General features: G+C 38.7%; 5 protein-coding genes across 21 annotated transcripts in view; 3 read left to right on the top strand and 2 right to left on the bottom strand.

Annotated features, from left to right (window-relative positions):
* LOC139117127 (uncharacterized) overlaps positions 1 to 13,445 on the bottom strand; it is a 41,378-nt gene extending 27,933 nt beyond the window's left edge. For 11 of the 16 annotated variants that reach the window (XM_070680076.1, XM_070680047.1, XM_070680028.1 and 8 more), the window contains exons 1-2: positions 13,108 to 13,437; positions 7,160 to 7,441 (exon numbers count right to left, since the gene is read on the bottom strand). In XM_070680076.1, the coding sequence (XP_070536177.1) occupies positions 7,160 to 7,441; positions 13,108 to 13,284 (459 nt within the window). In that variant the 5' untranslated portion in view covers positions 13,285 to 13,437. Of the gene's footprint in view, positions 1 to 7,159; positions 7,442 to 13,107 lie in introns of all 16 variants that reach the window. The other 5 variants (XM_070680092.1, XM_070680073.1, XM_070680085.1 and 2 more) reach the window with 2 other exon arrangements.
* Positions 13,446 to 16,265: 2,820 nt separating this feature from the next.
* LOC139117202 (uncharacterized) lies at positions 16,266 to 27,108 on the top strand. The gene is made up of 5 exons (XM_070680103.1): positions 16,266 to 16,805; positions 19,420 to 19,721; positions 20,676 to 20,925; positions 21,439 to 21,583; positions 23,585 to 27,108. The coding sequence occupies exons 1-5, from the start codon at positions 16,577 to 16,579 to the stop codon at positions 25,401 to 25,403; spliced, it is 2,745 nt and encodes a 914-aa protein (XP_070536204.1). The 5' UTR covers positions 16,266 to 16,576; the 3' UTR covers positions 25,404 to 27,108.
* A 3,207-nt stretch (positions 27,109 to 30,315) lies between these two features.
* On the top strand, positions 30,316 to 37,652 carry LOC139117209 (uncharacterized). Its single transcript, XM_070680117.1, has 5 exons — positions 30,316 to 30,638; positions 32,984 to 33,158; positions 35,542 to 35,785; positions 36,447 to 36,597; positions 37,154 to 37,652. Exons 1-2 carry the CDS (start codon positions 30,461 to 30,463, stop codon positions 33,154 to 33,156), a joined length of 351 nt encoding a protein of 116 aa, XP_070536218.1. The 5' UTR covers positions 30,316 to 30,460; the 3' UTR covers positions 33,157 to 33,158; positions 35,542 to 35,785; positions 36,447 to 36,597; positions 37,154 to 37,652.
* A 3,597-nt stretch (positions 37,653 to 41,249) lies between these two features.
* LOC139117211 (uncharacterized) lies at positions 41,250 to 48,118 on the top strand. 2 transcript variants are annotated; one of them, XM_070680130.1, is made up of 2 exons: positions 41,250 to 41,589; positions 46,283 to 48,118. In XM_070680130.1, the coding sequence occupies exon 2, from the start codon at positions 46,512 to 46,514 to the stop codon at positions 47,574 to 47,576; it is 1,065 nt and encodes a 354-aa protein (XP_070536231.1). In that variant the 5' UTR covers positions 41,250 to 41,589; positions 46,283 to 46,511; the 3' UTR covers positions 47,577 to 48,118. The 2 variants fall into 2 exon arrangements, with proteins under 2 accessions (XP_070536231.1, XP_070536242.1); XM_070680141.1 differs by lacking the exon at positions 41,250 to 41,589 and adding an exon at positions 44,753 to 44,978.
* A 3,463-nt stretch (positions 48,119 to 51,581) lies between these two features.
* Positions 51,582 to 58,878, bottom strand: LOC139117216 (uncharacterized). The gene is made up of 3 exons (XM_070680157.1): positions 58,672 to 58,878; positions 53,431 to 53,497; positions 51,582 to 52,569 (listed from the first exon to the last, which is right to left on the bottom strand). The coding sequence occupies exons 1-3, from the start codon at positions 58,861 to 58,863 to the stop codon at positions 52,412 to 52,414; spliced, it is 417 nt and encodes a 138-aa protein (XP_070536258.1). The 5' UTR covers positions 58,864 to 58,878; the 3' UTR covers positions 51,582 to 52,411.
* Between the last annotated feature and the right edge of the window lie 1,194 nt (positions 58,879 to 60,072).

The following is a 60,072-nucleotide window of genomic DNA, read 5'->3' on the forward strand; positions in this document are numbered from 1 at the left end:
AATATTTTTCTGTTCCTGATCAGGACAAAATTGGGATGACGCTGGGCCGACGTTCAGCGTTCACACACTTTTTATAACACCAATGTAAAAGTTACGGCTGTGTGTAGGTGGAATAACTTTGTCTGCGTAAATGAGGTAAGAGAGTTACAGTATTAATTCAGATGCATACACTCAGCTGTGACAGATACTATTTCTATCAGGTCAGTCAGTCAAAATCATCTTGTGTATGTAGGTTTTTGTGAAGTGAAGCAAATCTGCCAAAATCATGTATTAAATGTTGTACCGTCTTTTTTTTTAGGGTCTACGGTTTTATGGAAACTTTTTAATATGATTCCAAAACAGTTAAAATTTATTACAAAATTTATTTCAAGGACAAAATGTCATGTCACATGTTTTTAACTGACTTGACCTGACCCCTTGACCTGACCTGGCCACAGATAAACTTGACAGTGTACATGTACATGTACATGTAAAAGGGCATCTACCTGTACAAGCCATTTATGCATCAACCTTTTACCTTGGACTTAGCCTTCACATAGGAACCCCAACTGTGATCCATTCAGGCCCCAAAACCAAAAACACCGCAAAAAAATCCAAAATACAAACAAACCAGTACAAAACAACAGCAAATTCAAGATTACCAGGCCTTGAGCCATTCTAATGATCCACAACATCAGAGATGTGTTTGCATTTGGACTTAAGCTCACTTAGGATTTAGCTCAAGTGGGGTTTACCAGAACAACAACAAAACCAAGCACTTGAAAAGGGGTGACAATCACTGCTTGTGTGTGACTAGGGGTGGATAATGTACCTGCTGGCCAAGAAATTTCTCAGTTTCTGATCATGTTTGCTGTCGCTATGGGTGGGGGGGGGGGGGGGTAGTAGAGCTCCAGCCAGCTTTATCACTCAACAGGTGTAAGGGATTTTCATCAATTTATTGTTTAATTTCATTGTTGATACGAAAAGATCAGAAAATAGCAATGGCAGCTGGCACTGATATACAGGTTGGAAGATTAAAACCTTTTAATACTCTAAAAATCATGAATAAAAGTAACTCAATCAGTATGAATCGTAAGTATTTGACTGGCAAAAGTTAAAAACACAAACACACTATATCACCATGTTGCCATATTTTGTAGTTTGACATGACACTGGAAAACAACTAAACCAACAGAATGTAATTTCATCAGGTAAATTCGACATGATTTATGGAGTGACAAAATGAACAACAGTGTTTGCACAACAGTGTGTTCTTCTCTGTTGAAGTGAAACACCCAAAGTACGGTATTCTCATTACAAGTTGATGCACAAGTTGATGTTAAATTACTTGCGACAGTGCATTACTCATGTGAAATTAATCATGCGCGTGGTAATGTGCATATATTTAAAGTATTTCAAATGATCATGTTATGTCAAAGGAGCCATTCTAATGTTTTACTTCCGATCAGGCCAAATAAAAATTTTTTTATGTTTCCGGTAACATGCCGCTGAAAATTAAGGAAGGTAGGTTTGAGGAAAATTTTTCACATTTTTTCTGTTGGCTGAGATCATTAAAACACTGTAAAATTGACAGAATTTACTCGAAATTTTTCAAAAATGCAATAGAAATGTCTAGGGTCTGATTGTATTTTTAGGGTTGGTCAGGTTGCCAGAAACATGGACATTTTTTGATCTGGCAGCATCATATGAAATTACTGAATTGAAAATATTACATACACATTAGAGGAAAAGCAAAGGGTTATATTAATGTACATGTATTGGTTGTTTCTTCTGTAATATATGTTACTTAGAAATGATAATTACAGTATATCTTGGAACAAATTCATTTGAATTAAACCGTTGGAAATATTCTTCATCTGTCTTGTAACCAGATTCTACAGGACAAACGTGCAGAATACTGGTAGAGTAATGGAAATTGTTCATCTCGTCTGTACAGTAGCTATAAAATATGTTTATGAGAGAGAGAGGGGTCATTGCTGTCCGGCGGGTATCCAAGATTCAACAAAGCTATCCAGATATCAAACAGTTCACCTTAATTTATGACAAGTCTCAGAGAGGTTGTAACTTTAATGTCAAAAATAATCAATAATAGCGCAGGTGCAGTAAAGATTAATGTGTAAATGAATTTGAATTGGTTTCAGTTTAAATTAATTGAATCTGACACCGAATCTGTGAAGTTGAAAATACCGTATGCAAGGTACTGGTGTAGACAGACCCATGTCATCGACTTAGTGAATTTTGCCTTCAGGAGCTGTTTGCTGGCAAATGAAAGGTCACACCGTAGATCATAGACGACTCTGTGCTGGATGAGGGTCACCAGGTCGTACATAGATGTTGTGTAAGGTCAAAACTGAGCCACAGAAACAATCAAGATATTGTTTCGCTCTTTGAGGACAATAAAAAACAATAAACACTTAGAAACAAGACAAACAAAACTCCATTGATCAGTTCAGTGCAATAAACGGATGATTTACAACAGAAAATAGTTTAGATGTTTTGTGAAACTGTTGATCGACATGGATATCTTCAATAACATACATACACACGTTTCAAATCCTTCCCTCACCCCATCTATTAAACTAAAATGACGTATACTTTTTCAAATATATATATATATATATATATATATATATATATATATATATATATATATATATATATATATATATATATTATATGTATGTGTGTGTGTGTGTGTGTGTGTGTGTGTATACAGTCAAAACTGACCAATGAAAACAGTCCAAGATAATGCTTCTCTCTTATAATTTTTAACAATAAACAACAACAACAATGCTTGGAAACAGGACAAACAAAACTCTGTTGATCAATTCATCGCCATAAATCAATGATTTACTGCAGAAAATAGTTTAGATGTTTTGTGAAACTGTTGATTGACCTGGATATCCCAATCTGAACACATGTACACGTTTCAAAATCCTTCTCTCACACAATATATTAAACTTGACTCAAATGACACATTTTTTAAGTTTTCATATATATATATATATATATATATATATATATATATATATATATATATATATATATATATATATATATGTGTGTGTGTGTGTGTGTGTGTGTGTGTGTGTGTGTGTGTGTGTGTGTGTGTGTGTGTGTACACATAAACTTCAAAAATTGGAAAATTAGAAATTGTTACAGTCTAAGGTGTTTTTCATAAAGATTCATGTGTTTTATATATAGTTACATCTTTTATCCTTATTTAGTGTGTGGAATGTCTGTAATTAATATGTTCAGGAAATCAAATTTCCAGTATATTCAGGTATTTATTGTCACCAGAGCATTCTCAGTTTCTATGACAACTGAGTAATTGATTCCTTTATCTGCACAAAGGTGAACTATCAAATAAATGGCAAACTCCATCCGTGGGCAAACTCTCTCAAAGGGTGTGGACATAGAGAGTTTTGCATGTATACGCCATTCCTTGTACACATTCTTGGAGCATGTCAAGACATTGATTCGCAAACAAACAAGCCTCGGTCTTGTTTACTTTGACTGCTCTGCTGGTACTTGTCAAAGGTACAAATGGCTTGCAGTCCTTTACTCAAACAGAAACCAGCAGCCAACTGTCAATATTCTCCCCACCTACATCACGATCGGTAAATTCACGTCTGCTCAATATTTCGTTGTTCACAATCAAAATTTCTGCCCAAATTTCTCAGCTTTCTTGTTTCGTACAATCCAAAATATGCACATTCCGGTGTAATACAGGTAAGGCTAGCATGAAATGGAAAATTACACGATTTTGGACTCACAGTTGAGAAATGCAAATATTACAGATTCACCGCCTGAGCAGTGTAGATGTGTAAACAATTACATGAAGTACAAATATCCATAGAATTCTTCAAATTTTCTGGTCGGTAATCATTATTTACCAATGTTTGCAAGAATTTAACTTTACAAGCTTTGAAGAGTGTTCCAAACTGTCTTGTTTAACGACTGGAACTAGTGAGATAAAATTACAATTGCTCCACAAAACGGTTGACTGATCACGGAAAAGGAAAGATCGAGTCAGCGGCCGATCCCTTCGCTTGGTAGTAACCACCTCACCAGACAATATTTACAGGTCTTCCTCGATACAAAAGACACGGTACAAAAGACTCGTACATGAAAAGTTATTTTTTTCCTTTTGTGTGTATCTCACTCAATTACCTGTCCCCTGTACTGATCACTCTTTGTTACTCGGCTTGAATGGACAAAACGAAAAAGTCAACACAGACCAAAGAAATTTCAATTCTATTTCTGTCCCGTGTGTGAATTTTCACATCAAGCGATCCGCAACCCTTCCGTGTGCCTGAGGGTATGTCGTCGTTGAGAGAAAACACTGTCTACATGCCTCATGCATGTGATAACACTTCATTGCTTTGTTGGGGAGCTGTATTTAAGGGGCTGTGCTAATGTTGTTACCAAGTGTAAACGTTTGATGGTTATCTTGTTTTGTTTGTCTTTGTCTTGCTTTAGTTTACTTTGTTACCATTGCCAGAAAGAAGAACTGGCAATATAACTCATTCTTACTAACAGAAGCTGTAAATGCTACCTTCAAATTTTTTGTTGTCAATATGAAATCAGTTCTGATTTTTCTTGTAGCTTTTAGTCTTTTTGCTGAGTCATTGTTTATTATTTGTCAATAACAGTATGGTATTAATATACTATATCGATTCATTAATTAGTTTACCGTAATACACTTCTGAAAAATTACCTTATTACTAGATACATACATACGTTACTAGAGACAAACAGTTACTATGGTGTTGTATACTTGAAATTCTGAGTTTATGATAACATTCAGTAGATGAGAAACATATTTTATTCTACCTTCTGAGGTTTTGCATCCAACGTACAGCACATGTAACATTCTATAAATGTTTGCTTGTTTTGGGAATAGCTATGGGCAAGTTTACACCAGGAAAAATGGTGGGTTGGTTAGACAAGACTATGAGACTTAATAAGATTAGCCTACGATCTGTCCTCGGTCAGAGGGTACACGTACGCTACCCCCCTCCTCCCCCCCACAGTAGCGTACATCGTAACCGAGAAGAGATCCTAGACTAGGGGAAGTTGCATTCGCCACAGACGATATATTAGTTGCGATTCCGTGGTTAGTATCCCACCAGTCCCTGCAGTCCACAAGTTGAAATTTGAGGGACTATGCAGCCCTTGTATCAAACTCAAAATGTAGTTTTGACTCTTAAACAGAAGAGAGATGCTAGACTACATGTTTTGTGCATTCAGCAGGCCATAGAGTGAATCCTGAAGGTACAAGCCATTTTGAAGTGAACATTATGTAATCTTGCTGCTCAGCGCCAAGTTGGCCATTCACTGTGTGAATACATATTACATGAAGTACTGTTGCTTGGTAGGGTTTGTTTTGGGTAACCACCCAGTCCCCTTGCATACAGTGTACACTCTGCAGGTATCCAGTACCGTACACCAATGAAAACTTATCATTACAACAGTGCACTACGTTAATTTAAAATCTACCTGGTATCTACTTGTCATAGTTGAACAAATCTCTACTGAAGTCTGTCATCAAGCAATATATGTTATGTAGCTGTGTTTACAGGTCTGCTGTTTTATCTGGTGTCATGTACAGATTGTATAATACTTAATATGATTCACACAAGGAATATACAAACTAACATCTTGTTTTGTCTTGTTTATTTGTTTATGTTGCTTTTCCTGTTGTTTTGAAGGTTTGTTTTTTTCCAAATGTGTCAGTGGTTTGTATTACACTTTCTTCTACCAAGACTGACTGACAATTGTAGAACCAGACTGTCTATTGGCATGGCCTCAGTCTGTACCTTCACACACACTACACTTTACCAGTATTATAGGTCTGTGCACATGTGCATGTATGTACCCGGCAAGCATGGATCATTTAATATATATTATGATGTTATAGTTTCCTATCTACATGTTTTTTTTGTTCTCTTTGAAAGACTGAGAAATTCAGGTTTACAGTTTGAGGGTGTATTTTGTGAATAATTTTTGTGTCAGAGTCAGGTGACGGCGGCACCGGGAGAAACCTGCTTAAATGCTATGCCATCCTGCTGCAGCTTCTCTGTAAATTGGTGCCTCACTACCATAGACACACAATGGGAATGGAATGAAACCTGTCGATATATCCATTTGGTTCACCATAATAATTGTCTGATTTCATTATTTTATATAACAAGAATGGGCATCTGCACATGACAGTGTGTTGAAACAGGTGTAATAACCACAATTTCTCTGTACATACATGTATATTATCAAAAATAATTATTTTTCTTGTAACCCACCTGTGTTCTCTCACATGTGGTCAAAAAGCTGACAGTCATGTCATGATCAGGTTCAATTTGCATTTATAGATAGTAGCTGTATTTTTTCATTTCAAACTTGAACTATTTTTAAGTTTTAGGAATTCTTTATAATACCACGGGCAAAAACAACCATTTTCCTGTTATACATATCCCATACTTCCTACAATGTACAGTACAGTGTACCAACAATCTGCATTTCAGCATAATTGAGCATTCAAAATTTCTCAGGGACTTTGAAATCTACATGTACTTGATATTATCAGTAACATTACTGTACTAACAGCAAACTATTTGTCCTGAGCAAAAGGTTCACATATACACATATCAGTGTACAATCCTGTCTAATAACTAAATCCACACAAATTCCCCTTTTGGGAGAGTTTACATGCACTTCTTTGAGTTTGTCCCTTATCCTAATTACAAGTATTGTCCTCGGAATCAATGGCATACCAGTTGCATTGACTTCAAGTCATAATCCCAAAATCAATATCTCTGTGTGGTGGCCACAAATGCTGGCCTAGTGTGTTTTGTCCTCAGAAAGGTGGCCGCTGATCACGGCCCACCTTTCCATTTTGCGAGCCTTTGTGTAATGTAATTATGTTGACAGTAATTTGTACGCTACAACTACCGGTACTGTTTGAATTCTGAAGATGCAGTTGTGAACAAAAGTAAAAATGTCACGTTCACAAATCTGTCAACTCAAAATTACAAAATTACTAAGTGGACGTTCCATTCGGCCTTTTTGAGCAAAATTGCTGATTTTGAAGCGGCAGATGTACCATATTGAATGGATTAGCCAAATCTTTGCATTGCAAGGAAATTCATCGATATCTTACCTGGTTCCCCGATACCCAGGCATTCAAATATTTATTCCAGCGTGGCAGATCCAGCATTTCAGCGTTGACTGTGTGGCTCGTGTCTCCCCATCCATTCTTCAGCGTCGGCAGGGAGTAGTTTGTGTGAGTTGTACGAATGCGCTCCCTGGGTATAAATTCACTGTACACGTGTGATTGCACTGTATCCGAGTCGCGGAAGTACGACCCATAGCTGCGAGTTTGCGGTTCTCTGTCTGAGTTCAGGTTCGGTTTGGTGGAACTTGTGCGTGCACTCAACCGATACTGATAGTAAAGATAAAGTGAGAAAGAAACATAAAACTTAGTTCATAGAAATACATGTAGTCAATAAATTGTTTCAAGACATTCCCAAAGTACATGTATTTCTATTACCTGTGCACTGAAACTTGAAAGCACACCTTGTGATCGTATATGTGCGATATGTTGCTATACAGTAAAACATGGAGAGAGATGCTGATATGAAAACATGTAAATACAGCCAAACCCCCTCCCCCTAAGCGTGGAAGTTACGTTTGCCCTGCATGAGTTTTAATTATCCTCGGCCCCTTACGATAACCTAATTCAGATATGTTCAATGAATGATGACATCCCAGCCATCGGCATTTCCTTAACAATATATTTGGTCCTATCATTTTTGAAATCATAAATTCTCAAGGGCTACTTTGTGTGGCTTTTTTTTCCCTCAGGGTGCTGGTGGATGAGTAACGCTCAGTACATACACTTGCACAAATTGAGGTTTCATGTGTACCCAGAATAAAGCGTCCATTCACTGCAAAAGGTTTGTCAAAACACTTTGTTTTCAATGTTTGGTCACGGTCCCTCCACAAACTGTGGTTTGGTGACCATCCATTCATGGAAACAGGGAGAATTGGTAATAAGATCACAACAATTTTCTATGGGACAAACATCTTATAATGCTTTATACTAAATGCCTGCAGAATACACCTGGTGTTACGGATTGGGTAAAATCACATCAGGTTTCGAATAAAACGATATGTACTTTTTGGTCATCAGTACATATACTGTGAAGTTCCTTGTCAAACTAATTTGGATGAAGAATGTTTCAACCTTTTGTCAAACCTACACGAATGTACTTCTAAATCGGCCGCAGAGTCCATTTCATGCAAGTGAGGGTCACAGAGTATGAGTCACAACACATACAGTACGTTGCAATGAAGTTGTTCTGATGAACAACGTGCAAAAACGATAAAAAAAGATGAAGTCAGTCAAGTGCCCTTGAATTACGAAATTCCAACACCTATAGAAAATACAAGCAGGTACATTTAAAGAAATAACTGCACGTCGTAAAATTTAAAGGCAAGTTGTTCAATAACAAAAAACTGCACTTTACTGTATTTTGTCCCCCTATCTCTTAAAATGCAACCTTGCCTTGATCTTTCATGTACCCCTTAAGGTGATCGGTGACATCATAGATGGTTACCATGGCAATGTGTCATTAGTTACAGACACTCCAATAAATGCCTATTAGCTAGGGTTGTAGTTATTAGTGAATTGCGGTCATGTTCGATTGCTTTTTCTCCGGTCTCTTTGATTTTTTTTCTTTGAGGACAGACCTTTGTACTGAGTCAAGCTCCAGCAATACTTATGAATAACCCTTTGAGTGCGGTATTTTTTCCCACCAAAATTTTAGTGCAACATTTTACCAATTTTTGTGAATTTTTCTGTACTTTTCTTGATAGTTTTGGAGCAAATGGATGTAACTTTTCATTAAGTACAGTTTTTGACCAAAAGTTTTGGAAACATTGAAAAAAATTATTTCAATCTGACAAAATTGTTGGCGTTATATTCTGCACAGGCAACAAAAATTGACTTAAGCACTCAAAGGGTTAAAGCGTTGCCTTGTCATTGTGTGATTCATGCGAATGGATATTTCAGGATTTTCGGCCGCTAGGATATCACAGCGTTGCTAAGGTACATTGTTGACATACTCTTGGGGGTCGTTACAGACTTTAATTTAATTGTACCACCTGCCAGTTATATTATAAATGTGCTTGTACCATGACGTTGATTGAAAAGGAAAAAACAGTCGCATTCCCTTGTTTGCCCATTTCTACATACAGCACACTTCTGAACAAGAGTTCTATTTTAAAATTATTCTGTATCGAATATTATCGAGTCAACAGACAAAATTTTTAAAATGTTTAAATTCTGTTTCATTTATTTGATAATCTTTTTATACTTCAGTATTGAAAACAGTTCTTAAATTTATGAAATTTCAAAGCTTTTTCAGTAAAAATATTTTAAGGTGTTCTTCGACTTTAGTTTCAACATTGAATTTTCAATCTATTGAAACAATTTGCTTGCTGTTTAATCTCTTTAAAATAAGCCTCTTTAAGTTCATCAATAACTACCGTATACTGCTTGCCAAAATCGGCAATACAATTAAATTATGTTATTACTTCATTCACCGCATTACCGCAAATTGCTAAATTACTAAAAGTAATAAATTCAACATCGGTTTACAAATTTTTATAAACCACTCTTTCAACTTTAACCCATAGAATTAATGTTTTTTACCTTTTATGAAATGATGTCAATCAGAATTTTTTTGGATCAAAAATCAAAGCAATAGAAAATGGAGTCCTTTTGGTCTAAAAGTATCGATCAAATCACAGAAAATTCATACAAATCAGTAAAAATGATGCACTAAAATTTTGGAGGGAAAAATTATGGCACTGATATGATATGGCTAAAGGTCTACCGGTATATTATCAACAACACACATGAATGGACTGGTCACATCTAAATCTACAGGTACAAAACCAAACACCAGAACACTTGGCTAGCAACTGAACGGCAGTTTAGCCAACAATAGTATCAGGATTACACGTCCTTGTTACGTAATGGCCAGTATTCATTGATTGGTTACCGATTGTACAACTCCAGAGGGAGGGACAGAACACCCTCAATTCCATGAATTAAATGACTTGATTAAAGTTTCAGATACATCCATTATTCATTACCCGTAATTTGTGTCATTAGCGTCTTCTGTGGGCACGGTCCCTAATCGGCCTCGCTACAAATCGGCTAAAACGTTGTTCTTCAGTTTCCTGTTGTTTCAGGTGGCTCACAAAGGCTGCGTACATCGCAACATTGATTTGCACGAAGGCAAAATAATTCACATAAAAAATTGAAGGGTAACAGTTTGAATGAGGAAGTACCTGTGTCTCTCCAAACTATCTGGTTGCCAAGCAGCAATTCTTTTACAGAATTACAAAATGTGAGTGTGATACATGTCTCTCCTACACTGGTTTAACCCTTTGAGCGCCAAAATAATTTTCTTTCACCTTCATAAAATGTGCCCCAGTCAAATTTTTTCAGATTTTTGCCAAAATTTTGGTGAAAAATTATAGCCATTGAAATGTGATGTCCATTTGATCCAAAATTATAAAAAAAATTACAGAAAAATTCATAAAAATTGGTAAAATGTTGCGCTGAAATTTTGGTGGGAAAAATTACAGCACTCAAGGGTTAACTGTATCAACGTAAAAATATTAAACCATCAGCCAAGTTTTGATAAGTAAAATTGAAAATGGCATGCTTCTTCAATCAAAGTACAATTAAAAAGTTAGCTTGATGTCTCATTTAAAAACTACAATATTTTGTCTTCGCGCAAACATAGCTGGATTGACAAGCTGTCTTTTACATATATTTTTTTTATTTGCAATAAAATTTTGGGAAGTCGTAATCCTTCTCACACACATATTGTTTGTCATTGAGAGCTAACTTAAATGTTGTTGTCCTTCAGAAAATGGCAATGAATTCCCCTGTTAATGAAATTCCCCAGTTGCCCAGCAGTTATGGCCACGTTGAGGGTCACCTACTTGAGCAATAAAACCATTTGATATTTCACGTTGCTTGTGACGTTGTGTGCACTTTTTCACTCCTGTTAAATATTTTCCCACTGACAGCATTAATTCTAACAGAAAAAAAAAATTTGTTTCCATCCCCTTCTCTGAGTTAATGGTTCCAACCGTATCATTAAAATCAATGGGAATGAACCAAAAGCTGACTATAATAAGGGCCCATAAATAATCACGAACATTTATTCAAATTTTACGATCTTTTCAGCAGTCCTTCAATGTCAAATCACTTGCTCCGTCATGTTTAATAAGTTCATTTCTCACTCTTTAAAATTATAGAGTATCCCTGAGGAACGATCGATCATCAAAGCTGATGCATCAGAAATTTATTTATTCATTTTTTAGTGCTGAACCCCCCCCCCCCCCCAAAAAAAAAAACAACCCCAAAACTCCTTATTGCGAAAGCGGTTTCGGAACTACAACAAATTCCTTATTGCGATTTGCCACATGCAAGACGAATTGAGGTCTGACTCCCTTCCCATGAATGAAGAAATTGTGTTCTCGTGCATTTATGATTGCCAGTTCCTAGCACTGACATGTACGTAATTTGTTAAATCTAAATTGTCTAGCAATCATTCATTCTGAATTTAATAAAAGAACAGCTAATTTAACTTTTCATCTTGCTAATAATTGAACTTTCATCTTGCTAATAATTGAACTTTCATCTTGCTAATAATTGAACTTCAAATGGCCATGTTGAGGGTCAGAGTACATTTTGACTTGTTTTATCATTTTATCTACTTTTGCTCTGAATATTAAACATTTAACATATTTAAAATTCTTTTCAAAATTTAATTTTTCTGTTTATAATTGAGCTCTTCATAATTATCTTTTAATAAAATTAACATTTAATCATTCTTTTCTGGGATATTTGTGGACTAATTTCCAATTATCTAATATAAACTGACATGGCTTAATCGTTTTGGAAACGTTTTATGTAAAACAGAATACTTTACAAGGGTTTTGAGTTCTCATAAATAAGTGATTGTAAGCATAAGTACGATTTTCATTTGGATGTGTATGAAATTATACCCTTGCGAAAAACATTAAAAAATAAATGTTTCTTAATTTAGAAATATACTATACTAAAAGGCTTGAGTAAAGATGCAGCGTTGGCACTTTTAACAGTCATCCGCATTGAATCGGGCAGAGTTAACTACACGTTATATGTATTTGACTGTCACAGTAAAGTCAGGTCCCGCCAACGTTTGATTTATACTGTATGTATTACAGTAGCACTTGGTACGGAGACTGGTGTACCTATCAAAAAAGGCTTGGTGCACTCGCAAATCGTACCCTAGGTCTGTTAAAATGGGCATTCGGCATAAATTCGGTGTGATATGCAGTTACAGTTGGTTTTCTGTTTAATCTTTGGAGTCGAAACGGCGTGAAAATCCACCTGTGGCTTGCTTAGCAACTCGGCTGGTGGCATTGTGTACCACAGTGTACTCTGATCGATTCAAGATGGCAGCCCACGGTCAACGCTCTGGCTGGACACTTCCGCAGTAGCGACTGACGTCTGGGTTGGTAGCGTCGCCCAAGCTTCATATCCACGAATAACTAACTGCCATTCGCGCAGGCTAGGGCTATGGAGGATCAATGTCAAAATTTCGCTGCCGCAAATATGTGATATTCCTTGATTGCAAGGTATATGGTCATCGAATCGATTGTCGGGCTTGTTGAAACTGTGCGGAGACATGGGCACGGCTTTGTGACCGTCTGAAGAACAGGATATAGTTCGCTTCAGGATCGATTGGACACAGAAAATACGCCCCGACTCACTTGAACGGACAGAAGAATTTTAGACTCTAACAGAATAAACAAACAACTTGCCAGTTTTCTATCTAGAGGTCAGTGCGATGGCAATCCCAACACGGAAAACTAGAATAAACATCGCGTCTAACTGTCAAAAACTTCTGTCCTCGGGGAAATGTCTGCATTTACACAGCGGGTCTGGACAGTTCATTCAATGGGTACGTGCCAAAATAAACCCCTTTTGGACAAAAAATGGAGTTGAAGCTCTATGATTTGTGAGTAAAATCTTACCGGTACGGTAGTTTCGGCCCTGGGTACGGGTGGGCTGGTGAGTACGGTGTACTCGCAATTGGACGAGGAACTGGTCACATCTCGGCTGGTTCTTGGCGGGGTGGACACGTACCGAAACCTCCTATCGGGTACATCATCATCATAATTCACGACACACAGAGTCGGAAACTCACTCATTGGGAAGAAAACCGAAATTCTCCGCCAAACACTCAACTCTCACATCGTTAGGTGTTCGCTGTAAGTTGGCGTGACGAAAATTAGTGTAAGCGATTCCAAAGATCGGTAAGTGTACACCGACGTGTTGAAAGGTATACTGGTATGTAGCAATGTTTTTATGTATCGGACTACTCGCTCGGGGTCATGGAGCGTAACATTTTCGTTCGGGTGAGGTGGCAATATTTTTAGCCAATTATGACAAATTTTCTTCTATAATTTTGTTTCAAATATAAAACTCGTATTTATAAATAGTAAAATTCACAAGTGAAAAGACTTAATCGTTATTACGCGCGAAATATATACATAAATTCACCTACCCTACGAATCCTACATCCCCAAAATTAAATGGGATGGTCCGTTTTCATTGACCAACCTGTGCATGCAGCCTGAGCAGCGCTGGTCGTGCCACTGGACGACCGTATCGCAGACAAAGTCTGGCCTGGTCGCTTTCAAATTTTATCACCCCAATAATGCCTAGAGACTCAGATGACCTAGCCAAAGTAACGGTCGATCTGGAAGAATTTAAAACGACAGACACATATTTGCAGTTTTGTTTTCGTGTTAGTTTTGTTGATCCCCGCGCGTTAATGGCCAATCGTGGGGGGCCGGGGGGGGGGGGGGGGAGGGGGAGGTGTGTATTTCTAGCATTTGAGAATGTAGGCCCTAACAGACAATATACAGTAACTTGACAATAGAATGATGTACTTGCCTTGAAAAACTTTAAAAGGGAAAGAAATGCTAACTTTTGATGATTCTTTCACTATTTTGTTTTTAATATCAACCATTAGGCCTATTTCTTGTTCTACTCCTCAAAGCACGTTGAGAAACACAGATACACAACTTATCACCCATCCTGTAACCCACATGTGTAAACTGCGTTGTTATGTGTTGTGTAAGTGTATTCTGGTCCGTACTAAAATTCAAATGTAAACACTAACAGTGCATTTGACACACACAGACGTTATGTTGTGACAACCGAAATAGTTGGTATTCCAACATGCTCTTTGGAGGAGAATAAGAACTCGCAAAATAAAAAAATAATGAAAAATCACCAAAAGTTAGCATTACTGACCCTTTACTTGTAATAGCACTTCTATCTTCATTCTTTGCTTTTTTTCAGCAAATGTTACTGCCTTGGATTAGAAGGATGTAGGCTTACAGCCTACTGCGCAGGATAAAGTGGAACTCATTTGATCGTGAAAATTCACTTTTATTTATAAAACGAAATTCTTTTTTATCGTGATACAGTTAAATGAAGGGATGGATTATTGTTTATTGGATAAGAGAATGGTGAAAAGTTAATTCGGTGAGGACAGTTTGAGCAAAACTTTACCACACTACCTTAAAGGGACATTAGCTGTAATTGTTGACTAATTTTCACTACTCTGTTTCAATGTATCAACTACAGAATTTTACTATAATCCGATCATCATGTCCAATGCTCGGTGTCCTGCTTGCACACAGCCTGTATATGTGAAATGACCATTGTTATTGTTGATAAATGTATTCTAGTCCGGACCTGAATACAAAATTTAAACAATAACAATGCAGATTACGTCATATAGGGTATATTATGAGCTAAATATTAGGAATTTCTCCATGGTTCAGGGATTCAAACCAGAAACTGCATGATACACAGAAACAAACAAAATAAAAAAAAAATTGACCAAAGTTACAGCTAATGAATCTTTAACAAAGCTGCAGTCGATTTCGATCCAGTCTGCTAAAAATACATCTTTTCCCCTTATTCTTTGGTCTATGATGATATGTTTTCGATAAAAAAAATCGCTTCTCTTTATTACTAACAGAATATGGAAGGCAAGGCTTGTCCTTAGTTTTACCATAGCGAAATTTACTGGAATTTAACTCGCTGACGGCGACAGCTATCTGATAGACAACTAAAACTTTCGGCACTAGGTGGCGCTGTTAACGCCGTTGTCCACTTGACTTCGAACGAGCGAGTCGAAAAATCTGGAGTGGGTTTTTGTCCGTGATGTTTTTAACGTTTCCGCTATACTTGCCGTAACAGTTATGAATCTATGTTGTGCCATGGTTATGGAAAGTAGGAGTAAGGAGTAAAATATTCTTCTTCTGCCCTATGTCTCTGTCTGTCTGTCTGTCTGTCTGTCTGTCTGTCTGTCTCTCTCTCTCTCTCTCTCTCTCTCTCTCTCTCTCTCTCTCTCTCTCTCTCTCCTCTCTCTCTCTCTCTCTCTCTCTCTCTCTCTTGTTTACAGGTCCAAACCGGATAAGGGCAAACAAAATTATAATCTTGCTATTGATGTAGTTGCACAAATTGTTTCGACAACCCTCGAATTATTCTAAATGAGAGTCGTAAAATAAATCACATGTTAATCCTCCACACGACATAAGTCATCGGAAACGAAACATGCGGCAACCCCCTCGCACGCATCGATCCAGACTAGTCGTTTAGCCTATTGTTTGCTTGTTTGCTTGTTTGTTTATGTGCGAAAAAGCATGTTATACCCATGCAGAAGACATCAATGTTTGTGGGGATCGACTGTGGTTTGAAGAATCACATGTTCAAAATATAAAGTTGTGGGCGTTGAACTTAACCCTGTCTTCTTGCAGCACAGATAATATTTACCCCTGCATTATTAAAACTTTCCTTTTTTGATTTATGTCGGTTATTGGATCCTTCGAGGTGAAAGCAAAACAACCCGGAAAATAAAAATCGCAACATATTTGTAAAAGGCATTGGATTAAAAACAAACTCATGAGTTTGGGGTTTTTTGCCTCACGTCCTGTATAGGCCATATGATTATTTGGGGGTGTACATTAAAGATTTAACTCAATTATCCCGAAAATTCATCACAGCGATGTCGCAATGTTTGTATTTTATGCTGATTTAAAATAATCCTCATTGATATTGGTGTCACCTTGTGTATGACGTCATCTGTGCCCCAAGGGAGACACAAAAATTGTCGTTCCGTTATTTTCTGTTTTCAATTTTATTTTCATTTCCTTTTTCAAATAGATCTGAAATTTCCTTCTGTCGCAGGTTCAAATATCTATTTAAAAAACACGTGTAAATAATACGACAGAAAAAATCGCAGATACGACATTAACGGATGACGTCATTGAAAACAATATTAATTCACCTAGGGTGTCTTCTGTGTGGAGAGCCGAGATTTATTTGAGAGCAACTTTATTTCACAACAGGTGGATCGCAAGAGAACAACGGAGACACAGAATTGCGCGCTGATTTTTTATATCGTGTAAACCACTATTCAGCATGACAGACATTCGACTATTTCTCGTGCTAACCATCGCAAGTTTTGCGACTTCGGCCGTTTTACAAGGCGCGCCGGACTATTACCGTCACGTGAGAATCGCCAACGATGGTCTCCAACGTTTGGCGCGCTTTCGAGAGAAGCGAGATGTCGGCGAGATCTTCGACAGGATAATCGATGAAATGCAAGAGATATACGGAAAGCTGGAGACTTATTTGGACGGTGAAGAAGGTAATATTTCTACATACGTACATCTTACAGTTGATATATATTTGTCAGCATTTGTATGAAGGATAAGGGTAATAAGAATTCCATTATCTTTCTTTTGATGAATTTATGAAGTAACAAAAATATGTTTCACGTTTGATAATAACTTTCTTAACGGACTGTAGGAACCCTAAAGAATATGATCGGAAACAAATCCATTCTATATGACAGACGTCCTCCTCCCACCACCATCGTGTTCACAATATATCTCCGAGTCACAGACAAAAAACATATATCGAAATATAATTTTTTTAATATCAAAGCATTATTTTCTCGAAGTGTGGTTCAAATAACGGGACGAGTTTCAACAGAAAAGCAAACACAGAAATATGAATATTCGCGCTTCGTTGTTGGTTAGAAGGAAATGTGCGTTTTTGATATCCTCTTTTATTTCCAGCACTGCTTTGAGTAACCTTTCTATCTTTGCTTTCGAATTGCGTTTTGAGTTTTTATACTAGCCTATATATCGTTTAGTACACATCTCCCCGCTCGACCATTTTGCAGCATATACGAAATAAACAGCAATCAACTTCGGTTGGACCTGGTTGAGTGTGGTCTAAAAATACATGTCGAATGCACATGCGTGATGCAAATGTAGCCCGTTCGGTTTTTAACAGTTAAAAAATAGCGTGCTTATTAGATTTTCGATATGTTTGTACGAATTCGAAACTAGTGATGGCATGAGGAAAAGGCGACTACCAAAAATATAACTGTTTTTCCCGAATACTAAAGTGACAACATTAAGTAATTAAAATACATGAGGGTACTAGTATTTCCGGGACGACATGCATAAAAATAGAGGTCGGGTAATCGGTCCGGCTGCACTTTCCTCGTCATGGGTCTAACTAAGTTTCTCGAACGAAATTTCCCTGTCGTTTATTAGTCAAAAAAAAAATTCAGGAAAGGTGGTTTTTCTGTCACGACAGAGCTGCATGTTTAAACGAATGTGATAAATCTAGTGCACTAATCGTTTGCACAATTGTGTACGGCCACAGCTGTTGTCCACCGGATTTGCTGACAGCGAGCAGCAGTGTCCATGAAAATAGGGATGCCATTGTTTACAAAGCCGCACTGGCAAATCGGCCATCAGCCATAAATATGAAAAAAGGTTTTCGGAATACATAATCTATTGTAGAGAGTCGCACCCTAATAAAGTATTTCACGGAATAGTGAGAAAAAATACCCAAGATTGTCGTTCACCGCAAAACAATCATGATTGTATCAAAAATATATGATATTAACTCGCTTTCCAAGAACGAGGTGCTAATAGCTAAGATACAACGGATAATTAAACTATTATGAGGTATTAAAACAATGACAGTAAAACTAATTGTACAATTTTTACTACTGATAAAGGGAATGTCAAAGTCCTTGTTGATTGGAACACATTTTCTAAAGTATAACCTTCCGACCTCGGATGAGCTATTATTCCCGTTCGACAGATTAGCACATCATGACGATGTCACAGATGTGTCGATAGACTATTTGTAAAAGTGATATTTCACCAGCATGTGTTGTTGACTCATATACCAGCAGAAAATATTGAGTACCGTTTCCTTTTAGAGGCACGTCATTTGTCTCGTTATCGGTTTAGAATTAATCAAAAAGCACTGCCCATCAATAAAGCGCTCATTCCCCCAACCCTTTATTGGAACACAGTCACATATAGTTGTTTATAGGTCGAAGAACTTCATGCGCGCATTTTCGGCAGCGAGTTTTCTTCCATTTTCATGCACCCTTTGAGAGCTGTAATTTTCCCACCAAAATTTAAATTCAAATTTTGCCAATTTTCATGAACTTTTGTGAAATTTATTTGATAATTTCGGACCAAATGAACATCACATTTTATTGGCTACAGTTGTTTATCAAAATTTGGCAAAAACTTGAATAAAAACTGACTAGGTTATATTTTATAAAGGTGACCAAAATTGACTATGGAGCTTAGAGGGTTAATGCATTCAAAAGCTGCCAATCTATCGTCAATCAGGCGTTTGACTTTGACAACAAACCAAGTCAAACTTTTCCCGAGAAGTAAATCTCTACAAGTTTTAAGGAGAACTGCTGCATAAAATACACAATTTATTTGTCTTTCCAGGCCTCCGATCTCTATATCTCTTTTAACAAAGACGATAAGATTGAGTGCTACATGTAAGGGTTCACAGTTCAGAGAGAGAGAGAGAGAGAGAGAGAGAGAGAGAGAGAGAGAGAGAGAGAGAGAGAGAGAGAGAGAGAGAGAGAGAGAGAGAGAGAGAGAGAGAGAGAGAGAGAGAGAGAGAAAGAGAGAGAGAGAGAGAGAGAGAGATAATAACACAAATTACTTAAAATGCAAAGTAATGATATCTATTATGGATATTATTACTTTGTACTTGAAGTACTTTGTGTTATTTTCTATAAGCTCTACTTTTAGCATCGAGCACTATATATATATATATATATATATATATATATATATATATATATATATATATATATATATATATATATATATATATGATAGTCAAAACTCACAACATAAATCATAAATGCAATGGACATTATTCGTTGTTAATGTCATCACCATCTCCCGTTGCTTTGCCAGCAACTGAAGCCATCTTGCAAGACGTGTCGTCATGGCCGGCCAACTACACCAACACCTCGTCTGAGGTGATCAAGATGGGCAACGACATGACCATGGTCAAGAACACGACAGTGGTCAAGATCACCATTGACAACAGTACTGGCGTGGCTGTGTTCACCACAACGGGACTCATGAACGACAACGGGGAAGTTGACTTTGACGCCGACATCGATTTGGATGATTTAGACACCGATAATGACGACGACGATGACAGTAGCTTGGATTTCCTGTCATCAGATTCGTCTGACTGGATGGATGACAAGGTAATTTGTAAAATAGATTGCTACTTCTACTGATGCTGGTGACGACGACGACGACGACGACGATGATGATGATGGTGGTGGTGGTGGTGATGATGAAAATGATGATGATAATGATGACTACGACGACGACGATCGCAATGGTGATGCTATCGCTAGAAGATTAAAGCATCATCATTGTTTTGGATACTTCACAAAACAATGACTCATTGTGTTGTGTTGTGTTGTGTTGTGTTGTGTTGTGTTGTGTCGTGTTGTGGTATACAAAGGTGTATGAGAATGTCGTATTTTTCAAACAAAACACAAAACACAGGTCGGCCTTCGAAGAAGACGAAAAGTCAAAGAAATTATTCGACCACAACAATGCAAAAATCAAAGTAGAGACACAAAGGAAAGAGATTCTTTAATCCACACAAAAGAAGAACAAACCTGAAAGTTTATTTTCATTTTCCTGTTTTTCGGTTTTTTTGAGGGGAGGGGGGGGGGCAGGGCAGGCCTTCTACCTTTTAAGAAACCATAGAATGTAACCTCTTTATGGAGTACAATGGTACAGATATTAAAAACTCTCGCCGTTTTATTTCGTTGCAGGAAAAAATCAATCATCTTTGAAGTAGAGGTAGCTGAAAACTCAATGATTTTTTTAGGTTTAATTTGTCAAATTCGAAACCCGCAGTAGATAATCCGTCCCATGTTATTAGAATGAATAGATTTATAAAACGTACTCAGAGTAAACATTATCTACAAAGAATTTAATATATTTACAGTTCTAGTGTTTGAGTTTTCTAGCTAGTTAAGAATTTCACCACAGCTCCGTAAAACATGACGAACTTACGTATGCAAAAATCACCGATAGTAACAGCTGATACAATGGTAAGGCATCAACAAATAATTTCAAATAATCAACTACGATGCCTGAATTGAACATTTTTCTCCGTTTGTTGTTTTTCCTGATATTAGGAGGAGTGCGAATTCGATGACGACTGCGCCGAAGATGAATTCTGTGATAACGAGGATTTTTGGTTCTGGCCGAATGAGTGCTCCGACTGTTTTCAGGCCGATGAGCTCTGCAACCGCAATGCCGAATGCTGCAAGGGGAGCCTGTGCGTGTGGGGGCGCTGTCAACCAGACACTGTTGCTGGCGATGAAGGGACCCTGTGCGAGGTCGATACTGATTGCTTTGAAAATATGTGCTGTGCTTATGAAATAGGTAATAACATGAGCTTTGTTCAGTTGCTCACGTTCTTATGCCAGAACCAGAGAATGAGAGAGAGAGAGAGAGAGAGAGAGAGGAGAGAGAGAGAGAGAGAGAGAGAGAGAGAGACGGAGAGAGAGATTCTCATCTCACTTTTTTAAAGTTTACAATAATATATTTATACTTCGTGTGTATCTATGTATGTATCTATGTATGTATCTATGTATGTGTGTATAGATAGATGTATGTATCTACATATGTGTGTATAGATGTATAGATGTATAGATAGATGTATAGATAGATGTATAGATAGATAGATAGATAGATAGATAGATAGATAGATAGATAGATAGATAGATAGATAGATAGAGCTTAGGACCAAGAACACTACGTCACGTACGGTACAGTGTAATCTGATATTGAGAAATTGTCATTGTTGGCAGCATTTTACACGCTTTATGGCAAAGAAATTTTCCAAGTGCACTTTGTAGCGAAGAGCTGACCTCTAACTTTTGCATTTGTTGCCAGGACTGCAAACGAGTGTATGCCAGCCAATGTCTATCGAGGGTGAAGAATGCAGCGGAGCCAAAGACACTTTCTTCTCCAACATCGTCGGCGTTCCTGCAAGTGGTTGTCCCTGCGCAACCGGCTTGCAGTGTTTGCCTGAGACTGGGTGAGTTATGTGAACTTCAAGACAATAATCAGTTATCTTGAATGTAAAACAAAAAGATAGAGTGAATATAAAGACAACTCTATTATATATTGGTGAGAATATATATAAGTTTGATGACAATTGCTTAAAGAATATCAGACTTCTCTTTGCATAATATCATAGAAATAACGGACGACGCGCTGACCATTAACGTTTATTTATGAGCAAGGGCGACACGAAAGCCAAAATTAACGGGCGAGGCTTGCCGAGGACGTTAATTTTGGGGTAAGCCTAATTCACGTGCCACGTGCCACGCGCCGCGTGCCGCGTGCCGTGAGCCAAAGTTCATGATGCACGATTAGCATGTTAAGCTAGAAATAGGTGCATTTTCACTCTAATTCACTTTATCGATTCATCTTCACTGTTAAATCACATTTAATAGACGCCTTGTATGTGCATAAAGTAGTGACCTGCGATATGTGTGTTCACGAATTCAACATGTGCTGGCCGGTAAGGGACTAAAAAAAAATTATAGGGAGGGAGGGCGAATTTTCTGAAGGATGCTGAGAAATGTGACTCTCCCCAATTGTTATGCCGTCCCTGTACGTGCTATAGTCAACATCAATAATATTTTATTTGACAAATATTTACTAATTCATAATGTGACGCCTCATCCCACCAAATAGGAAGGCTGTTGCACTAATATACTGGCAAATAAGTTAAATTCAGGTCAAAGGTCATCCTGGTTACTTGATATTTTTGCTGTACATTTTCCTCTCATGATGGCCTATAGCCATATTGGCTAGGTCAAATGTCATCCTGGTCGCTTGATATTTTAGCAGAAATCTTAGTTAACATAATCATCTCCGTCCAGTAAACTTCAGACCTCCACCTCTGTTAGCTAGACTATAATTTATAGATGTGCATAATTAGTGAGGTACAGGATGATTTGAGGGTCGAAGGTTGGTGTCCCATAGACACCAGCCGTCTTTGACTCTTACGTAGGATAAGCCACAGCTTAGTTGCAGAGGGGGATAGGGCAGGTCAAAGGTCATAAATTCTCAAAAATAATATTGTAAAAATCTTCTTAATATTATCATGGCTTAAGACCTAGATATTTGAAATATAGCAACCTTACCATATGGTCTACAAAATAATGTACAGAATTTTGATTGATCAATTTTTAATGTTACAATTTTATGCGCAGTGTGATTTTGAAAAATACTGGCCCTCCCTCCCTATAATTTCTCTCGAGTCCCTTTCTGCATATGCCCCTTGATGTAGAATTCGTAAACACACATTCGCTGGTCACCGGTTCATGCATTTAGAAGGCGGCGTTGAAGCCCGAATGTTGATTTATCCATGAAAATGAATCAATGAATTAAATTGGAGTGTAAATGCACCTATTTCTAGCTTAACATGCTATCGTGCATCGTGAACTTTGGCTCTGGGCTCGCGGCTCGCAGCACGCGGCGCGTGGCACGCGGCACGTGGCACGTGAATTAGGCTTACCCTTAATTTTGGCTTTCCTCGAGCCCGCGCCTGTTATTTCTATATATTATCAACAAACCCCGAAAACCATCAAAATTTACGAAAATTTCCCACGCGAACGACAACGGGGCCCCTGAACTTATCATTGAGTAGTGCGCGCGCTGTAAAAAGTTTGCAAAATTTGGAGATTTTTCAAAAAAGTGTCTAAACTTGGCCCACAAGTGTTCCATTTTATTTTGTGATTGATTATGATCTTTGTACAAATTACAATTTACGTTTTAGCTGAAAAATTACGATGTTTACGATATTATTCATATTCACGGGCACATAAACAAACCATTATTGCGTATTTGTGGTCGGTCACATGGTTCAGCTCGACCAATTAAAATGCGACGGACAGGGCATGGTAATATAGTATACAGGACTGTGTTACGTCGCGTTTCAGGCGAGATCATGGCTTTCTTTGTCTACCGGCAAATGCTGCTAATTTTCCATTTGGTTCATTAATTACGAATATCTCTTTGCTTTCAGATTCTTCAGCAGTACATACTGCCGACGTGTGGAGAAAGAAGGCGCCGAGAATCTCGTGGAAAAATTCAAAACAATTGACGAGAATCAGGGATATTATCAGGACAACGCTGTACGTGATGATTACGGCACGGACGCGATGGTTTATCCACAGATTATCGTGGACACAGTCGAGAATGGCGCAACGGACGTCGATAATTATCAAGCCACAGTGGAGAATTTAGAAGACATTATCCAAAACGGAGAGCAAAACGACATGATCGATATTGAACTTGCCAACGTCGAGGATGACGACGCCGACATCGACAAGGACGATATCGGCTTGTTGAAAGAGCTGGAGAATTACCGAGAAAACGGCGAGACTTTAGATGAAATTCTGCAAGAGGGAAATTACCCGGTAGAAGACACGTTTGACGAAGAGTTCGGTGTGACGGGAGAGGATGTTGCAGATAGCAGCAGTGATGAAGATGAGTGGTTTGATGACGATGATAATGACTTTGAAGAGGAACTAGAAGGTATTTTGGACGAGGATGATGATACTGCTGCTGATGATGATGTTGAGGATGATGATACTGCTGCTGAGATTCTAGACAACACTGTTGACTGGTACCCAGAAACAGGGTACCCGGAGGCTGTTCCTGAAGGTGACGAAAACGCGATAGCCGTGGAGAATATCGGAGAATACAAAACACCTGGAGAGGTAGCCGTGGAGAATCTCGGAGAATATCAAACACCTGGAGAGGTAGCCGTTGAGAATCTCGGGCAATATCAGTCACCTGGAGAGGTAGCCGTTGAGAATATCGGACAATATCAGACACCTGGAGAGGTAGCCGTTGAGAATATCGGACAATATCAGACACCTGGAGAGGTAGCCGTTGAGAATATCGGACAATATCAGACACCTGGAGAGGTAGCCGTTGAGAATATCGGGCAATATCAGTCACCTGGAGAGACAGCTGTTGAGAATATCGGACAATATCAGACACCAGGAGACACAGTCAGTGCTGAAGTCGTAGAACCGGTCAATCAATATGGCACCTATCAGGAAAATCTCGGAGAATATCAACAACGGCCGATCGAGAATACTAACCCTGTGTCTGCTAACCAGTACAACACTTATCAAGATAATATCGGAGAATATCAAACGCCCGGCGATGAACCTGCTGCCGAACTTGAGAATCCAGTCAATCCATATGAGACTTCCCAAGATGAACTCGAACCGATTGAGAGCAGTAAACCGTTGTCTGATAACCAGTACAACCCTTATCAAGATAATGTCGGCGAATATCAGCAATTAGGCGAGAATATCAATCGTCCCCAGGAGGTTCCTATAAGTCCATACGGTACCTATCAAGTGAGTCCTGAAGAGAAAGAAGATTTTGGTGCTATTCAAAATGAGGTCCCTGTGGCTAATCCTTACGCAGACGCAAAAGTTGGCCCGGACAATGAGGTGATTGACAGCCCCTATGGAAACTACCAGGAGAATCTCGGAGAATACAAAGCGCCGTTTGATAACGGCCCGAACGTCGAGAGCGAGGAGGTAAGCAATGAGAAGCTTCTTGACAATTATCAAGTCGGCGAAAACATCATCGAATCAACTGACGGTGGCCAAGACAACATGCAAACAAACGAGGTTTTATTCACCGGTCAGCAGGAACCCGAAAATCCGTATGCGCCCGCTGCCGTGGAAACGGGCTTCCAGACTCTGAACACAGGGGTCACCGATGAAAATGAGGACGATGAAACGTATATTTACCAGGGCCCTCTGAGGACTGATGGCGTCTCTCTTGACGAGGCAGCAGCAAACATTATGATGAAGTAGAGGAATCGTTGCGTCTTCCTTATAAGGAGTAAAGGGCTCCCAAGGTCGGTGGAGGTTATCGAGAATCCGCAGAATATTGCAGACACCTTAGGCTAATGATGATTTGACGTTTGAAACTTTCGTTTGCGGCGCATACCAGCCCCCTCAGCTGTAAACAGGCCTTTCACCTGATTCAGTCCGCGGGGAAACTGGGATTTCAGTTAAAACGATTACATAGACATAAAATAATATAATAGCGGGTATTGGGGCCCTCATGATAATGATAATTTTTAAAAAATCTTACCATGCAGATTTTGCTTATTGAATTGGGTGTTGTTTAGATGTGTTATAGTGTAACATTCTCTTATGTTAGATAGCGATTACAAGACTCTCAGCTTTACAAATGTGTTAGGATGACTGCGAAACCAAGGTGAACCGACGATTGCGTCTCTTAAACGGGCAAGTTTTATCAACTTTTTCTCTGAACAACATTAAAAGGGGAATAAAGGACTAACATCACGTCAATAATCAATGTCAACACGCACCGAATTCGATCAACAGGTAATATTAATGACTGCAGCTTTAAGTGCTACTGCTGACAGTTCGTAGTTCTCGCGAGACTATATGTTCTCGCGAATTCTAAGCAGTTGCCTTAAGGTAGTATGCGCCTCGAAAGTGAAAGACTTAAACTTTTGCTCAAATTTTCCTCAATGAAACTTTCAACCATTCTCTTACCAAATCAAGAATAAAAATCAGAGGTCACAGTGCAAATTTGGTACTAGAGAAACAAATTACCGAGAATATTTACCGATATCTGAAATTCAATATGGCCGCCCGTTCCTGTGTTAACTCTATTGGGTTAAATATGAAATAAAATTTTGGTTTAAAAAAAAATAAGACGGTCAAAAATTTTATTACATCAACAGTTTTAAAATGATCCCTTCAAGTTGTATACCGGAAAAGCACTGAAAAATGAGAACCCGAAAAATCTGTCTCCGTTGCGCATTCTACCTTTCAGGGGTAAAGAATTTTTAGTTTGGGACAATGGACCAGTAATTTATCAACAGATTAGAGACACTGCTCAAAGTTTCAACACAATCTGGTATTGTTGTTACGTATGATGTAATGCACGAATGGGTCTTTTTTGTGCACATCATATGTTGAAATACGTGTTTTGCCCAGTGTAACGTCTCATTAGTTTAGTCTCGGGATGGGTATTTTCCAAACAACTGTCCCTTTTTCCGAAACAATGAACAATGATTTTTCTTTTCAACATTTACAACATGCAAATTAACGTTTCTATTTTTGTCTTTTGACCCCTTCTTTTATCTCGTCGCGAAAATTGCAAAACCATAAGGTGCTGAAGAATCAAGAAATCGGTTTTATAGTGAAAAGCAAGAAGGAAAATTAGACATTTCATTAAAATCAGAGAAGGTTATCGTACATAGGCAAAAGATAAAAACTGTTCTCCACCTTATCATACATATTCCTGTTCGCTTGTACTCATTATTTATTTTTTGATGTCGTTTCTCCAACTCAATTTTCTGCCATTTTCAAAAGAATAATTGTTTGATCTAAATAAATGTAAGCGTAATAATAGATCTTTTTATTCACCCTTGTCATTGTGTACAGGCTGTTGGGTTTTCATAGTGATCACTCCAACAAAATGTCACTTGACATGCTTTCAAATGTCAAAACAATAACAATAAAGTTTCTCTTTCTCATGTTTCTGGAATCTCTTCCTCTGTGTCAGTGCAGAAAAATCCTTTACTCCTATCCTTGTTAACAATGCTACAAACGATCTGTTTTTAATGTCCTGTATAATATGTCGGAGATTGATGGATGGATGGATGGGTGGGTGGGTGGATGGGTGGGTGGATGGCCGGATGGATGGATGGATGGATCAATGAATCAATGAACGGATAAAGGGATGGATCAATGGATGGAGATTGGGATAAGCAGGTGGACGGAAGAGTCCATGGATGCATTGGACGGATTGATTGGGATAGGTAGTACCGTAGGCGTGCAGTGAGCGGATGCATGCATGCATGGAATTAAAAATTATAAAAAAAAACATGAAAATAAAACATCGTAAGTCAACCAATAATTATTATTTGATCTCGGGTCGGAGTTTTTTTTTTTTTGCTGTCACTGAAGAAACTTTTCGATTGGTTCGTTGAATAATCGGTTTTCATTTATTTGATGACACGAACATCATAGCATTTCACAGTGACCATTGCTTGCGTATGTATACAGCATATACACCAGTGGGCATATGTATCAGTCATGCTATCTTGGGACGGTTATGACGATACGTCCTATCTCTCACGAGTCCATCAAATATACTTACAAAGCAGAGAGATGACGGATGGACAGTTTTAATGTTATTGCATATTATTCTTGCGCGAGTTCAACGTTGAGGGCGTCCCAAATATTCGCAAAGAAATGACTCACTGATGGCTTCACCGGATTTTCTCTAAAGAACCTCATCAGTTAGGACGGCATGAATTTTACATTCACGGGCAAGCTAGTGGGAGTAGATCCGATTTAAATCTTACGTTTGAATAGATAGCATTCGATGGCGCAGATAAAACTAAACGAATGTTAGCCATCCTGTGCACTAGAACTTGAAACGGTGCAATCACAAATTTCAAGCAAAATAATTGAACTGAAAACTTCAAATAATTTTTAAGATTTGCCATTATCTTTGCTATAAAAATGCGAAATCCTGATAACGTTTGTCTATCTAGTTTGGAAAAAGCCATAATTTTTTTTAAGTGAGCTTTCAGAGAAATTCTATCATATTATCGGCGTATATTTACAAAATGAAAAAAACAAACAAACGACGAACAGAGGTTAATAGGACCAGCACAAATTCTTACGACTGATCGTTTACACAATTTTAATAAATCATCCAAAATATCACGACAAATGAAATTCGCTTCGATACTACCATCGTCGTTAAGAATGCCACTCTAGTACATTGACCGGGTCACAGTACACACCCATCACATTTTCGATATCTTTTAATATTTGATAATTGGAGCAACGTGATACTGGCGTGACGTCGAATAGGTCTGGATGTCGAGTTCTGCAAGTCTCGTTGCCAACCCCCGAGCACGAAGATTATGGTGAGTTATCTGGGATAAGAGCAAATCACATCTGTTGGTACAATCAAACAATTTTATATGTGCGTGCGATGTGAGCTTTTCAAGTCACATGGCGCGGAATAGAGAAATACTTTTCATGATACTTTGCCATCTTTAAATATGAACAACAAAGAGTGTCGACACATCAGTCTTGGGAAAGATAGTTTCTTTTCACATTTCCAGGAGTTCCTTGTGAAACACAATCCCACATTCATTTCCCACAGTTGAAAGTTTTGACGTATTTAAGTGGCCTTCAATACACGATTCACATGTACACTTTTAGTTCGATCAACACAACATACATATCATGTTATTTCATCTACACCAAGTTTCAGAACATTTTGCACATTCATATCATTAATACTGCGCAACAACTTATGCAAGATAAACTTGAAGAAGCTATCTCGATCACTCGGCTTAGTTGGATCTAAATATGCAAATTTGGATCTAAATATACGAATGTACTAAATCGTTCTTCTGAGAACAAAATAGTAAGAAATCATAACACTCCCTTTCACTTTATCATAGACTCATAGGTGGCAAGTTCTCAGAATACATCTGATATGGAATGTAGCATCAGACATCAAGTCAAAATGTTTTTGTGTCAACAAAAATGTAAGTATAAGTACCGTATTTATACGGGTAGTGAAATACCATATCACCACAGTAACGTGATAGAGGGACCGTGATATCACCATCCATCGTGCAGGCATATCATTAGCATAATTTGATGTGTTCCTTATCGTTTCCAGTGTTTTGATTGGTCCACTATACATTGAATTTGGGTACCAATGCTGGGCACATGTTACTGTTCTTGCTCTATAGCCATGTCCTACAGGTTTCAAATGTTCACGCCGACGGCAAGCATAAAAGTGCAAAATGACTGCATCTGTCGCTAACGTTTCCACTATTATTGTCCCAGTAAACAAGTTCAGTTTCTTTTTCTATTTCCTCTCAGTTGCGGTACGAAGAGCAAATCTTGCAAACATTAAATGGTGTACCGTACCGTAGCTATAGGCAATGTCGATACGTGGTTGATAGATAAAAATTGTTTGGAACACAATTAAAGCCCCATTACCTAATATTATACCGTCTAGCATTTTGCTTATCAAAAATATCACCCAATCTTTGGCAGATGTTTTGAATATCTGTTATTAAGCCATATTGTCCGTGAAATAGTTACTATTTTAATACTTTGAGTTGGATTTGGCCGGTTCAGTCAGGCGCGTAGATATTCGGCGGCCATATTTGAGTTGCCACTCGAAAATTATTTAGTTATGAAAATCTAAGATGTGCGTTCGTTGTCAAAGTTTGAAAATCGTTCTGTGTTCTTCGGTACGCACATTTACATTAAAGTTGCACTGATTTCAAGCCATTTCATTTCAAATGAATAAAGATCGAATAATGGGACTGACGTCAAGTTTTGTTCCCCAAGCCCCGTGATACAATAAAACAAATTGAAGAGAGTTTTGTGGTATGGAAAACTCTATGAAACCTATTAGTTTATTTATCGCCTTTAACAAAGATAGCGCGACTTTTAAGGACTGTAATTATGAACAGCGAACCTATAGACTGATCTTTCTGTGTCGAAGGTCGATATTGCAATATCATCATGGTGCCGGCTCAATTTTCTATTTTCATTTCGCAAACAACAAGGTGGTTGCCGTATTTAAGAGGGCAAGAATAGCTGTATGTTCATCATCTGCTGATGGAGTGTGACAATGGTGCCGAGATCATTCTGGAACGCATTGTCGCTACGATACAGTGGAGCTAAGGGGCCCGGTGTCTATTTTAATCGTTACGTAAATGCATGTCCATGCCCCCTGAACCCGTCAAAATTAACCGTCACGGGGTCCACAGCCGACGACGCCCAGAGTTGGATTTGTCCGCCTTACAGGTTGCCTGTCTCACATACAGCCGGACGCGAAGATGCTGTGCACGACGGCAAGATGCGCAGTCGCTGTTCTCTTCGTATGCACGCTGACGTCGGTGGAGACACGCGGCCAAGAAAATGGTGGGTTGGCTCGCAGCAGTGCCGTTGCCTCGATGTTGAAACCGCTGGAATCCATGTATGGGGAGATGGAAATGATACTCGAAGGGAGTGATGGTTGGTAAAAATTTTTATCATATTCTGAAAAATAAAACATTTAGTCGATATTGCTGAAAGTATGCCATTATATAGACGAGATGCACCGTTCGAATTCGGTATATAACCTTCATATATACAGGATAGTCAAAGTATTGAACATGGTCGAGGAGGCATTTTCGTCTTACTGAGAGTCCTGCCCGTACATTTGGACCATACTAATATCTAATAAATTTCATATATCAGTGCATATAATCCGACAATACAGAAAGCGCCCAGGCAAACTACCTCCGGCGGACGAACGCATGGAGTCTACTCAAGATATCATTGTGTTCGTTGTTCTTATAGGCACGTTTCCTTTTATTACTGAAATGTATGTCTGGAGATTAATTTATTCTAAAAACACCAATAAGTTCGTGTTTATTTCGCACTTGAATTTCACACAAGTCGTGAATAATATTATGTGATACAAATGATGGTGCTTCATAACACATGAGAACCAGCCGCAAAAGTGCATTGCTTATAGATACCTTATACCAGATGTTGCTGTCTGCAGTAACATGTTATATTTGAATATTTCATGCCACGAATAAAGGAACGGCGTTGGTTTCATGAAAGCTGCATTGCCTGTTACGTAATGGTGAATGATAATTTTAAAGTCGGAGGCTTGGTCTAGACATGATGTTATTAGATACCAAAACGACATAACAACATATTGTCACGAGGACACATAAACACACACACAGATAGTCGATAGATGGATAAATAGATAGACAGATAGATAGATAGATAGATTTATGAATAGATAGATGATAGATAGATAGATAGATAGATAGATAGGTAGATAGATAGATAGATAGATAGATAGATAGATAGATAGAAGATAGATAGATAGATAGATAGATAGATAGATAGATAGATAGATAGATAGATAGATAGATTTATGAAAAAATCGTATGAGTAATATATATATATGTACTATATAAACGTAAGCAATATATAATATATTGCTCACGTATATATGGTGATATATTGCTCAAGTATGTATGTATGTTTGTATGTATGTATGTATGTATGTCTACATACATACATACATACATACATACACATATATATATATGCATATATATATATATATATATATATATATATATATATATATATATATATATATATATATAATATATATATAATATATATATATATATCTATCGTTTAAAGTTGGTCCTACTTCCAATCCCATATACATATAGCTTTTTGCTTAGATGGTCATTACAGTTGGGAATTTTGAGCAACGAGTGAAAACTTAGATTTTATTTTAGATGATGGTTTGAGAAACCTTCATTAAAACGATGCGAATAAAGAGCATCTAGAAGCATGCCGTCGCTTGGCGACAAGTAACCGTATTTATGATAAAAATATGTCCATACGGGTACTGGATGACATACAAGGCCAAAGCTTGAAATTTATTCCCTGCTTTCACTTTTCCCGAAGACGTTCGACTTTGTTGCGCAGGCGTGTTCAGTGGTTTTGTAATCGGCCATCGTGTCGCTATGGTTTTTAGGCAATGTGTACGGTAAAAATCCTCTTCCGAAATACATCGAAAAAGATATGAGCAACATCACTCAAAAGTTGTACATGTTGACAGTGTCGACGAGAATCAAAGCATGGCCATCAAACTGAAAAACAGTCCAGTTAAAGCTGCCTACACATACATACTCATATTTATACATTTATACACATTTGTATCTATGAAACACAAAATCGATTGACCTGTATAATCAATCAACCATTAAGAACGTTTAGAATTTTTTGGAAAGCAAAGCAGTGTTTTGTGTAATAAATAGGTAGAGAGACGCTGGTATCATTGAGTTACTGATTTATTCACTGTTTTGTTCACTCACCTATATGCATTATTTCAAAATAGAACCCATTGCAGGGCAAATGTTGATCAGCGCACAGGGAATGTGCAATGTTACCCTGATGCTTGGTTAAAGGTACTTTCAGCAGTGTCAAGTTTCCGTGTGGTCGCTGAAGGGTTTTTCTTGGCAACATACGAATAATAACTTAAAGCCCCACAAGCTATAACGCTTGGAATTTGTTGGCCTCATTTTGAAATTGCAGTGAAATTTGTTCCATGAATCAGCACGTGTTTCTGTAGTTATTCGTGTTGTCACCACAGACTGTGCAAACGAATTGATGTACAGACTGGGAGTAAACTGTCAATAAATAATGAAAATAAAAATCCCGTATTATGTCGTCGCTGTGTTGCTAATCTGGGTACTGTATGTTTCAATATGCTGTGAAGAGTAGATTTTGATTGCACATATAATTTCAAAACTTTGTGCATTTTTTCTATTCTATAGGGCGTCTCGATGATTACGCGTCGCTTCCAGCGAATTACACGAACACCACGTCAGTTGTGAAACACATCGGCAACACCACCATCGTCATGAATACTACCGTGGTCAAGATCACCATTGGTAACTCAACAACTGTGTTTGTATTCAAATCCAAGACAGTAACTGGACCAGTCTGACGGTGAGTCATAGATAGATAGATAGATAGATAGATAGATACATACATACATACATACATACATACATACATACATACATACATACATACATACATACATACATACATACATACATACATACATACATACAAATATGATATATATTCGTAAATGATATCATTTAGTATGAATGCATTGCATCACATTCAGTTACGAAACAAAATCTATGGGGCATCGGGTTAGGAAACTGAGCAATTTAGAGCGAATTTTTTTTCCTTTTAATTTTAGCGAGACCTGTTATGCATTAGAGTACAATTTATATGCATATTCTAATGGACCATCAAGGACCCATCCACCGGGTTGATAATCACTGTAAATAATTATGTGATAAATAGAAATACCAGCATGTGTTGTGGCGTATTTACAGTTTCCTCCCAAATAAGAAGGTGGTTTACGAGCGTGACGATTTCTACCGGCTGACCAGTGTACATGTGATAGAAACACCCACTTTTAATTTTTGGGATCATCGCACTAAATCATAGACCCTCCAAAATATTTGGAGGGTCGATGACTAAATATGCATCGCTTTACCAGGAAAAATCGTTTGTTAGTATTTGAGAGTTGCGTTAAAAGGACAAAGTCGGTCTTGTGAGCTTTTTTTTCATGAATTTTGCTTGATATGAAATTAAAGTAGTTTGTGTTGTTTGACTTCTTGAAACATGCTGAAATGCTGGTCAACTGTGCACGACCTCAACTTTGCTTGTAGCCAGACAAGATTAAACATTCAGTAAAACATTTTACGGTCCAGTACCAAAAAATAAGCTCTGTAAACATACCTCACCATGTATGGGTAAACATTTCCCTTGACATAAACTTTGGACCTCATGCAAGCTTTTGTAATGATATTTTAATTGCCTTTGTAATGATATTTTAATTGCCTTTTGTATAGATAAGAATAGTAGCTTTCAATTACACCGTGGCAATGTTTGTTTGGCGTATGAAAGCAAGTCAGAACAGGAAAACCCGTCCTGTCTAGAAGTCACAAATGAAATCATCTACTTGCATGACACTTTGAATGAAAAAGCATCAAGGCCTGAATTTTTTTGACAATATTTTCTCCGCAGTGTTATTTTGTGACAGACCTGTCCCAAGCTGTAATGGTCGGTCTCTGAACCCCCCCCCCCCCCCCCCTTGGCGGCCCGGTCTCATGAGAATGGATAGAAGTAATGCACTTTTCACTGTGCACTATTCTCCAAATGATAGAGGCTTTCATCTAGGCTAATTGTCTACTACACGTAACCTAAATTGTCTATGTAGTTGTTTAGTACCGTATTAAAATTCATCCAACAATCAGCATAACTATATTAGAATTATGCAAGCAATATGATTATGCAAATTGGAACATGTTGATTAGAAAAGAAAACGTGAAAGGGCAAGCTACATATCAAATGGAAAAAAAATCAGTGTTTCAAATGAACTTAAAAATCTCTCCAGACACTGAATTAGTGGACATCTAATTTATCAGAGAGCGATCTGGAATTGTTTGGTTCCCGAGAGACATTGTTGATCGTATTTCCATTACTTATATGTTGAATAAAAGATAAAACGACCACCCCTGCAATAAATCTAAGCGTCCTGGGAATATCGGACCGACGCATGCGTCATTCCTGTCGCAATCATCGCTTGTATAAAATGTTTTTTCTTTTATTCGATTTGGCATGGACAGGGAAGGGTAAGCCTTTACTATGTATAAATTTGGTGAAGCATGGCCTAAACTAGTGCATACTCCAACATGAAAACCGACAAGCAAATTTGAAAACCCAATTATCTGAAATCGTTTTGGTCGGTTTGTGTACTTGCTGGGCATTAATTATTCGCCCTATCATGTACAAATTGCCGCCAGGGGGCAATTCACAGCAAAGTGATAAATTAAATAATTATAAGAACAACACTTGGAATTTTATTTTATCAGACTAGACAAATCGTAACCTACATATTTGTAATATCTGAAGAGTATGCATATGTACAATATGGGATGCTGTCCTATTTTATCAGGAGAACAATTTTCAAAAGTGTACAATCGAAACTATAAAGGATTGATTGATTGATTGATTGATTAAGTGATTGATTAAGGGAGCGAGTGATATTATTTCCTATCGTTCGCTTGTTTGTTTGTTTGTTTGTTTGTTACATTTCATCCCTATTTGTAGACGTGGTAGCCTCAAACGGAAAAGTATTCACAGTAAATTGAAATCTATGAGGATTATAAATTTGTGAGTGCTTCCATGCATTCATGCTGTTCCGTCAAAGACCTTCCTTGAGTGGTAGTGCCCACTAGAATTTTTCACCTGCCCTTCCTTGAGTGATAGCGCCCTCTACAGATTGTGGATTCTTTTTTGCCCCCAGGTTTACTGTGACACTGATGACGACTGCGCTGCAGACGAATACTGCAGCGAGGGATTTCTCTTCTTCGCCAACAAGTGCAAGAAGTGTAAACCGGAAAAAAGTTTCTGTAGCACGAACAGGGAATGTTGCAATAACCAGCCGTGCATCCTCGGCAAGTGTACCAACGCCACCTACGGCAGTAAAGGGATGCTGTGTAAGAATTCGGACGACTGCAGAGAAGGACTTTGTTGTGCCCTCGATTTTGGTGAGTAGTATTACTTCGTTTTTATCAGTGTGATATTTCTAATATCCAGACATCCTTGCGCCTTAAAGTAGATCGCGCCTCGAAATTGAAAGACTACAATCTTCGTCATCGAAACTTTCAACCATACTCTAAATAAATCAAGAATAAAAATCAGGTGATTACCATGCAAAATTGGCAATTACAAAAACAAGTTACCTAATATTTACTAATACTTTAAAAAAATGGCCGCCATTTCTATGTTAAAGGGACAAAGTCGGCCATAATTCATGAATTTTGTTTGACGTGAGATACTACTTATATTGTTTGACATGTTGAAAGATACTGAATGAATGGGTGACCATGCATATATTCGACCCGGTTTTAGAGACGATAGACGAAACCATTGCGAAATTGAATTAATGGTCATGACCATTAATTCATTTTCGCGATGGTTTCAGTTAATTAATCTGAAACCGGGGTCGAATATATGCATGGTCACCCATTCATTCAGTATCTTTCAACATGTCAAACAATATAAGTAGTATCTCGTATCAAACAAAATTCATGAAATATGGCCGACTTTGTCCCTTTAATACTTAGTCTATGAGAAGAAATTAAATTTTGATTTCCATAAAAACATTATTTCAAAATTTTCTCAAAATTGCATATTATTCTTTATTAGGTGTGGGTGATACTGTATGTAAACCACTTGCCACTGAGGGCTCCGAGTGCAAAAGGAAGCATTCGACGATTTTTGACCTGGAAATTTTGTTCGGACTTCCCTCGAGAAATTGCCCCTGCGCAAGTGGACTGACCTGCCAATCAATGAGAGGGTACGTAAATGGGCGTATTTTCAATTGCCTGCAAAGATTCTCCTCTATTTTCAGACAAAATTGTTTACATTTATGTAATTTTGCAATAATTAGTATTGTTGATGCGAATTCTATAGTAACGACTGCTCCATAATGGTGAATATATGGAACGTTTTCATTGTCCCAAAATAGTGCGCTGAACTGGTCGGCACCAAAATGTCCTACCTGAACAGCGCCGCCATGGGCAGGTACTAGTATATCAAAATCGATGATTGAACTTGAAAACACAGTGGAGCCACAGTAGAAAGTCCTTAAACCTCAACCAATCACAGCGGAGTGTTGTCAGCAACACCAATACACTTATTTGGGCCGTCTCTAATGACAACAAATTTCCTCTGATTACCAGCCAAGGCGATTTTGGATCGTCATTTACGCAGTATTTGCAGTTTTGTTCAAAAATGGTTCATTTCGGCTTAGAGTGGCTGGATCCGGAATTAATTGATATTAGTGATCAGCACTGATACATTTTCTAACCCATAATGCTGTCTGATGTGATTTTGTTTTCTTGCCTTCACAGATTTTTCGATTTCTTTGGAACGCCAATTTGCGTGCCCGAGAATTGAACCCGAGGCCGGCTTACATCTTGCCCGTCTTGGACATTCAAAACGAGTTTTATTTTAAAAGGATTCCGATACCATACTGGCGACGAACGTAGAGAAATTCGTAATAATATCATTAACGAATTCATTACTTGCAGTATCGTCCGATTTTTCACAAAAATAATTGAATTTGTTTCTTCTTTTATGCTGAAAATACGCGCAATTAGACTGAAAGATTCAGTCTGAGTAAAGGGTCGTAGGTCGCAGTGCGCCGGAGCGCCCGCACACGATTGAATCTTTCAGTATATACACGCACTGTATCAATGAAGAACCCTTTGTTGCATGGTATAACGATAGTTAATATCCACAGTTAATGTAGTGTAACAACGTAGTATATGTACTGCAATACTGATAACTACAGAAAAACAAATGGCCACATAACACGGTGCAAATACATACCTCTGTTCACTTCAATAATTGTCTATCTGTGTGTGCTTATGGAAGTGTTTCAGGATGTTATGATCGAAGTGATGGTCTGACGTCAGAGACACATGGAAATCCCTGGCTGTGATTTCACGCAGTGAATAAAAACGACTGTCGACTTTACAATCTGCGGTGAGAGAGAAAGAGAATGGATGGAGATTGGTTGATTGACAAGAGTACAAGAAGGAGAAGTTGGTCATTAGTGTAGCTATACACGCATGCGTGCATTTGTGCTGAAGACAAAACTGTATTGAGTTGGAGAGGAGAGACACAGGCCGGTAGATGGAAAGGCATACATTAAGATGCCGAATGGCAGACATAGCTCGTCAGTCATACAGACAGACTGGGTGGGCAGATAGGTAGCGGTGTCTACGTAAACAGACGGATAGACATAACACAAAATTGATTGATTAATTGATTGATCATACGATAGTCGATCGATGAGAAAACAAACGTTCGGAAAATCGCCCATAGAAAGGCAAGCACATTGTGCGAAAAACATTACCAAGGACAGACGCGCAGAGATAATTAACAAAGTACAATGAGCTTCAATTAAAAGTTATGTTTTTAAGAGTGAATCGCAGATGTCAGGAGCCATACTATATTGATAAAAGAGCCGAGAGTATGAATCAAACGTGTGCACGATGGCATCGTACGCCTATTGTCAACCATGTGTATGTTTTTACGTCAAATTTTTGAAAAACGTGATGTTCTGAAAGGGCACAATGATCTGAAAGCGAGTCTGCGCAAATTATTAGCTCGTTAGAATGCGCCTTGGGATAAATAGTCGGCCTTTCAAAGTCTGGCCTACCGCGTTTGGTTTGGGCTCATTTTAAAGCTCTCGGATTAAGAAACATTTTCAACATTTTTTTCAAAAGATCGAACATTTGACATTTCCCCATAGAGTTAACTCAGAAATGGCCGCCATTTTGAATTTCAAATATCGGCGAATATTTTGGTAAACTGTTTCTCTAGTACCCAACTTTGCACGGTGAACTCTGATTTGCATACATAATTGGCAAGAGAATGGTTGAAAGTTTCGTCGAGAAACGTTTGAAGTTGAGCAAAATGTCAAGTCTTTCACTTTCGAGGCGCGTACCTTGAGCTTCTGTGCCCCATAGTACTTCATAATTAATAGGCATGCTTGCTTTGAAAATGTTTTTCAATGATCACATCTCAGAGTAATTTTAGTAAACCCTTGTCTGGAAAGAAAAGAAAAACAACCCTCTAACAGGGCAGTGGTGACATATTGCGATAATGTAACCACCTGCTAGCGTAACGGAAGTTGTCGAACATTCTTTTGAATTAATGTTTTAGGGTCAAAGGTAAACGAGATTTTGTTATCAATACTTCATTACCCATTTCTGTTTAATTTCCGCTTCTCTGCTGTGTTCTAGTCAATATTATGAGTGTTTGTCGGAACAAGCTTCACCTGTCTGTGTTCAGCTCCCACGTCGGACCTGTTTGATCAGAGAGCAAGGCACTTCAGAGTCCTTCTTTGTGTCTGTCTTCTGTCTGTCTGTCTGCCTGCCTGTTTGTTCGTCTGTCTGTCTGTCCATCAGTTTAGTATACTGTTAAGCGCTTACGGTCGAATGTCTTTTTTTGACATTAAATAGTCTTACTTTCGATTGTACGATCGACGAGCCGTTATTATATTTGTCTTGGAATGCAGAGCATTTCCTGGCCCTATATGACTTTGAATACTGTTATTTCTTGTTACGTTTCACCATGGAAATTAAGTACAGGAATACGGTTTGGTGTTACAGAGAGCGGAAACACAATCGTCGATCTATAACAATGGAAATGCCACGGCGTAAGGTCATGCAGGGGTCATAAAATGGTCAAACTTTACCCACAGGAAATGGCGAGACATATTTCAAAAACGGAATTGGTTTGCTAGGGAGACCGAAAGTAAACCAATCCATGACTGCCATATTTGCATATATTTTCCGTCGTCTACGGTCTTCGTTGAACAAGAAAAAAATGTCGACATTGGATATTTCAAGATGTTCTGTCTCGCCGGGATCAAAGTTGACTTTCGCACGTCGTTCTTTACGTTTGGCTAAATACAATCGCAACCTTGAACAAAGAGAAGTATACCTTGGCTTTCCAAGACTGCACGTGTTATGACAATAATATTCTTGTCTTAAGGTAGTACACGCCTAGAAAATGAAAGACTTAAACTTTTGCTCAAACTTTCCTTGAGGAATCAATCAACCATTCTCTTTCAGAATCAAGAATAAAAAAGGGGGTCACCGTGTAAATTTTGGTACTAGAGAAACAAATTACCCAAGATTTACCGATATTTGAAATTCAAAATGGTCGCCATGATCCCTGTGTTAACTCTATGGCGAAAAATTAAAAATTTTCGAATTTCGAAAAACTAATCCAGTGAAAAGTTTTCTTACGCCAAGAGCTTTACAATGAATCCCCACAAGTGGTATATCAGAAAAGAATTGTAAAAAAATTGAGAGGTCGAAAAATCTTCCCCAGACGCGTAGGATAAATTTCCACTCCCGTAATTCACCTGCTTTTATCAGGAGGGGGCAATCATGTGGAAAGAACAAAGATACCTACCCAATCTCAAAAGTGTTATCGTTCCCACAAACGATTATTTTGATATGAAAAAACTACACAAGCAAATATAAGACAAAGTTCAGGTCATGAAACAATACTGCCAAGTCCATAAAAAGAAAGATATATTGAGGTGCGGATGTGATGAAGTCCAACCTTGTGTTTAAGGTAGAATGCGCCTCGGGGACAGATATTTGGACTCTCAAACTTTTTCATTCCTTTTCTGATCTACCACTTGTTTGGATTCATTTTGAAGCTCTTTGAGCGAGAAAGACTTTCACCGTCTTAGATTTTTGAAAAACGAAAATTTTATTTTTCTCCATAGAGTTAACACGGGGACGGCAGCCATTTTGAATTTTAAATACTAGTAAATCTGGAGTAAACTGTCTCTCTTGTACCAAAATTTGCACGTTGATCCCCGATTTTTATTCTTTATTTTGAAAGTGAAGATTTGAAAGATTCCTTGAGGAAAATTTGAGCGAAAGTTTAGGTTTTTTTAATTTCGAGACGCATACTACCTTAAGTCAATCGTCAGCAGTCTCTGGAACATGACCACACAGAGCTACCAAAATTTCGTTGAAGTAGACCTCATACGTACTAAGTCACACTCGGCAGTTCGGGTGAAATTATTATTGACATGGAGAATAAATAGACGACATATTTAGAAAGGAGGCATATAAGAGATGGTCCCTGCACATTTGAAGATTTAAAGTTAGCATTATGTGGTAATCAAGCTACCAGTGATATCCCAGCAAGTATCAACATTTCTTGACAGGAAAATTAATGGGTGGGCAAGGAGATGTTTTTGCAAATGTCAGCTTATGTTTTCATTGGAGGACCTTTGCACGAATTCAGAAGTATTGCAAACGCCCAGATGTCAAAAATGGCATAAACACAATTTCCTTACTTTGGTTTGTCACTTTTAGCATTTGCGCCGTAATTTCCTGACAAAAGTGGAGTTGAGCTATTTCGCTCAGAATCGTTCAACTCGTCAACAAGTTGACGCGTGCGCTTAATTATTGACTTTTTGAGCATTGTAGTAGTATCGATCGCTTCCAGTTGACTTATATCAGTGTGGTGGTATTGTCGCAAACACTGTAACCTCTTACTGTCTTACGCTATCGGGGGCCACTCGTTGCCATGGTCGCCACTCTATATCATTTTATTTTCACACCAAAGCGGCCGCAGGGAGATTATCACTAAAATCTTCGTGGCGATGTGAGTGTGGCGGGACCTAAAAGCGTCTTTGCAGTGTATGCTGGGTCCAACATCGGACGAGCCTGCAGTGTTAGGGCTGCCGCTGAAGCCGCCCACGGCTGAAGACACGACAGTGATCGCCCCAAAACGCAAACTGAGCGTGAGTATTTGCAAATATTGACTCTACTTGGTGAACGAGAAGTGGTTTTCCTTGTTCAAAGTCGTCTGTGTGGGTTCATGGAACAACACCGACGTTGACAATGAACGCAACGTACGTCATACACACCACAACTCTCTATCCACGCAAACAACGTAAACAGTCAATAGACGGCAACAAGTCTTGAACGTGAAACCGTGCGGTCGTAGATACTTTTACACAGCTAAGCGACGTCCTCACGGCAAACGAATTTTCCCCCTGGGACCTTTCAACATTGGGGTATCGCTGATCGCCATGAAAAATGGGTAAATACCGCGGTATTTTATGGATGTACATTGTTTGTAATGGATCGATACAACGGTTAAAAGTCTGTCGGGGACATAATTAAGTGGCAAACTGGTTCTTGACATTTGGACTCATGCGCTGAATTTAATAGACTTCGAGATACAGTGGTTGTAATTTATCGATTTTATAATATCTTGCATGCCTATGCCACTTCATTATCCGCGTTGGCTGTTTACATATGTCTACGAGTGAGCCTTCTGTACGCAAAACAATTTAATTATCTCCCTGTCTGTCTGACTGTATGTCTGTCCCTGAGAGCGCCTGTATCCCCTCTTTCTGCCTCTCTCTCGTATGTATGTATGTATGTATGTATGTATGTATGTATGTATGTATGTATGTATGTATGTATGTATGTATGTATGTATGTATGTATGTATGTATGTATGTGTGTGCCCTGTGTGTGTGTGTGTGTGTGTTGTGTGTGTGTGTATGTATGTATGTATGTATGTATGTATGTATGTATGTATGTATGTATGTATGTATGTATGTATGGTGTGTGTGTGTTTGTGTAAGTTTTGGCACAACTTCAATATGCATTGATTAATCGAACGCTTTCATCGTGTTATTCTATGGACAAGGCATTTGTAGTAAAATTTCAAACATCCGTTTCAAAAGATATCTCATCGATATGTGCAACAATACATTTAAGCTGGAGGTCATCTACGGTCATCTGCCATCAGAAAACGGCCTAAATATTGCTTTTTTAAACAAAATATGTATACCGTCTTGCGAACTCACGTCTCCTTTATTGCGTCATGTCTTGTAGTGCTTGTTGTAAAGCATTCGAAGTATCGATTGCTTGTTCTTGAATATAATCCCCACATATATCAAAGACAACAGATTAACACCCTTTCTTGTCCTTTCCCCTTTAACACAGTTACCCCCACGTTTCATTTATATTGGTTTAACCTTGCCACAGTGAACATTCTGTTGAAACCGAACTGTTTTGATGAAAGAACTGAGCCTGTTTTAGTTTGACCCGATCCAGGTAGAGTCATGAGAACTCAGCGATAACAGTCTACAGTTGTGTGTCGGAACGACATTTTTTCCCGCCGGAAATTGACACTAAATTATTCCAAATTATTCCAAATTTTGCTTTGAATTTGATTATGTTCTGAACAAGTCGGTGCTACGTAATCGGAATTCGGCTCTTCATAACAATTTACTGATTTTCTATTGTAAAAAAATGATATCTTAACATTTATCAAGGTCTTGTAACGACCTATCTGACCCTTGGAAATTCAGCTGACAAGGTCAGGGCGTTTATTTCTAACCCCTCGTAAATAGACTGTCGTTGGCCACATTCCCACAAATGCTGCACTGTTGGAGGTGAACCATCGTCTGCGTACATTTGTGACTCCAGCGTACTTGTTTTCGCGCCCTTTACTGATCAAGATACCTCACAATGCGATACCTTAATATGGTTCCCGTTTATGATCGGGAAATATTCATGCCACACTATGCCGTTCTAATATTCGCCCAAAACTACTAGTAGTACATTTTACTCTTAGCTCGAAAGCAAATCAATATTAAACCACGCAAGCGGGGGGAGGTATAAGTCGCCCTACATATTTGAAACCATATGGACAAAATTGAATGATGAAATTAACGTAAGACTTGGACTTGACTTGAGTGATTTATGTTAAATTGGAATCATAAAATCCGATTTTTTCAAAACAATATGACTTTGGAGTTTAATAAAGAACACTTCTGCATGTATACTTTACGCTACTAAAAATACAAGCTTTCGTTGATAAAGGCATTTTCTATCGTGCGTTGACGTCATATTTACGTAACAACACCGGCTCGAATCCAAACGACTTCAAAAGTAAAATGTTGACTTTATTAGACCAAAGATAGCGCTTGAATAATACACAAAGATTGTAAGAATTTGTGTAGACAGTAACAAATTAAATGTCGCGCAATTTAGGAACGAACCCACAATCGCTGACTATCCCCAAAACGACGCGTTAGTAATTTGTCTGCTATGGGAACGACCGTCAGTAGGGCCCAAGAATGTCAATAGAAGAGTAAGACACGCGGAAAAACCAAATCAAATTTGTTTCAGAGAAGGAGAATAAACTTAAGAAAGGCAAAAAATAGCCAGATTGAAAAGATTTTGAAGGCGTAAATAATTCAAGTAATTTAAACCTAAAAGCACCCCTGACCAAGTGGTAACTGCATACGAGCTGTGCATTTATGGCGGGAAACTCTATATGGCGGACGCATTTTTCACTTTTGTTCTGTGAGTTCCTCGTCATGTGTTACCAACGAAAGATACAAAAGTAGATCAAAGCGGTAAATTTGCCAGACAATACTGTCTGTCTACAACGGCGGGATTTTGTGTCGTTCACCGCTCAAACTGGCGGAGAAAACAAACTGTAAGTGTGTCGTTATATACGTTTTATTTGATAAGCACTTAATAGCATGTATAAGGCAGCGTTTGTAACGCCCAGCTTGTACTCGAAGTTGATGTAAATGCACCGCTGTTGACGTCGTCAGGGCAACGTCGATAAACTGAAGTCTCAGTTAAGCCTGAGTTAGATATTACTGATTCCGATATCGATACAACAACCTGGTCCGTGTTTGACGTCGGGAATTTTATACCAGAAACTAGTGAACACAGAATTATTTTCAGCTCGTCCAAAACATTTTCTTTGTCAATTCGAGATATTGAAAAAAAAATTGTTAGATTTTTTATTCATCGCATTCAGAACGATCAAGCTAGGGACACCGATGACGTAAACTCACTGTTCCGATACAGAAGCTTTTATTTACTAACTGCACCTGCCGTCTTTCATTAACAAACGTTGTCGGGCTTGGCAAGGTGAGGTGCTAAGAATTGTATGTTTGTCGACAATCGGAAGAAAACAGTGACCGCAACACAGCGGCAGGAGGTCACAAAAGCATCATGGAGGGGGTCGACGTTTACTGCCAGCGGATAGATATCACCACCGTGGTTTGTTTTTAACACAAGATTTGATTTTGACCGAACGGAGCATTGTGATAAACCTTCGCCGCATTCATAACATAACCTACGCTGTCGGGTAAGATTTCACGCAGTGGTTTGTAGTGTAGAGGCATAGGGCATGCAAGCATGGCCGTTCTCCTTTTGTCCAATTTTCGGTCCAACGAGAACAATTAACGATTTCTGAATGTGCGTGTTCACCTGCTTGACAAAGATATTCGTTACAACGTTTCGGTCAGATTAATTATGAGAGAGAGAGAGAGAGAGAGAGAGAGAGAGAGAGAGAGAGAGAGAGAGAGAGAGAGAGAGAGAGAGAGAGAGAGAGAATTTTCCCTTTCCATCAACTATCATCATTGATAGTTGTATCGTGTGTTTTCAACGAAGTGAATGTTGTCAAAATTACATTCAGACGACTCGCCACGGTCACAAAAGTACACTAAAAGCATTTCGAGTGAATTTTTCAAACATAAAAACAGCCACTCGCGAACAAAATTACCGATGGCGTGGGGTTTTATTTGATTTAACCAAATTTGTTTCATGAATTGAATGCCTATCTGTAGATGAGGGCTTGTAACTATTCTGTGATGTGATAGTAATCCAATCAGTTTCTTTGTACATTTCTCCTTCTGAATATTTCACTTACGTCATTGCAGCTGAACAAATATGGACTATTGCATGTCCTCATGAGTATTGCCTCGACCTGCCAATTAGGCCTGCTATACAAAAACTGTGTATTTAGGTTGAGAGAAAGAGAGAGAGAGAGAGAGAGAGAGAGAGAGAGAGAGAGAGAGAGAGAGAGAGAAGGAGGGAGGAGAGAGGAGAGAGGGAGAGAGACAGACAGGAGACAGACAGAGACAGACAGACAAAGACAGACAGACAGCAACATAGAGAAAGGGTTTAGTGACACAGGAGGTCAAACAAAGTCAAAGAAGTATGATGAAACACTGTTGATCCAATGTAGCTTATGTGCTGAGGAAATTACCATTATTTGGATTATTCAACCTATTGAGTTGTACTAGCAAGTTTCGATTTGCGCGCATTGAACTTGGCCTCAGAACTGCGTGTGGGTTTGAAAAATCGGTACATAAAAATAAGATAGAGTATATAATAGAGAATTTAGTCAATTTGTCTGGTGTACTGATAGTCAAAGGAAGTTTTTAAATATTAATAGCTTCTAGCTAATAGCTAAATTCATTTCCGAACACTTATGTAGCTGGTTTTATAGGCCTGTAGTAGAATAACTTGTCTGCTACTTGGGAAATCCAGGCATTTCCGATTGCCACCACAGAATGAACCTATGTGACATATTTCAGAAGTTGCTTTATGCTGATTGCGTTAATTTTTCAACTTTACGTATCTTTTTCGTGTTTTATCTTTTATTAGGGTACTTCCCAAAGTTATCAAACCTCGAGGAACATAATTCAAGATAGCCTATGGAATTAATCGGGCCACTGCTCAGAGACAGCTTTATAGAGATTGGGATAAAGTTGCGACTGATAAATTCTACGAGACTGTAGAACACAGGGAATGGTCGGTGAGCTACGTCTCAGACAGTGACTGGAAGAGCGCTGCTTCGTATCATACGACACTGCTACATGCTTCAGAGTGCAACATGAGTAACTCGGAAGACGATCAGGAGGTCGATGAGCCACACGTCATGACAAGGCCCGTCATTTCTGTTACAATCACACCGAGGCCTTTAACCACCTCGTCCAGTCAGCGGAGATCCACCAGAACGCCCTTCGGTTCGAGACCACGTACAGGGTCCGTGAACGAGGCTAAGATGGCATCCGCAATGGCGAAGAGCAGGAACGGCCAACAGCAGATCATGGAGCTATTCAAAATGAAAAACAGAACGCCAATGCCGGCGATATGCAAAGATCCCGTGCCCATTTGTGGTCAAAAATTGAATTTGAAGCAACAACCAGGCAACAACTGCTCTAGTCCCGTTCCATCGGTCGCTAAATCTGGTTACCGGTCCGGAGCAAGACATTTGTCACTTGATATTGACCTGAGAAACAGCCAGGCTCATTGTCACTATTACAGAATTGACGAGCAAAATAAACAAAAAGTACTTGTTATAAAAGACAGTGAAATCTTGGAAGACCCGATGCCAGAGTACCAACTTCCGCGAGGCCGAAAGCAACTCAGCGACCCGTTTGTTAGAAAGCGAGTACATCCCCAAACGATCAAGGGACCTGATTTGCAATTCAACAGCGGAATGCGCCACATCCGGGAGAAATTGAAAACCAGCGTATCCTTCCCTGAGAAGTCAATTCCTACCAGGCAAGCATGGGCAGAGACTGCAGAAAAAGAAGTGACGTTGAGCAACGGCAAGCATAAAATAATCGTCTACTACAATAAGAAAGGACCTTCTGATAGGCCTAAACCATCAAACACTGGAAACACAAAGAGACGTTTAGGTCAGGATATCTCATTAAAGACTGAAAGTGAGGCGCAGAGCTCCTCAGCGAGACCCGTCGACGGGTGCTTGTACACTTGCTTGAAAGACTCAATATACTCGTTGAAGCACGGAAAACATGGATGTGGGAGGACGTCGAGCGGGACGCGAAGGCGGCAATCGACGCCGGCCCTCTCTGCATCGCTACGGCAGCACAGTCAACGGGGAAGCAAAAGAGTGAAATCTGCGAGTAATGTGTCCCCTGAAAGAGAGTAACATCTCCCGTATTGAACAGTGTTTGAGGGTTGCTAAGTTTCTACATAGGAATGAGCCATTAGACTAGAGGGGAGGCAAGGATGATAAAACGCAAATACATTTTCATTCCAAGATTTGACAATTCTAAAATTCAAACTTCTTCAAATAATGAAATATATTTCGTTTTTATCATAAGATGTTTACAAATAATTATTTTCATTATTGTCCCCAGGAGTCCACATTATTCATGTAAATTGATTGTATAACATCAACAACACTTCAAAATATTTTGCAGTTTCTGCTCAGCAGACTTTTATTTTGTCATTCTTGAACACATAATCTAATGACCTACTCCCCATTGAGAAATATATGCGCATGAGTGCATTAAAGGGAGGTGGTCGTCGGAACGGCGTTCAAAGGTAGCTAGGGACCCCTACGACAGACATAAACACTGTATCCAAGCTACGTTGGCGATTGATGAAAGTTAAAACATGTTTGTCTTTATGTACATCGTAAAATTTAAATGTTGCAGCTATTTGGCATGATGCATCTATATATATATATATATATATATATATACATGTAATACATTGTAAATAAGAATGTTGCACAGCGCAGTTCCGACGACCACTTCCCTTTAAACAACAACCTGCTACACTCAAATCTGAAGAGCGCCACCAACCACTCTACCAAGGGAGAGGAAAGAGTTAATTCACGTGGACAGTAACGCGCAAAACCATTTTTCGAGTGTCTCTAGTAGATCTAGCCTGGACCTCAGTCTCTGCTTTTGGCCTTCGTTCACAGCGGAGACTTGGGTCCAGGCTATAGTAGATCTATCAATGTTAATGCGGCATCTACCGCAATCTTGTTAGTTCAAATCAGTAGCAAGACTATCTCTGTGTTATTTAGACATGGCCACACATGTCACGTGAGGCGATTAATAAGCATTCCCACCTATCGAATCAGCAGCTTTCTTGCACTTTGAATTTGGTTTTTGTAGTCATATTTTCAAGTGACAAACGTCAAGTTGACATTGACTTTGTGCCCAGACACATTTAACAAACCTCATGCTGGTTATCAATTCTATGGTAGATCATGAGTAAAAATACAACTCGTAAAACTTTTTGTGATTATAATAACAGAACAATTAATAGGTTTAGAATACGAGAAGAGTGCAGACTTTAAGTTTGATTATTTGAAAAAAGAATTAAGTACATTGTCAGTGACAAAATATCTGCCCGAAGTAGAGATAGAAAAACAGGATATGGTGGTTCAAGATATCATTGGCATTTCGTTGTTTTGCATGAGTTTTGTTTCCTTGAACTCAGACTTTCGTTGATCACAATTTCCTACCTGCAAATGAACTGCGCCTCTTTTATTGCCCATGGTGGCGCTTTCCATGTCGTATAAAGTTTTCGCTTATGATGAACTTGTGTCTAGTAAATGGAATTGGTTTTGATGAGAACAATCGTATACATACAAAAGAACTGTTCTTCGTAACAGAAAGTCATTCTTATCTGTGATATTTTCAAGTTTCCAGGACACACATTGTTTGTACCCTTTAAGAAAAAACTTAATCCATTGTGTTCGTTGCAATGCTTTCAGATTCTCGTGCAAATGAAATTTGCGTATAAAAATGTACTAAAATGTCAAAATGTAAGATAAAAAGTATGCTTAATATACCAGAATATATTGAAAGATAAATAAATGATAAAATCTCGTTTGCGTGGTATTTTATTTCTTTATTGATTGATTGATTGATTGATTGATTGATTGATTTAGCACTTTAAAAAACCATACAGTACAAACAGAAAAAAGACAAAGACAGAAGTGCTGGGATAACAGAAAAGTTAAAAACTTATTTCCACTGTGGTCCCACGATAAATAAAATCACAAGCAAATCGGCACGACAACAATTAATAAAAAACGAAATCATTTTGCTCACGTTGAATCATTGCTTCATAAAAATACTCCTTTAACTTTATTTTAAACAGAGAATTTGAAGTAATACTCTGTGTATTTCTTGGATTTCATTGTTTCTTTATTTTGCCGTCCATATGAACTTTTCGGTCAAAATACGATTTTGAAAACCGCCTATAGTCAAGTTATTATAATGCATCTTGAACCGGAGCTGGACCATCTCACCGGGCCTTCGAGTGTGCCCTCAGACGGTCAATTTGGACAATTGATATCCCATGCTGACCGTACACTGCAAGATCCGAGGTGCAAACTTTTTATAGACTACCCCCCTCCTGCGAATGTAGCGAAGGCTAGGAAAATAAGTCTAATTACAGTGAAATATATCAATGCGCAGCCTGTTTAAGATGGGACTATTTTCACATAGAGTGTCTGGTATGGAACAGTTCGATCTTCCCATCGATTTACATATCGTGAATAATTATTCCTTTCATAAGAGAAAGAAAGTTTAGAGCAGTAAAAGAGAGAGGGTCACCTGAACTTTGTTTGAAGGACCAGGGACCCCTACGAATAATATAAAAACTATACTAGGGTACGTTGGCGATGGATGAAAGCTAAAACATGATAATTTTCAAGATATGTTGAGGTGATGCATGTAGATATTAAGTATGGAATACAACAGTAAAGTTGTAGAAGAGCAGTCACTTTTTACTTGCCAGAGAGACACCAATCTTGTAGCGTAGTTAAGAACGTGTAGCGAGGTGTAACCAAGTCTAGGAGTAAAATTTTGTGAAAATTGGAGAAGGGGGTGTAGCGAACGTAACGAAGTGTAGCGAGGTGTTAGGGGCTGTAAGATGGTCACTTTTTACTCGCCAGAGAGACACCAATCTTGTAGCGTAGTTAAGAACGTGTAGCGAAGTGTAACCAAGTCTAGAAGTAAAATTTTGTGAAAATCGGCACACTCCCACCGTCGCTTCTTGAATTAGATGTGACCGTAAGATGGCGTCTCCTCTATGTGTACTCGTCAGGTCACTGACGCTTGAGGTGCGGCGCGGCATACGACCGTGAAGATGTGAATAAACAACACATACAGGCGCTCGTGGGCTGGGAAGTCTGCTTAGTCGATCGATTATCTGCTCGATCACAGTCCCTATATCCAGAGGAACTGTGGCTCGATCTATCAATCGCTTACTTTTTGCTCTGCCCTCCGCTGCAACTTACCCCAAGCCCACGAGCGCCTGTGATAAACAACGTCACAGCACATGTATAAATTAGAAATTAATTTTGCCGATCAGAATATGTAAAATTGTTTCTAATCCGAGGTCAATATTTAAAATTATTTCTAGTTTTGTAAAATGCCGCTGTGGCACATTGTACATGTTGAGAGGTCTATCTCGGCAATAATCGCGGCTTTAATCTCGATTTATAATTTAATCGACCCCAGCTTGAACTTCCAGAAATCCTGATGTTTTCGTTGCAATGTTGAACAGCTTTGGTTGAACGCTAACTGCCGATCATATTGAGTAGCTTTTGTACTGAGCTGCTACGACAAGTTAAAACGCTAAATATTGCACTTTTCTAGTAGTACTTTGCTGAAATTTGAGTACCGCAAATAATATCAGACACAATGGACGTCATGTGGGGGTCACGTGACAGGGTTTTTGCAACATTGGACGTAAGTGCTTGAACTTGTCTTTTTAGAAGCGAGAAATAGTTTAACACTCTTTTCGTCTCTTAATATGGAAATAGAAAATTACAGATCCAATGTCTCTGCGTCAAAATGTGGGCAGTGCTACAACGAGTAATGTAGAATCGACTCCTACTCAACAGTAGTATCGGCATTTCTAGGCAGTGTTAAAGGACACTCTCGCTATCTTTTCTAATTTTCGTCTATTTTTGTTTCATGTCAGCAAATATTCATGTTGTACTGTTCACTGAAAGATACTGGATTGTAACTCGTCAGATCTCTACTCCATCCCTGCATGTAGATATATTGATAAATACTTTCTGCCAGATTCAATATACTCAAGTTTCCGGTTTTGAAAGCCTTGATGTAATTCAGTACATAAAGGGGCGACAAAGCCACTGACTTGTGTACAATGCGAAGTATTTGAATTATAAAAAGTGTCATTTTTATTTATATAGTAAAAAAAATCAGATACAAAATGCTTCAATTTCTAAAAATAGGTAAAAAATATAGCACATTTAGAGTGAAGTTCCATTCTTTGTGTATCTCATAAAACGCCCCAACAACATAAAAAAGCACGAGTTGTGTTCAAAAGATCCCCCATAACAAATATTAAACGGCTATATACCATAGTGTACACTGAACAGTATATTGTGAAGTATACAAATCTTACAGATTTTCGGACATTTACCTGATAATTTTACTCTCCTTTTTTCAAATGATTAAAAATGAGTTCTGAATTTCTGTAATTTCGTCAGTGCTTTAAAAATGACAGTGAACTTGAAGAATCCAGAGTCCCAAAGAGTGTAAGCTAATGCTATACATAAGAACAGGAAATATTGACGTGTTGGGGAGTAATAATTATACAAGTACTATTAAAAACGATTAAAATGGTACTGTGAATAATTATGCGGTGCGCGGATTGACTATATTGTTTCCAATTCTTGTTAGATGAAAAGATAGGTAGAAAAGATAGGTACTGAGTAGATAAAAACACCATCCACGCACATGTTTCACGATAGACAGTGGAGGGGGGCCCTCCACTGTCCATGTTTCACGAAGGCTTGTTTCGCGGTTATAAATAGATGAAATTGGCAATGCTGGCTTCTGATTGGTTGTGCGACCTGTGCCCGTTGTTATGCAAATCATGGCGTTCTCGTTACGGAAATCACGATGTCTCTGTTCGATGTGACCGGTCGTGATGCAAATCAGGGTACGTTGTTATGCAAATTATTGTGGTTGTTTATGGAAATCATGATGCCTCGGTTTTGTAGTTTTCCGGCATCTCAGCAGCGTAGTTACGGAACTGGTAGTCATAGAGACAGAAGACGAGACCGAGCAGTAAGATCATCACACCAACTGTGCCGGCTATGAGAGCTGAGACCGTGTCAAAGGTGAAGGTCAGGTCATCTGCAACGGATGATCAAGTGAAATGTTATTTGAAAATTATTACATGGAGGGACTGTGATTGTATGTGAGTATGTCTGTCTGTCTGTATGTAAGGTTATGTATGAATGCATTCATGCATGTACCAATATCTCTCTCAGTCTCTGAGTCTCTGTCCGCTTGTCTGTTTGTCTGTCTGTCTCCTCTCTTTCTTACGGTCTCTCTGTCTCTCTGTCTCTCTCTGCAAATAGATCATGTGTTGTTGATATGCATACCAACACACACAGACCTATATAATACAATACAAAAAATATGTCAGGCCAAAAAAAAATAAATTGTGCTGTTCCGATAACATGGTTTTCAAAAATAGGGTAGGTAGGTCGGCAGGAATTTTTTTCAAAAAATATTTTTATTTTTAAATATGCATTTTTCAGGGGTTCAGGGCGGTCAAACACTGGCCACAACATTTCCAGAAAAATGTATCATACATATAAAAGGAAAAAAAAACATAAAAGACATCCTCGTTCAAGCAAAAATCAAATGCCAAGTAACGAACGCCTGATTTTACCGGTTTTTTCTTTCTTTTTCTTACTTCCTTGTTTACGTAGCTCTAAAAAGTTTAGGGTCGGCAGGCAAAAATAGGGTAGGTCGGGTTATCGGAACAGCACCATTTTTTTGTTGGCCTCATCAACGTCATCAATAACACAATAACAATAACATCGTCATTATCGTCAGAAACTATCAGTTGGTCGTCACTGCTCACAAGACATGAAAGTTTTTAATGCCAAATTGGAGAACTAAGGCAGTAAACATATTTTACTGATTATGTAAGGAAAGAAAACACTCAGATGCAGAGATGGAGGGTTAAACTGATCTGATATATACCTGTTTCAGCATAGGCAGTGGCTATCATCGCCATCAACACAAACAGTAAGGAATATTTGAACGCCATCTGAAATGAGAACAGATGAGAAATGTATGCGTTGTGAAAAAAGTTGAAAGCTACGGCTTTGTCGTCGATCCTTGCCAAGGAGATGACAGAAATTATATTTTGTGAAAACTTGAATCCCACTCTGAGTAGCGTCAGCTGTAGGTCAAACACGCGAATATGACCAAAATTGGAAAATGTTACTTTATCTACGAATGTGTATGTATGTATGTATGTAGGTACGTACGTACCGTATGTATGTATGTATGTATGTATGTATGTATGTATGTATGTATGTATGTATGTATGTATGTATGTATGTATGTATGTATGTATGTATGTATGTATGTATGTATGCATGTATGTACGTACGTACGTACGTACGTACGTACGTACGTACGTATGTATGTATGTATGTATGTATGTATGTATGTATGTATGTATGTATGTATGTATGTATGTATGTATGTATGTATGCAGGTGCAGCCAACGAACAATGCACTTTTAAAGGGGTCCTTACAATGATAAGAATATTGTGTATGACAAGCAATGTGAATTGACTAATTTTAAGTCAAGAGGGTAATTAATTAGTGTTCATAATTTGCCCTCCAACTAAAATTTTTCGACCTACCCTCCGCCACTCAAACTTCATTTTCTACCCCCTCCCCACTTATTTTTGCCTGTTTCCCCCTCCCCACTGTGAATTTTTGAAGTTCCCCTGCCCTGTGGCAAAAACACTTGCCGATTTCCTCTGCCCTGGAAAAATTCCCCTCAAAATTTTATCATTCCGTTTCCCCTGCAGACATGAAAGTTATAAGTACTTGCCCTGTGTCCCAATCCCGGAAACACCATGGCTCAACTTCCCCTGTCCCACTGTTTTAAAAGTAGCTTTCCCTCTCCTCGTTTTTCGCAAGCCCTGTCCCCAGGACAATCAACCGATATCTGCCCTGCCCTAAAAAAAAACTAAAATTTGCTCCCCTGCCACTTAAAAACATGTCCCCTGCCCGAGCAAAATTAGAATTTCCCCTGCCCTCAAAATTGCTCCTGGAACAGCTTTTTCGATGAATAGCTCCGTTGGCTGCACCTGTGTATGTATGTATGTATGTATGTATGTATGTATGTATGTATGTATGTATGTATGTATGTATGTATGTATGTATGTATGTATGTATGTATGTATATGTATGTATGTATGTATGTATGTATGTATGTGTGTGTGTGTGTGTGTGTGTGTGTGTGTGTGTGTGTGTGTGTGTATGTATGTATGTATGTATGTATGTATGTATGTATGTATGTATGTATGTATGATGTACCTACGTACGTACACGTATGTCTGTCTGTCTGTCTGTCTGTCTATCTGTCTGTCTGTATGTATATATATATATGTATGTATGTATGTATGTATGTATGTATGTATAATGTATGTATGTATGTATGTATGTATGTATGTATGTATGTATGTATGTATGTATGTATGTATGTATGTATGTATGCATGTATGATTGTTTTAGACGCATGGAGACAAACTTAAAAAAGGAGGAATCGCATGACTAGTTTGACGGAAGGTCGGTAATTAACTTAACGTAAATATTTTCATTTCAAATCAGTGATTACAAACAAGGTGACGGGACTGGGATAGGCAAACTGTCAAACTTGTTCCGTGTACTCAACTGAAGGTTAATACACTTATAAACGGAAAACGTCATGATATATATCTGGGCCCGAGGACAAAGTTGAAAGGTCAAGTTTTTTAGTTACATATTCCCCGTCAGTCATAGTCAAGAACCCACATTTGTTTGCGTTGTCAACCTTCATTTTGTTGCTCTCCAGAAACTTCTAAATAAGGATGTCATAAAAATGACTGCCATGCAACTGGTCATGCGCTAACCACACTTAATTTTTTTTAGTGATGATCAATTTCAGCTTTGACTAATACTGGTCAGTTGCCCCTATGATAACTCGCCAGCCAAAACTGTTTGCGGTGAATGTCTTGATGGTAACGGTTCTGATTTCGTCGCACGGAGTGTTAACCCTTTTCCTGCCAGACAGTAATACTGTATCACTTCCCCATCAGCCAAGTCAGTAAAAAGCGGTATTGAGCCAAAACATGACGTATTTTCAACCACTTGGCTTGGTATGTTATAGCATCTTTTGTCCAAAAAAAATCAACTTTACAGTATTATGTCTTCAACAGCCTTCAAATGTACAGTATTATGTTAAAATACATCATATGGAATACATTGTGTTTCATTAATTTTAACCATCTTGACCTGGTGGTGAAATATGGACTTGGCAGGAAAAGGGTTAAGGTAATATGCACCTCGAAAGTGAAAGACTTAAACTTTTGCTCATATTTTCCTCAGTGAAACTTTGAACATTCTCTTACCAAAGCAAGAATAAAATCAGGGGTCACCGTGCAAACTTTGGTACTAGAGAGACAAATAACTTGCGATTTCTCGATATTTGAAATTCAAAATGGCCGCCATCCCTGTGTTAACTCTATGGGAAAAAATAAAATTTTCGATTTTCAAAAAACTAAGACGGTAAAAACTTTTCTTTCGCCAAGAGCTTCAAAATGAGCCCCCACAAGTGGTAGGTCAGAAGAAGATTGATAAAATTTGAAGGCCCGAATTTCTGTCCCCGAGGTGCGTTCTACCTTAACGCCGCCTACCGCGCTTTTTCGCAATCAACCTATAACCCCTCATCTCAAAATGCAACGATACTTTAACACGCGAGGTTTCATAGTCGACGTGGAGCGATTTTGAGTATACGGTGATTTGAATCACCAACTTACTCCCTTTCAGTGACCCAATTTACGCGGCTTAGGCCGAAACGATGATGGTTGAGGCCAAATGTTGATAGCCTCTAAATCAGAGATAAGTGGGCCATTTCCCTAGGGCGGACGGGTTTAATTGCCCCTTTCTCAGCACTTTCCAGTCGTATACAATGCTTTTGTCGATCATGAAGATAAACGATGTGTTCGTGGTTCGATTGAGTCTGAAAGGCACTAGTTATGTTTGAATGGCGCCCAAGTGTAGCAAAACCTGAATCTTAGTTTCAATACTGAATATTTTCAGCATTTTTCTTTCAGTTTGGATGTTTTCAAAGAGCCAGAACGTAAGGTTGAGCGCTTTCTGTTCAACCACGGTTGTTTGTGGAGTGTCAGTGACACAACTGATACAGAAATTTTGGCACAATTCTTTCCAAGGCGTCTTTTAACCATCTTTAGCGTAAAAAAAAACTTTGGTCGCTCCATGGACGTGGTCTCCATTGTCTTTCGGATACAGCTCTGCCCCTCACTCTGGCAATGACGTTTCGAAATACAATATGTGTTAACGAAAAATGACGTCACGCCAGAGCTCTGCTTTGTTTCAATTGAGTGACAAAACGCAATTTTGCAAGCGGTATGTGAGCAGGACGTCCTTGAATGCAACAAGGTAAGTAGTTAGAAATAATACACTGCCCACGAGAGACGGAAAGTGCTGTAGCAAATCTGCGGATATTCAGTTCAAATTCATGACATCAGTATCAAAATCTAGGTCTACTATCTAACCTTTGTCAGTCTTTTCTGTGCTTCATTAATGAAAAGGTTTATCGTTTCTTCCAAAATTGTTGAAAGCAAGACAATGTTGGTAAACTTTGCTGACTTTGAGTGCGTGCGCAGAGAGAGAGAGAGAGAGAGAGAGAGAGAGAGAGAGAGAGAGAGAGAGAGAGAGAGAGAGAGAGAGAGAGAGAGAGAGAGAGAGAGAGAGAGAGAGAGAGAGAGAGAGATTCTTTTCACCTCTATGGACAGACAGGGACAGGAAAAGACGGAGAACGGTGGCCGACAATGAATCCGTTTGTGTTGTTAATTAGAGAGTCCCATAAACGAACAACCACTATTGTCTAGGGCACGGTTACTGTGAAAATGCATAGACCCCAAAAGGGGCCTATGGAAAACGATACCACGTCTATAGGCATGGTGGGAAGTTACATAATAGCACCGGTAATTAGAAGATCAACAAGTGGTCAGAAAAAGAGAGTGCTCGGGTGTGTTCTTTATATTACGGTTGGAGGTTTCCCTTCCGCGTCCATGGACATACATTGGGAAGTCTTTGAAACACACAGAGTCCAAGGTTATCATACGACTCGGGAAAATGCGAGTTTTTTTTTCATATGTTGAGATTTGTAAGCACGCGACTCGTATTTCTACTTGATTTTTTTGCACTTGGCCACGGTGTCTATTCGATTCACGGCACCGTTTTTTTCCTAGTTCACGGTTCTGCTTCAAAATTTTTACGTATGATTTAGTCATTTTTTCTCTAAAAGTAAGTTCGCAATCCTCATGTGAATGCCATCTTTTGGTGACTTGATTTTAGTCCTATTGTCCTTCTTGAGACACAGGAGGTAGAATGCACGGGGCCCTACGACCTACCTCCTTGCCAAAATCACGGTTATCCAACACGTGGAAACCAAACAATATGCCCTTTGATTTCAGTACAACCATGAGAATCGTAGTCGTTCAAATGCTGTCCGGTACCATTGTCTGACGCTTCAGCCTGATTTCTTGCATTTTGGAACTTGTGTGAAGAAACAGTTGACCCAGGCATGTAAGAGTATTCGGCCACCCCCACAACTTTCACTAGGATTGATAAATACCGTCCAACTCCTGGACTTGCAAGCGTCCATTCAGTCTACCCAGGCTGAAAACCAGCATTTCTAACAGTCGACCTCAGACTTTTACACTGGGAAAAAGTATCCGACCTCTAAAAGAGATATAGTAATGTCCATTGCAGGTCTCGTTATGCGAATGTGTCAGCTGGGTGTCGACCGACACAAATGCTCCTTTCAAGGTAAACATTCCACCGTTGATCAGCGGGCTTGCACACACCATGGGGTGTTATTTTACCTCCATGCACAAAACATTGAGATTGTGTACTTCGAAAATAGGCGTCCTCACGAATAGTCTCAAACTATAGCGCAGTTTCAAGACCATTTGACTGATCGGGAGAGTACTATCTCAGGGTTCAAACGAACGGAGCAACATAAGCCCAACAGGTTCATGCCGTCAAGCATGTCATAGGCTCAACAGGTACAGACGCCATTTGGGGCGGATTTTTAAGGTTCGTGTGCAAGTCGTTCACAAGTCTCACTAGGGCCCCGAGTTTCACTCCTCAAACTTTGATCAAAACCCACGACAGAGATAAATAAGTACCTACCGTGTTCACAAAATGGGGCAAAAGTTTCGTCAACCAGGAGCTAACAAAACGTGACAATGGCCAGGTATGACGACAACTTCTGGTGAGGCCACTTCTCGGCAAGGGCGTGTCAACAGAGAAACTGAAGTGAAATTTGCATATTAATAGAAAGTGGAATACAATGCATGCTGTGGTATGTGATACCTGACTCATATTGAACAGTATCACGCATGCGCAACAGACTATAGTTAGGGACCGCCAGGGAGAATGTTTTAGTTTATAGGATTCCCAGGCTTGCCATTTTTTAGTCTACACAAACATGCAGTCAGGGTTAACTAGTCTGATACCGTTACAAAATCAAAGTGCTGCTTTTACTATTTCGCTCTGGAAACAAAATCGGTCGTTACAAGTCTCACTACTGTGTAATCACGCCCTCAATGCGCTGAAATCGAGATTTTAGGGTAGGGGTTCCGTTTAAAGTATTTGAGCTCTTTTAAGTTTACTGATGGATCACTATTGAAAATAATTAATGCCAATGAACAGGCAAAAACGTCGCGCCATAACTGAAGTGCGACCAACTTTGTGCGACGGAATTCACTCAAGTTAATGGGATTCGACCAAGCGTGTATAAGAACACAATGCCAAATCATGTACTTCGTTTCCCTTGGAGATTGTACCGCACCACATGGATCATTGAGAACAAGGCTCCAATATACGAGCGAAGTTGCGCAGCTGTGCATAGAATCCTGTTCTCTTGCGCATACATACTGATTAAAGCCCCATTAAGGTAGAATATGCCTCGGTGAAAGAAATTCGGACTCCCAAACATTTACAATATATTTTTTTCTGATCTGGCACTTGTAGGGGATCATTTTAAAGCTCTTGCTGTAAAAAAACTTTTCTCCGGGATGACGGCCATTTTGAATGTCAAGTATCGGTAAATTTTGGGTAATTTTTCTCTAGTAACAAACTTTGCACAGTGACCCTTGGCTTTTATTGTTAATTTTGAATGAGAATGGTTGAAATTTCCTTGAGGAAAGTTTGAGCAAAATGTAAGCCTGTCACTTTCGAGGCTTATACTACCTTATCTGTATCTTTTAGCGTTTGTTATTTTCCGATCAGATTGTTTGAAATAAAAAGCGACTTAATATGTAAAAATGCATACAGAGGTATGAGCACGTGAACTTTTTCAAACATTGACTCTGAACGTACTACTCAGAGATTTTCACAACTAAATAACTTTTCGACTGGTAGGCGATAAATGGCTGCCGTAGCTAGTACACAAAAACAGAAAATCGACCGAATCAATCGCCAAGGATAAAAATAATGACATTTTCAAAGACAATATGGCATGGTAACGGAAATCCAAAACATCTCTCCTAAGATTTGATGGCATTTTCTTTTGCTTAGCAAAATGCTAAC

Source organism: Ptychodera flava, chromosome 2, assembly GCF_041260155.1.
Source record: "Ptychodera flava strain L36383 chromosome 2, AS_Pfla_20210202, whole genome shotgun sequence".
Taxonomy (NCBI): Eukaryota; Metazoa; Hemichordata; class Enteropneusta; family Ptychoderidae; genus Ptychodera; species Ptychodera flava.

What these genes read in the sequence shown, in the direction of transcription:
- LOC139117202 (XM_070680103.1), top strand. Translation starts at nt 16,577, where the DNA reads ATGACAGACATTCGACTATTTCTCGTGCTAACCATCGCAAGTTTTGCG. An exon ending in TTATTTGGACGGTGAAGAAG is followed by an intron (nt 16,806 to 19,419) that starts GTAATATTTCTA and finishes TTGCTTTGCCAG; the next exon opens with CAACTGAAGCCATCTTGCAA. An exon ending in CTGACTGGATGGATGACAAG is followed by an intron (nt 19,722 to 20,675) that starts GTAATTTGTAAA and finishes TCCTGATATTAG; the next exon opens with GAGGAGTGCGAATTCGATGA.
- LOC139117209 (XM_070680117.1), top strand. Translation starts at nt 30,461, where the DNA reads ATGCTGTGCACGACGGCAAGATGCGCAGTCGCTGTTCTCTTCGTATGC. An exon ending in GATACTCGAAGGGAGTGATG is followed by an intron (nt 30,639 to 32,983) that starts GTTGGTAAAAAT and finishes TCTATTCTATAG; the next exon opens with GGCGTCTCGATGATTACGCG.
- LOC139117211 (XM_070680130.1), top strand. Translation starts at nt 46,512, where the DNA reads ATGAGTAACTCGGAAGACGATCAGGAGGTCGATGAGCCACACGTCATG.
- LOC139117216 (XM_070680157.1), bottom strand. Translation starts at nt 58,863, where the DNA reads ATGAGTCAGGTATCACATACCACAGCATGCATTGTATTCCACTTTCTA. An exon ending in TGCCCCATTTTGTGAACACG is followed by an intron (nt 53,498 to 58,671) that starts GTAGGTACTTAT and finishes TTCTCATTTCAG; the next exon opens with ATGGCGTTCAAATATTCCTT. An exon ending in CACTGCCTATGCTGAAACAG is followed by an intron (nt 52,570 to 53,430) that starts GTATATATCAGA and finishes CATCCGTTGCAG; the next exon opens with ATGACCTGACCTTCACCTTT.